The sequence below is a fragment of the Carex rostrata genome, chromosome 25, assembly GCF_964058835.1.
Source record: "Carex rostrata chromosome 25, lpCarRost1.2, whole genome shotgun sequence".
Taxonomy (NCBI): Eukaryota; Viridiplantae; Streptophyta; class Magnoliopsida; order Poales; family Cyperaceae; genus Carex; species Carex rostrata.
The window spans coordinates 5146427-5201032 of record NC_135942.1 but is presented as its reverse complement, the minus strand read 5'-3'; the positions used below and the strand labels follow the sequence as shown (position 1 = coordinate 5201032).

The 54606-nt window shown below is 33.2% G+C and overlaps 2 protein-coding genes across 12 annotated transcripts; one reads left to right on the top strand and one right to left on the bottom strand.

The window, feature by feature from the left end:
- Positions 1-6095: 6095 nt before the first annotated feature.
- Positions 6096-13842, bottom strand: LOC144543967 (serine/threonine-protein phosphatase PP1). The gene is made up of 5 exons (XM_078292412.1): positions 13278-13842; positions 10900-11162; positions 9870-10166; positions 7680-7898; positions 6096-6334 (listed from the first exon to the last, which is right to left on the bottom strand). The coding sequence occupies exons 1-4, from the start codon at positions 13453-13455 to the stop codon at positions 7725-7727; spliced, it is 912 nt and encodes a 303-aa protein (XP_078148538.1). The 5' UTR covers positions 13456-13842; the 3' UTR covers positions 6096-6334; positions 7680-7724.
- Positions 13843-39345: 25503 nt separating this feature from the next.
- Positions 39346-48565, top strand: LOC144543589 (uncharacterized). 11 transcript variants are annotated; one of them, XM_078291908.1, is made up of 4 exons: positions 39375-39663; positions 47472-48047; positions 48108-48173; positions 48300-48565. In XM_078291908.1, exons 1-4 carry the CDS (start codon positions 39384-39386, stop codon positions 48350-48352), a joined length of 975 nt encoding a protein of 324 aa, XP_078148034.1. In that variant the 5' UTR covers positions 39375-39383; the 3' UTR covers positions 48353-48565. The 11 variants fall into 11 exon arrangements, with proteins under 11 accessions (XP_078148031.1, XP_078148034.1, XP_078148035.1 ...); XM_078291905.1 differs by adding an exon at positions 39346-39366 and having other exon boundaries at positions 39451-39663; positions 47472-48565; XM_078291909.1 differs by having other exon boundaries at positions 47472-47927; positions 48126-48565.
- Positions 48566-54606: the final 6041 nt, after the last annotated feature.

The following is a 54606-nucleotide window of genomic DNA, read 5'->3' as shown; positions in this document are numbered from 1 at the left end:
GAGTTTCTTTATTTAGTCAAATGTCCAGCGAATCAGCGCAGTTTCATTCATGTTTGCTAAATTTGCAATGGGGTATAAATTTATTACCTTATAGCTTAAGTTGTTTTATTATCACCTTCCTTACTCCTAATAATGCATGCATAGCATAGGGTTTGCTGGTCATAGCATTTAGTTAAAAGCCAACCAATGCAAAGGTGGTCACAGTACCCTCCTATATATGGTTTTGAGTATATTCCGTTTCATTGAGCGCGTTATGACATTATATTATATAGAAACTGCTTAATTAAAATCAGACCATATAAACGGAACCTATTCAATTTCAAAACAAATGTGGGCCAGGCCCCCATTTTTCTTCAAAAAAAAAAAATCAGACCAAATAAGGTGCTCTTGCAGTGCTCTGATGGTCGTCCGACTAATTGTACTGAAGTGATATATTTACTAATTTTAAGAGTCTTATTATTGAAAACATTATATGGTAAATCAGTATCACACAGATAACCTTAACAAATCACTAGCTAATTTCTAACTTTTGTTCTTGAGGTTCATTATTTACACAGAATTAATTATATTTTGAACATTCATTAAGGAAATAAAAAAGTTTCATTCATCTTAGGTCAGTTTAGCATTGTAACAGCATTGATTTAGTCAGATGATATATATACTAAGTACTGTCCATGAGGTCACGCATTGACACGAATGAGATCACCTCAACAGTAACTATTTACAAAATATCCCAAATCAGTTCAAATGAAGACTAAATATAAAAATAATAACATTGTTTTTGTTGGACATACAAAAAAATTGCGGATCAAATTTTATGTAATTTGAATATTGTTTGATATTGCTCAAAAATTGAATTTGTTTTTAACGGGAAAATATATTCGAATCTGAATTATTATTTTAATTTATAGATGTAATAATAGATCATACGGATGAAACCTACATCGTTGAAATTCAGATTTAAATTCTATTAATGTTAAGTGTTAATAGCGTTAAGTTAATAGATCGGACAATCAAAAAAGGAATTTTCTTTTCCGTATTATATACGACTAAGGAGTTCTGTCACTATTGCTGTGAAATTACCATTGAGTCTTGGCCACATCTAGCGCGTTCAAACTTGGAGAGGCTGCTGTTGAGTCCCAACCATTGTACAAAACTTGAGCTTGTTCGGGAACGGGAAAGGAAATTTTTGAATGGCCAAAATACTATGTGTGGACTGATTTTCGCAAAGTCTGAGTGAATTTTTTTTTTTTCATATGCACAATAAATGGCCGAACAGACCCTAATTTTGTAAAGTGTAGGAAAATGAAGATAAAGGGAGTATTCCTACAATCTGATGCCTCAGTGCTGAAAACAGAGGAAGTGAAATGAGCAGGAGCGGAGTCACATGGAGACAGCAAATAACACTTGAATTTTTTTTTTTTTGAAAAAACTACGCTTATGTTGCTATATTTTTTAAAATTTATATATTGTACAAATATACATATATTATTCTAAAAAATTATTAAACTATGTTCCATCCTTAAATTTTCTGCTCCATCTGATTATTACTCTTTCAGTCTCCGCCAATGAAAAATAAGGTTATATATGGAAGTAAAACTGTCTCTATATTAAACAAGAGTGTTAAAAAAAAAGCTGGAAATTTTTCATAGTTTTATTTCAAGTGGCCGACAAACTTTCTCGGCCTCACAATGTGCATTCCATTTTACACATGATACTTCTACTAGACGCCCCCTCCTAACTTTTCTCTCCGAGGGTTAATTATTAAGTATGTTAATTAATTATTAATTATCCCACTTATTATATAATATACATGATCTTACATAGGTCGGTATTGTTAGTTTGAATACTGGAATCATATATAGAGGACTGAATGCGGGGATAATGATTTCATCCTGCACTAGCTTACAAAAGTAATATTAATTTCTTATGCCTTTTACCAGTTCAGTTGACATATGCGACTAAAATAAAGACAGGAATTAATGTAGCATTTGCCAGACGACGGTCTCCATTGGTGATTCTAAATTTCCAGTGGTTCCTAGTGATGACAATTATGTATGTAAAAGTAATTATAAGAATTAATAACAGACCACCATATCAATTGTTGGTCAAAACTTCCTTCTCACAATGTTGACTAAATTGTAAATACTATGCATGAAAGTACCAGGCAGGTGCTGTTTAATTAGGTCTTTTTCAAAAAAAAAAGAAAAAAGAAAAAGAAAAAGTAAATTCGAACAAGGAAATTGATTTTGTATAGCTTGGTTGTTGAGGTACTAACAACACGTGATGCAATGTCATCAAAGGCGGACTCAGAAATTAAGTTAGAGTAAGAAAATGAGTTAGGCTATAATGAATTTGATTCAGTAGTAGGCAAATTTGTTGATCGGAAATAAACAATAGTTCAAAAATATATGGGCTAATTAAAATTATATTTTACAATTTAGAAGTAAACAACCTTCTATCTCTGAATCTTACTGGTCCGCCTCCGAATATTATTGATAGAAAATTGAGAGTAAAGCTAATATACACTTAAGTGTACCGTACACTTAACTTTATGACCGTCAGATTTCTTTAAAAGTCGTGTAGATTGTTTAAAAGTCGTAGTAGCACGACTTTTAAAGAAATCTGATGGCCCTAAGGTTAAGTGTACAGTACACTTGGTACACTTAAGTGTATATTAGCTTTACTCGAAAATTGATATTAGCATAATTTCGTTGGCTTCATAAATTTTTGATAAATTATTTTTGTATTCAATATTCTACATTTCTTTTCTGCGTAAAAAATATTCTACATTTAATATGTAAGTTGTTCATAATTAAATTTAGTATTATTTATATTTAGTATGTAAATATTCATTTTTTCATAAGAAAGTTCCATTTAAACTCTTTACCGAATAAAAAAAATGTAGGGCATTCAAAGTATTTGGTACTACTAAAATATATATATAAACAATTTTACTTTTTTTGGAAAAATAATATAAACTCATTTGTAATGCGTACAAAGGATACATCTATCATTGCTTGGGAAAAAATATAACAATTTGTGCAGGTAAAAAATGAATTTACTAAGTAAATTGAATACATTCTGCCGATTAATCACCTAATACTTATAAGGGACAACTAGATTAATATATGCAACATTTCATGCAATATACATTTTAAAATAATGAGATCAATGATTGTATAAATTTCTGACATGTTTATCTTATGGTATATACTTTGTAGTTTCATTTGTGTGTTTAATTAGAAAAATTCAAAATTTTGCATGTACACACATCACTTGTGAAGTAGATTAGTTTCAACAGTTTAGATTTTTCATCATCTTTTGACCGCTTGACTTTGTACTAAATGAGTTTGAAAAAATCTATTTCGCATGTACACACATCATTTGTGAAGTATATCAGTTTCAACGGTTTAGATTCGTGTTTGAAGCGAATCTAATAAACTTTAGAATTATGCTCATCAAACCTCTTAGTGAGCACAACACACGCTAACTTTGCTCAAAAACATTATACAAAAACAGTGAATCAAGTGAAGATCAGTGCTTTGAATCAAGGAACCAGTTTTTGTGCTCTTGCTTGATTTCATCATCCAGCTGAGAAGTGCTTTTGCTTTGTTCTCTGGCAGCTTTTTTTTTTCAGATTAAAAAACCACAAACAACCTAAATAATTTTTTTCCAAATAATGTTTCAGAAACTTTTAATTTAATTGAGAACCATGCCATGCGATTGAACTAGTCATATACAATGCTGCCTGGTTAATGGCTATATAATATTCCGATAATTCTAATAATGCGGTTAACTTATTTAAGTTTACGTTCAGTTCAGTAATACAAAATTAAAAATATCAAATATGTGTATGTTAACACAAGCGTTGGTTACTGACGAACGCCTCAAAGACTCCCAACGATAAAGGATAAGAAAAAAAATAAGTAATAAAGATATCCATCTTATTGTTTGGCTTCTCATGTACACAAAATTCTGTCTATAATTGTTTCACTTGTTTGATGTTATTTGTCTCGTTCTAAATCCGCACAAGTAAAACCAAATAACATGGATAACTGGAAAAAGTCTGGAAAAAAAAGAACTTTAAATGTAGCCCTATCGGTGGTTCATATTGCTTTCCTCTTTACAATTACTTCCACTGACCAGTGATTGGCGAGTAGGTTGGTCGTGCCACCTTAACACGTGGCAATTTGCACGATCCTGGATCCTTCCGACAATTATAACATCTAACCAACAAAAGTAATTGTACTCTTTCGCAAAAATACAATCTTATATTTTGCAGAACTCTACTCTATATTTCCTACATTTGTGAGTTGCGCTTGCGACTAACATATTTTTATAATTTTATTAGAGTAAGGCTACGGTGCTATGGGTTGCATAGAAGGCCTCTATGCAACGGTTCAATATTCAAGTTTCAAAATCTTAACGGTTGATCCGAACCGTTCAATATGATCTCCATATGAATATGTACTTGCAAATCAAATTTTATATTTTTTAGAATTTAGGATTTTAAAAACTCGAATATTAAACCGTTGCATAGAAGTCCTGTATGCAACCCATAGCATCGTAGCCTTACTCTTTCTATAAATAAAAAGCACCCAACATCAGTAAATAACAATTTGGACCTTTCATAAGTGAGATTCTTCTTTCTGTTTGTTTTCATTTTTTTTTCTAAACTAAATTGAGGTACGATCAAGCTGAGTATGCCTTCTGAGTGCTTCATATATGATTTCAAATTGAAACGTATGCGAATAATTTGCTCGTCTGTTGACTTGACTTGCGAAGTAACCAATTTTGTAGCACGATAATTTCCTACCATCCCCCAAGTAAAACAAGATAATTCCTTGTTTTTGGGGCTCTAGAGAAATCTAAAGAGACAGGTCCACCATATTTTTCTTCTAGGAGGCTGTTTTCACGGCATAGGATTTGGATCTAGTGGTCTCTAAATCAATGTCACTTCCGCAATATTCGGTGCCTGAGATTTTCTTTTCCTCTCTATTCTTGCTACTGAGGAAAACATCAAAAGCAATACCAATACCATCCCTTGGTTCTGGGTCCTCTTACTGGTTTCTATATCATTTCATGCGCAAATGAGTCCTGCTCCCCGCCTCTCCCACGGATACCATCATAAATTGTCGGTGAACTATTTACTCTTTCCATGTGAAAAACTGATATTAACGCCATTACGCCAGCATTCATTCACCAATGACGCGGTGCTACAAGGTGTACGTGGCAAGTATTTTGGGCTTTCCTACCTAGCTACCTGCTAGTTTAATTGACGCAAACACTTCTATTTGAGATGTGGGTTCTACAAACACGAGTGTTGGTTATTTACTGCTTCTGCGATGCTACTTTTAATATCATGAACGACTCATAACAACAACAAAATAAATTACATCATTATTCAATTTCAGCAAATACTAATAATGCAAAATACCGTAATATCATCAGCTTGAATGATATAAAAAAAATGAGAAAAACACGGATGAAGTCGGCATTTATACTGCAATGCGAGATTTCTACGTTTGGATGCTACTTGGTAGTATTTTGAATTTTTAAATGCTACAAATAAAAATTTCAGCATAAACATAGGCAAGAATCAAGAACTATCTGACCAAAGGGTGATCATCGGATGGAAGTTGCAGACAGACAATACTGAGTTCAAAACCAACGTATTCTAAGAATTAACTGTAGCTGCACAAACTAGTTTCATAGCAAAATCTTAACCAGTACCTAACCTAATTTATATTCACTCGCAGGTCGTTAGGATGCCATGATACAGATTGGGTCAAGGCCACAGCCAAAATCAGAACTTCTCTAAATGCATCAAATAATTTGACTTGATAGTAGTAGATGCAGCATCTTATTTATATCAAGCACACGAAATTATATAAATTTCAGATCTAATATCAGTTTCTAAGACTTAACTACAAAAGAAGATGTCCATGGCTGCATTAAACAACAATCTACTTATATATAAAAAAAAATAGAAATGAAAACATAAACAATTATCCTACCTGAGGGTGGTAACAAATAGAGTTGCACAGTACTGCAAAGTTTTTAAATCTATTCTCCAAGGATGCACCATAAGAAAGAACAAAATCGCAATCATTTGAAAATAATTCAGTTACTACCGAAAATAGGTTACAACCATAAAACCCAACAACTTAATGTACATTGTTTCATAACAGCAGGAATTTTCTTTTTTCGGAAAATAAATATGGTGTAACTACATGTTATGAGAGCTTGTTACATGTAGTCTGCCTTCCAAATTCTTCCAAATATTGCCAAGCACTGGCTTGGGAGTAAATACCAGATAGCTTTTGTCTCTCTGCGAATACAATGCATTTTCAGTAAGAGAACTTATATTTCCATTATTACCAAACTCCACCAAATATTGTGTATGCACATAAAATCCATTTGTCAAAACCAAGGAACATCAACTCCAAAAAATAAAAAATGCTCAATCTTTCCCCATAAAAACTAAATTGTCAATCTATGAATTGCAACCAGGCCAAAGCCAGGATATAGTCTAGGGTAGGACAAATTCAAGGCTAATTAAAAAAAAATACTTTTACAAGCATATATTGACAAATATTACGGACCAGGGATGGCAAGTGCCCCATCCTGGGAAAACATGGCTTCACTCCTGATTGCTTCGTAAAAACTAGATTTTTCTCAGATTATTTTGGTTCAATAGTTACTAACAGCTTAGGGGGAAAAATAAAATCTAATTCTTTTTTACAAATGAGAACAAGGCAGATGAATGGCTATAAATGATAAATATGCACAATCATATATAACTGTGTGCTACATTTGAAACATGATATAAAACATGGACCAATTAAATTTCTCTCAACCTATCTGTTTCTTAGTATAAAATAAGGACCGGAACCTCCCTCCACTTTTTTGTACAAAATTTTATATTGATAGGTTCATACCAATAAGGTCTCAAACCAGCATGGCATACTTCTCAGTTATTACTAAAACCAGGAAGCACAATTGGAAAAAGACCAAACTAATCACCCACAAAATAAATGCATTGTCGACATTTCAAAAAAGAAATTATCAACCTTTTGCAAAGACAGATGCAGCTCTGAGAGGGATGTAATTTGAATAAAGCAACAGAAATGTTCCCTGAAGTTTAACGATTCTCATTTTTGTCCTTAAATTCACAAATGATGTCAATGTTCCATTGTGGTGTTTGAAGATTCTAATCAGTATTATTTTGGTCGCTACAGTTCTCTTTCAGGATGTCACATCAGAAACAAATTCCATGTCCAACATTTATCAAATTTGTAGCTCGTTTCTTGAAAAAACTGAAATGAAGTAATTGTTTTTGGGCTTCAAATTTTGAAATATTAATGCACAAGTGAAGTTGTGGTCTTATGGAAACTTGTAGCACCAAAACACAGAGCCTACTCTTTTTCTTGATTATGATCATCCATTTTTTTTTGATGTAGGACATTCTAGGACCAAAATCATATAAAACAGTCTAATTCCAATCCACAAAAAAAAAAAAAAAAAAAAAAAAGCCTTCCAAGGACAAGAATGAGAAACTTTCAACTTCAGGAGCCAAAGAAGGAAACAAATGGTGTATTAAATACCATTGGTGCAATTTTCTCAACAAAAAAAAACAAGGACCTACAACCCCACACTGCCCAGAAATAATTTACCTCGAAAGGGATGTCAACCCACAGGATGTCTAACTAAGAAAGATACTAGAAGAACTTGGATTTCTTGGCTGCGGGCTTGAGTATTTGAAAAGAGCACATGAGCGTTTCGTCTACACTCATCATGGCACCGGCATTGTCGAACTCACCGCAGTAATTTGGGGCCGAAAATATTGTGACAAGCTGTCTATTAGCAAAGAACTCATAACCATCCTCAACCACCTAATGCCCATCAAAATAAAAAAAATATATATATTATTTGATATTTTACCAAGATCTCGCTGAACTAGTGATGACAGTGTTGGATCTCGCTTGTATGAATCAGACTTGTATGTGTTGGGTATTGGATTAGTCTCAATGAAATTTCTTTCTTTAGGGGCTTTTTGTAGACATTTGTGCTGAATAATTGAGGTTTTACATTCAGACATAAATTAATTGAAGGATTGCATATTACCCATATGTAATACTGATACCAACTTGAACAGATTAGACGCAATACTAGCCATGTACTTGATCATAATTACTCGCAAAATGAAATCAACCAGCCAAAATATAAAATATAATAACATAAACCAGCCAAAAACAACTGAAATATTGCGTTGACAGCAATTATTTCTGCATCACTAAGTTTGATACGGTCAATCCCCGTACAGGAGATCAGTGGGTCTTGCTCACTCCTAAAACCACAAGGAAATAATCCATATAACTTTCTTAAAAAGGTAACTATCCTAGGAGGGCTAGTTTCAGACAATAATTGGTCATGTAGTTTCATGCCAGTCACAGGGTTTACCCCTCTCTGCCAATACATGGCTCCACCGCTGGCCAATGACCATACAACTTTAGAAATGTAATGGATACCAAATAAAGGAAACATCTCCCAATTATTCAACAGATATAAAAAATTCCCTTTATGCATGGAGAAATAGCAAGGAGGCTATAAGGATATCTAGAAAAATGAGGATTAAAGCTACGAACAATATTTGTTTCTCATTTTAGTAAAATAAATAAAAAATTTAATGGGATCTACATTCTTATCCACAACACTGTGACTTTGCAGACATGTAAGATACTTGAGATTTTGCTCAATAAATTGTTAATTTGAACCAAACCCTATTATTCTGGGTTGGAAATTTTTTAAGTCCACCCACCTAACCCATCTAATAATCTACATGCGGGTTTTGCAGGTCGTATGGGTTAAATGGGTTGTAATATTGATTGAACTCTCTGAATTTTAATTGTATATTTAACAAATAAGTAGCATAAAGATAGTTAAAGAGTATTAGTAAATGGATAAAATCATACTGGTTATTTTATTTAATTAGCAAAGATAGCAATCCTAATACAACTTAATAGTAGAGACTAAATCACAACATATAACATTCATAAAGCAAATAAAAAAATAATTTGATACAACGACTAAAATAAAGCAAATAAAAAAATAATTTGATAGCAATGACTAAAATTTGCAGTTCAACTTCTACTCTAATATCTCAATTCTCTTCCAAAACTTGAATTTCAATCAAAGTCTATGCCAAGATGAGCAATATTTTGTCATTAATTAATTTCATGTATGGGTAATTCAGTTTTTATAATAAAAGATACAAATAGTTCTGAGAAATATGGTATAATATTGAAAACAGATGGGTTGGCTTAAGATGGATTTTTTATGGTCAAATTTACAACACAACAAACTAATGGAGTAGTCAAAGTTAACCCGTACCCAACCCGATAACATCCCAACACGGTAAAAAACAAATTGGATTGGATGAGTTGAATATATTAAATAGGTTGCAACATTTTTTTGTACAGCCCTTCATAAAATTGCTAAGTATACAACATTTCAAGACATCTGCAATAATACTTGGCATGTCTAATATTTGCCATCATAACCACCCACTTTTTAAGATATCCTGGAGGAAAAACAAACCAGGTTAAAAAATTTACTGAAGTTGAACAATGTGTTTTCTCCTCACATCTAAAAAACCCATTCCAAAAAGTTAAAATCAAAAGAGAGAAATCACACAACAACTTTGCTGGTCCAGAAGATAAGAGTGTTCACGAGGACCAATTTTCTTAAGTTGATAAAAATTGAGCGAGTAATTTGATCATGTTTTTTGTCTGACATAAGAAAATTCAGGGAGTAATTATCTGCAAAAAGTATATAGAGGGGTAAATAAGTCTTCTAGATCTTACCTGATGAGCACGGCATATCAAATCCAAGTCATGCTTCTGGAGAAACTCAGTGACCTTATCAGGCCCAAATGTAAATGATACACCTCGATCATTCATCCCCCAACCCTGAACCTCACTGCTTGGATCTGACCACAGAAGATCACACAGCAAACCCTGGTCAGGAACGTCTGTTGGCCTCGATAGATTCCTTATCTGGTCCAAGTTTGTCAGGTCAGGTGATAACCCACCATGCATGCACAACACCTTGTCATCAATAAGTGCCGCAACTGGGAGGCAGTTAAAGCAATCGGTGAATACCTATTAAAAAGCATGCAGTAGAAATTAGTTGATGTGCTGACATAAGATTTCAGGGCAAACTGCTTGCATTGATGTAGCATACCATCAAAGTAGGATGCCCAAGTTCTACTCCTTTAACATAAAAGTACTAAACAAACTCAGTATCACATTGGGCATATTCAATCATCCAAACCACAAGGGGTTGTTAAGGAACTGAATTACTCAATGAATATCTCACAATAGATTTCTTCACATTATAAAAAAATATATATATACATATTGTAGTATTAATCATATTTTCTTGCAATTAATAATATTTTCTTGCATAGAATCAGTAAAGGCTGCAGTTTCAAAGTCTAAAAAAGTTCCACTATTCTAAAAGTTTAAGCTTCAGCAGCACACGAAATAATTCAATTTTCATATACTACAATGATGATGATCGCCTTTGTCACTTAAGGTAAAACATAAAATCCGGACATATTTTACCTGATGACGGAAAAATTAATTTTGCAAATGCATTGTCTGTTATCAGCAAGAATCAATTTCTGACTTACATAAGCACTACTGGCAGTGTATGTGTGTGTGGGGGTGGGGGTGTCGCATAATTTTCTCACATCAGGGTCAACAAAACTATTTTTCTCTTCCTCTTTTCCGACTAATTTTGTCTTATTTTATCTAAGACCCCAATTACTTATGAAATATTAGAGTTCTGAAAAGATGACTGATGGTGATTTGGGGTTGGGAAATACAAGACCTTCCAGAGCTTGACATTGAAGCGGCGCTTGCACTCATCATAGAAACCATAGATGCGGTTGATGGAGGCACACTCATGGTTGCCACGCAGGAGGAAGAAGTTTTCAGGGTACTTGATCTTGTACGCCAACAGCAGACACACTGTCTCTAGCGACTGTTTCCCCCTGTCAACATAGTCACCAAGGAACAGGTAATTTGCATCTGGTGGAAACCCCCCATATTCAAACAGCCGCAGCAGATCCGAGTACTGCCCGTGGATATCACCTGTTTGAGATAAATACAGTTAGGTGCATGGAAAATACAGTGCAACAAGCAGGACATTCATTGAGTTTCTAGTAATTGTCTAGTGACTTATCACAAGAATGATACCAAGCATTTCTCAGTGTTTACCGAAGTCAATCATGGTATGCACTTGCCGAGACTGCTTTCAGCTTAAAATTGGGTGTTATACAGTTAAAAAATGACAAGCTTTCAGCTTCCTTTTATTATGTCATATGACCACATATTGGGCCTAACAAAATGACTGTCCTAAATCAATATTTCTTCTATTTTTCCCTTTTGACCTCTAGTCTAATTTCTCTGAACCGGAAAAGCAAATAGACATTACTGAGAACTGGAAGAAGTAATTGTCCAATGGAAATGGTAATCAAGTGGAGAGTCAAAATAAACACATTTCAATAGCAAAAAACATTAGTCTACCAGGCAATTCTTGTCCAATGGAAAGGACCTTTCAAAACTGATTAATAATGACTTTCTTTTTCAAATTAGGATCACTTCTCAGTGGCTTTTCAAAAGGAGGGATAAACAAACTCTAATCAAACAAAATGTATTCAGAACCAGCATTAATAGGGAACAGTCAGGTACTGTCAAAGTACTTTTAAGAAGGGAGATTCAATTATGGTTGAATACTGGCTTACAACCATTTTTGTTTTTATATGGTCATTTATAGTATTTTTCTGGGAAAAACCAACTCCAATAAAAAAAAATGTATTCAGAACCAGCATTAAATAGGGAACTATGGTCAGGTCCTGTCAAAGTACTTTTAAGAAGGGAGATTCAATTATGGTTGAATACTGGCTTACAACCATTTTTGTTTTTTTATGGTCATTTATAGTGTTTTTCTGGGAAAATAGCAGTAGGCTGCATCAGATTTGATACAAAGTCAACTGGCTTACAACTCAAATCTGAGTTGACAACTTCTAAAAGATGGCCCTGGTTTTATCTTTGGAAAAAAAAATTTGTCTACAGGACTGAAAACCAGGGGCTATTGAAGATCATTTGTCTTACTTGCACACTAACCACTTTAGTAAGCTCCTTCAGATAATAATTGCATTCTGGAGGTTTACACGAGGATTCTTGAGCAAATAAGAAATTTTAAGAATATTGTATTTTTACTATTGTTGAGAAAAGGGAAATTTCTTTGATGCGTCAAAAAGGCGAGTTTTATAGTAATATGCAGGAAATTTCAATTGAAGACTGATCATTGCAAGCACATTTTTTTTGGCAGTTGAGCAATGGAAGGAATAAATGTGTGCATCTCATACAGCAACAAAAGATCAAGTTCAATTAATTGATTGCAGAAAGCTATGAGCATCTCCTTTTAGCATGAAAACTAAGATATGGCACCAAATCTTTTGGGCCTAGATAATTATTGTATATTTGAGGTTTTGAGCACAATCTCAGCCCAAAATCAATTGTACATTAATTCACAAATGATGATGGTGAGTTAAATGCTCACATGCTCAGCTAGCCTAATACTAATGAAAAAAACAATTATGAAAGAACTACAGGTGTGGAATCATACAAAATCACTTTCAACTAAGAAACTGAGCAGATCACCTTAATACTTAGCATAGTACATGAACTGTATGACCAAGGAAACATAAACATGCACACCATGAAAGGCTATACTACAGGTGATGCAAACTTAAACCAATGTACTCAAGTCAAACATTTGAATTTAGAATAATTGAAATTAAGAGGACCAAATTTTAGTCACGATGATTGGATCAAAATACACTCAAAATGCACCAACAAAGCTGCCTATACAAAAGTAACAGAATTGTATCCAAGGTTATGAATAGTGAACTGCTACAAAGACCTACCTCTAGTAAACATATAGAATCACCAAAATGATGATGTAATACTTCTATATACAACTCTGTAAATAAGCCCTTCTTTTTTTTCAATTCCCATTACTGAAGTCTAAAATGTATTAGCAAACAAGAAAACCTCTGAATCAAAAGAAGAGAGGGGAAGGAGGCCTTGCCCTTGAAACAAACTCTAAACAACATACCACCTGTAAAATCCAAAACTAGGGCAAATCGAGATCGAATCCCAAATTAAAGAGAAATTAGAGGAAAGGTTCCGTTGAATTACCGCAGATCTTGATTGGTGCCTCCAGCTCGAGCAAATTGGGTTGTTGCAAGAAGATCTCCTTAGACACAGCGCAAAGCTGCTTGATCTCAGACTCTGACAGCTGGGCTTGCTTTCCAGGCCTCCCATTTCTGACTTCTAAGAGTCTCCTTATTATATCATCTAACATCCCTGGATCCATCTCTCCGCCCTCCTTTCTCTTTGAAATTTTTGCCAGCCGAAAGATCAGAACTTTCTCAAAATATACCTTTCTCCGCCGCAAACTCTTCTCCGAAGATGTGATTAGAACTTCTAAATCAGTAAAACCCGATCAAAGGGTTTTAGATCCTTTTTTTTCTATTTTTTCTCCTGTTTCTCTATTCTCGATTGATTTAAGAGGTAGAGAGAAAGGGAAGGAGAGATTCGTCTCTTCTCCTTTCTTCCACAAACCCAAAACGGGAGTGCGACGAAAGGAAAGGCAGACCTTTTATGACTCCTTTTTATCGCAAGAAGTTTTCTCACCGTAGAATTTAACATTAGTTTACGAAATTGGACATGTCTGCATGTTAAAGGAAGTTTTAGTTAAATAGATACTTGTCGAAGTACGTAAACTTTGGATTAGTGAATGAAACTTTGTATTTTTAAATGTATCTTGTCCAGATTTGGGGAGAGGAACCCTTTTTAGTTTCTGAAATTAATATTTCTTTCTGCTAAGCAACAGGGAGTGCCGAGTGCGTATCCTCTGAGATATCTCAACTTTTGCGTGACCGACGTGTCCGGTGCCTATTCGGGGGTGATGTAGCCATGTATGGGTCAGTTTTATGTGTGCTTTGCGATTCGTGCAGAACGTATTTAAACGGTTGAAATTTTCCATTAAGTCACGCAAAGTTTGAGATATCTCAGAGGATACGAATTCAGCACCAGGTGACCGGATGAGCGGTTCGGCTCCTTTCCATATGTACAGAATTCACCGATGCACCCAAGTAATAGCCGTCTATTTAACATCGGTCGGGTCAGATTGATTTTGATACTTTTTATCTTCAATCGGACAAAACTGGCAGATTAGGGCAGACCTTGATGCGCGAGTGCGTATCCTTTTATATATCTCAACTTTTGCGTGACCGACGTGTCCGGTGCCTATTCGGTGATAGCGCGTGGGCCTGTATTATTTTTGCTTTGAGATTCGTGTAGAACTTATTTAACGGTTCAAATTTTCCATAAAGTCACGCAAAGTTTGAGATATCTCAGAGGATACGCGCCAGGGTGACGCGATCACTAGAGAGAGAAGGGACAAAAAAAAAAGATGGGGAATACTTACTGGCTACAACTGGAGCTTGAATTATTTCCTGTGTTGATTTAAAATATAGGAAACCCTATCTTATGATGATTTAAGAAAGAAAAAGGTCGTTAATTTGTTGGATTGCAAGATGTCATGATTTGACCCGACGGACCGGTATGCATTTGATTAGTCTGTACGGATTAAAAAAATTTGACTTATTTATAAACAAGTCGGAGCAGATGACGTTCTATTTAGACACCACCCAATCCGTTTACCAATAATTCTACCTAGCTAGGAGTGAAAACGCAGCGAATTCAGAGAATCAGAGCGGATAATGCTAATATCACATCTACATCCGTCTTTCAATGAGCAGATACAAATACATATACGAATACAGATACAGATAATAAACAGACATCAAAATTTAAAGTCGAATCTACTTTAAACGGATATAGAGCAAATAATCTACGAATACGGATTCGAATACAGATACCAAACAAATAATTGTCGGATAATTGAGTTATACACTTTAAGATACAAATAAAAGTATGATAAATAAAAACTTCTAATTAACTAATAAAAAATAATATAAAAGACAAAAGAGTGACTTGTTGTTGTCTTAAAACAAGAGATAAAAACAATTTAACAGAAGCTAAAAGCAGACTACAGTCACGAGCTAAAATCTTCAATGAAGAAGAATAAAGTGAAGAAATGAAGGTAAAAATGAAATAAAATAGCGTTATTGGAAATTGGATCACTAGCGAAAAAAAAAAATTGGAAATCATATTATATTATCATTTATCTCACAATCAAGACTGAAATGAATATGGAATAATTATATAACAACTTCTATCCGGAGCAGTAAAGTCGGAGCCGGTTGGGAGCAATTTCAGATCCGGATACATCCGGATATCTGCTCCATTTACACCTTCATAAAATTATCCGTATCTGCCATTATTCACCATATGCAAAAAATATATATGTATTTGTATCCGCAATTATTTGTATTTGTTTAATCTGGATTCGAATAATCTCCGGATACAAAATGAATATGAAGCAGATTAACTATATCTGTTTACATCCCTAATTCTACCTCATTTTTTAATCTAAATATTGATATTGTTGGATTGTGTCATAATCTACTTGTCTGTTTGACTAGATTTGCAAAACATGTATTTGTTGAATTTTACAGTTTCTTATCTTGAGATATTGTGCAGGTTCAAGACGAATATAAATTGCAAAACATACAACAAGAATTGATGATCAATTGCTATACTTATAAAGGATAAGTCATGAAGAACCTAGCAGAAGACATAGAAGCATCATCTCAATATTAGGTATAGATATCTATAAAATTGGTAAAGTATGCTTAGAATGTGTCAATTTAAGGCTAACCATTGTAACGGTTTATGAGGCATTATAATGATTTAACTCATATACAAGCAATCAAGTTAATATGTTGGGCAACGATTTAATTCAATCCTAACCGTTGTGCAACGATTTAAATCAAGTTGGCACCTCAAATTTCCAGAGCAAATCGTTATGGCCACCATTGTGACGGTTGACAAGTGCTAGGGTTTTTCAGTGTAGCGAAAGAAAAATGAAAGATATTTCAAGTTTGGTGTCTCTCTCTATATCTCAAAAGATGACGCTGAACCTTGGAGTATTTAACCCACTTGCAACTCCCACTTTAGAGCAAGCTTTTTGCGCCTTACAGCTACTAACACTCTCTGTAGATTACCGTCTAGAAATAACTGAGGAAAACCACCAAAAATGGTAAGTTCTGGAGGATGGAATAAGTGAGGAAATAAGATATCCAATTACTAATTATACAACCACTGAAAAATTATCAAACCTCTGAAAAGTTTTGTGAACCAAATATCTTCACTAACTGTACTAGAAAAATTGGAAGAAGCCTTAAAATACAAGAACTGGGTAAGAGCAATGAAATCAGAAATGAATGCATTAGAGAAGAATGGAACGTGAAAATTGGTAACATTATCAGAAGGGAAGAAAACAGTCGGGTGCAAATGGGTGTATACTATAAAATATAATACAGAGGGGAAAATTGAGAGATACAAAGCAATATTAGTTGCAAAATCAATTCGACGTTAAATTATTACATGGTGATTTGATGGAGGAAACTTTTTCACTTGTCACAAAATTAAATTATGTTTGAGTTCTTCTATCTCTTGCAGCGAACTTAGATTGGCTACTAAATCAATTCGACGTTAAAATGCATTCTTACATGGTGATTTGATGGAGGAAATTTACATGGACATCCCATTAGGATATTGGTACCCAGAGATGACTATGAAAGCATGTAAGTTGGAGAAGGAGTTATATAGGTTGAAGCAATCACCAAGAGGATGGTTCGGTCAATTATGTCAGGCAATGAAAGGTTTTGGGTACACCCAAAGTGAATCAGCCCATACGATGTTCTTCAAGAAATGTCGATGTAAAATAGTTGTTTTAATAATTTATGTTGACGATATGATTATTACATAAGATGGTCATGTGGAAATTAAAGAACTAGAAGCAAGGTAGTCAAGAGAATTTGAAATGAAGAATTTGTGTGGTTTGAAATATTTTCTTGGAATCAAAGAGTCCCGTAATAAGGATGGTATTTTTCTCTTTCAAAGAAAGTATACATTTGACTTTCTAGCTAAAGTTAGGATGTTAGATTGTAAACCAGCTGACACACCTATGGTCCAAAACTTAAAAATTGGATATAGACCCAAATGAAACAACTGAGAAGAGAGAAAGGTAATAGAAGTTGGTGGGTATGTTAATTTATTTATCTCATACTAGATTTGACATAGCTTATGCAGTGAGTGTTGTTAGTCGGTTTATGCATTCTCCAAACGAAGAGGACATGGAGGTAGTAATGAGAATTCTGAGGTACCTAAAGGGTGCGCCTAGAAGAGGTACATATTTTCGGAAAAACCAACACATGGAGATAATAGGTTACAGTGACGCGGACGGGCCGGATGTGCAGTCGATTGAAGATCCACTGCATGATATTTTACCTTTGTAGGATAAAACTTGATAACTTGGAAGAGTAAAAAAACACAATGTTGTAGCACTCTCTAGTACCGAGGCTGAGTTCGGAGGAATGGCAGACATTTGTGTACTATTGTGGTTAAGAAAACTGCTAATAGAACCGGGTTTCAAATCAAGTACCAAAATGAAACTTTTTTGTGATAATAAAGCTGCGATAGATATATCTCATAATGTAGTACATCATGACAAGACAAAACATATTGAGGTTGATAGGCATTTCATCAAGGAGAAATTGGACTCTAAGATCATTTCAACACCATTCGTAAGATCACACGAACAGTTGGCACATATACTCACAAAGGCAGTATTAAGCAAGGCATTCAATGAAGTTCTTTCTAAATTAGATATAGCAGATATCTACGTATGAGCTTGAAGGAGGGTGTTGAAGTTACAAACTAATACGCCACATCAGACCCATAAGGAAATGAAGAAAGAAATCAACATATTGTTTGGTTAATATACGACTGGACTACATCTTCTTTATTTCTTTTATTCATCGTATATGGTTGGTGTGTAATTTACTTCCAAGTTTAGATTGATTATGATTCGTTTCTTAGATAAGAGAGGTGAGATGTGCGCCTCTATAATGGAAATAAATATTCTCTATACAGAGAGATAACTATGTAAGAAAAATAATTTGAATGATATAAAAGAAAGGGAGGAAGATTTGAGAGAGTGTGGTATTATTTGTGTCTTTGATTATCTGAAATTTGATATATTTTTTCGCTAGATAGTTACTTTTTTGGATTTCTCTCTTCTTCTTTTTTTTCCCCTTTTTTTTCTATCTTCTTTAATATCTCAGTTTGGGATCGGAGCACAACACTTATTGGAGTTCAAATAATTTTATTTCATAAATATATTTTTTAATAAATTTTTGAAACGGAACTAAAATGAAAATAATTGATTTTTTTTCTCAAATTAACGATTTAAAGTACACATAATGAATGAAAAAATAATTTTATTTGAGTAAATATGACATTTATAATCTTAAAAATGCACTTATAATCAATGAATTTTCAGCGGAGTAAAACTATTTCAATCAAACTTGTTTCACTATCTTTCGGACGTAACAGATTTAAACGAGTTGGTACCGACCAATACCAATTGTATTGAGAGGCCACCATCCAATCATTAATTTTGGTGAAGTCAATGCCAAGTATTAAATTATAGGTCTCAAGGTCAGATTCTATGAGAGAGACCCAAGAAGAACGAAAATCAACCATATAAACTTTGCACACCTGACACCGCATTTACCAATATACAAGATTTTCCACTTTGATTGAAAAATCAGGCGGAACAAATTTTCCAGTCTACCAGATTGATACCATTTTGATTTTTCCCTTAGCTTTCAAGTTTGTAAGAAAAAACAGTACACGACAAGGACATGTTCGGTAGATGAGGTTTTCATGGATTTTTTTTTTTTGAAAAGTCTGGTAGCAGCTACCAGATAGGTTTTCATGGATTTTCAAAGGTCAAATTAATTTGTGGATATTTGAGTATTCGGTACATAGTTATATTTTCTAATTCAATTTTTAAAAGGTTACTTTTTTTTTTCTTTCAATGGTGAATACCTATGGAAAAAAAAAATTAGGTCAGAAGTACGGTTTTTTTTCTCTGTCAAGTTGCATTATTAATTTTATTAAATTTACCATTCAAATTGGACCACTCTCAAAGAAACAAATTTAATCAAAATTTTAAGTCCTAGCCGAGCACAATTATGTAAACAAAGCCTCAATTTAAATCAATTTTGTATCAGCTAATATCATCTGGGCATTTATGTCTAAATTGAGAGTCCAATCAGATCCTTAGACAAAAAAATAAAATAAAAGAGCCAAATAATAAAAAAAACAATGATTAAGCTTATTAAATTTATTAATTTGATAATTTTCACAATTTCTTAAATTGTGATTAAGCTAATAGTTTAAAATACATTAATAAAAGAATTGAAACACAGAACTAAAATTAACTTCAAATAGCACTACAGTAATACAATAATAATTAATAAAACACTGAACTAAAAATAATTAAACAAAATGGAATTTAAAAGTACAAGAAATTTCAATTAAACAAAACTTAATAACAAGTTTTTCATATATTTGCCGAATACCTATATTCCAAAATTTTGCCTGGATTAAATAACTTTGATTTTGACAAATTGAAATTCCTATTCACATATTAAAAATTTCTCATTCTCATATTAAAAATTTCATATTAAAGCCGGCAGAGCTACTATTTCTCTTAGGGAATTGAGTGAGTCTATGGTACTATGCATATCACGGGTTGTTACCGTGCTACAGCTCTATATTCGAGTTTTCAAATTCTAACGGTCAATCCGAACCGTTCATCTTGTTCTCCATATTAATATGTGTTTGGAGACCAAATTTTAGATTTTTTTTTAATTTTTTTACTATTTTTTTAGATATTTAGAAAATCACTTGATCTGAAAATTCTGGACCATCCAAAAACAGTGATTTTTTTAAAAATTTACCGAACCGGTTGTCAAATTTTAAATCTACCCAAACCGGTTAACCGTTAACCGGACCAAATTTCCGGTTAACGGTTAACCGGACCCTTTAAAAGAGTCCGGTTAACCGTTAATCGGAAATTTGGTTTGGGTCCGGTTAGTGGTTAACCGGATTCGTTGGTTCGCTTAACTGTTAACCGAACCCGATTTTTTTTTTTTTAAAACAAAAAATTTTAAATATTTTTTTTCTATTGAAAATATACATGAAAATTCGTATTTAGATTTATCAAATTTACACCAAAAAAATTTGTAAATCAAATATGAAATTTAAAATTATAGAAAAATACACATACACATACACATACACATACACATACACATACACATACACATACACATACACATACACATATACATATACATATACATATACAAAAAATTGGTAACCGTATATTATTTATGTATATGTATATGTATATGTGTATGTGTATGTGTATTTTTCTATAATTTATACATATACATATACAAAAAATTGGTAACCGTATATTATTTATGTATATGTATATGTATATGTGTATGTGTATGTGTATTTTTCTATAATTTTAAATTTCATATTTGATTTACAAAATTTTTTGGTGTAAATTTGATAAATCTAAATACGAATTTTCATGTATATTTTCAATAGAAAAATAAAAAAATTTAAAATTTTCTGTTTTAAAAAAAGGTAAAAAAAAAAAAAAATTGGTAACCGTATATTATTTATGTATATGTATATGTATATGTGTATGTGTATGTGTATGTGTAGGTGTATGTGTATGTGTATTTTTCTATAATTTTAAATTTCATATTTGATTTACAAATTTTTTTTGTGTAAATTTGATAAATCTAAATACGAATTTTCATGTATATTTTCAATAGAAAAAAAAAAAAATCGGGTTCGGTTAACGGTTAAGCGAACCAACGAATCCGGTTAACCACTAACCGGACCCAAACCAAATTTCCGGTTAACGGTTAACCGGACTCTTTTAAAGGGTCCGGCTAACCGTTAACCGGAAATTTGGTCCGGTTAACGGTTAACCGGTTTGGGTAGATTTAAAATTTGACAACCGGTTCGGTTAATTTTTAAAATTCAATTTATATTTTGGATAAAAATAAAAAAATCGGGCATTTACACCTGAGTTTTACTCTTTTCATAGATAAAAAATTATATCTGATCCTTACAAATGTCTCACGAAGTTCATGTATTAAGTTGTTGATCGGCATATATATAAATTTGTCACTCACTATATGTTCAATATGAGATCTGAACAAGATAAGAGATACATGCGCATATGAGACATGATGAATCACCGTAAAGCATATTTCCCTATTGAGAAGGGTCCGCTTGTTTTAGTAGCTCCGCCTTCTCCGTTTTATAATTAAGTCGGAAAGAGAGAGTAAGGGTAAAACAGGAATTTAAGAAGCTCAGCTCTCAAAAATTTAATTTGTGACCTCAGTGTAGTACTACCCTTCAAAAAAATCATCTACTATTTAAAAAAATCCCAGTACCTTTTCTATTTAAAAATACTCAACCACCATTTGAGAAAATAAATAAAACACTTTGGATCTGAAAAAAAAATCGGTTCCAAAGTTTGGATCCGAATTTTTTTCGGATTCATCTATCACATCGAAAAATAAAGGTACTCGTTCTGTTTTCATTTATTATTTAATATTTATATAAACAAAAAATTCCATCCAGATCTTATGGCATGCTCCTGCCATTTTCAGAATCGAGCCTACCACTTATTAAATTTAGTCCTTTATAGTATATTGAATCAAATTTTCTATTTGCAAATTAATCAGTTCAAATCATCTGTGAATGATTTTCTGAAATATAGCATAACAATTAATCAGTTCAAATCATCTGCAAATTAACAAAAACGTGAATGCCCTCCTGGTAGGGTGTATTTGTACATATCACCTTTATATTTCAAGAATTTTTTTGGCAGCCTCTGCCAATTACTCAAAAAAAAAAAAAAAAAAACTTGAATGATTTCTGTCAAATACTCAATTGATACCATACCTGACTTGCTGCAAATTAACCTCACTTGTTGATTTTCTGTCAAATTAGTCAGTTCTAATAAAAATATTCAACTATATATGCGACATATATGTTGTACAAGGCCCCTATAAAAATAGCCCAATAAACTTTAAAATCATTCATCCTTCTTTTAAAAAAAAAATCACAACAAATCATACATAATGTGACACTAACTTATAAGTGTTTCCTAAATAGACTGACATAGATTCTTGTTCAAATATTAAATCGTACAATTAAGTAATTAACAGATACAATATGGTGGATTATGCAATTATACAAGGGACAACAACCGAAAAAGGTACAGCATAGTAGTTTTTATGAAATAAAAAACCAAATTTGTTTTTGGCATGCATCTAATTTAATAACAAATTAACATAACCTAGCTAATTCTGAATGAAATCAATAACAAATTCGTTTACCAAGAAGGGACTGAGCAAATAAATTTCACAAATGAAAATACAACTACATATTGAGACATAATCGATCAAACAAATGAAAAAAAATAAATGAAAAGCGTTTACAATCGAAAATGTAACAACAAACTGATTAAAAAAATAAATGAAAATCTAAGTAGTGTTATGAATATATATTAAATGTGTGGATGTCATTCATTTTGTAACTCCCATATTAATCCTCAATTTATTTCCCCACTACTTCATGCATATTGATGCCCACTATTATTGAAATTCATTTCTCCATTTATTATTTGTATGACTTTCATTTACAATTTGTAGCCTATAAATAGAAGCTTTGTAATCTTGTATTGTACACATATGAGAAATATATGAATAAAGATATTATCATTATTTTTCTCTCTATCTTGTTTATTCTTCTTTATGCTTGTTCATCTTTATTTTATAACAAGTAGATGCATCTGGGAGACAAATTCTAGAGTGGCCAAGCAAATTTTGGGTACAGTTTTTGGTACTGTTATGCTGGTCCAGTAACAATTCTTCTCTTGCTCCTCTATTTGCCTTTGCTTTCCCGTGGATGAGTTCTTCAAATCTCTTCTTGTCTCAAATGAAGCATCTAGGTCGTTGTCTCAAAGGTAGAATCTGCATCGGCTCGGTCAATTAGGCCATTGAAAGACCATTCAATCCCACTTCTCAAAATCATACGTACCTTGGTCTCTTGTATTCCACAAAGGGTCACCAATTGCTGGTACAAAGAAATTCGGATGGCACTTGTTTGTCCGAGTGGGAGTCCGGGTGCGTATCCTCTGAGATATCTCAACTTTTGCGTGACCGACGTGTCCGGTGCCTATTCGGGGGTGATGTAGGGGTCAGTATTATGTGTGCTTTGAGATTCGTGCATAGAGTATTTAAACGGTTGGGATTTTTCAAAAAGTCACGCAAAGTTTGAGATATCTCAGAGGATACGAATTCATGGGAGTCCTCCATCTTCAAAGAAGTCTTTCAGGGCAGATGCAAAATTTTTGTCGGGGAGGAGCAAAAATCAAATTCAAATAAATTTATCGGGCTCAAATTCATTAACCAATTGAATACTAGATAAAAACAATAATGTAATAAAAATAATAAAAATAGTATACTCTTACATAATAATAAACAACAAAATACTATTATTTTATATATTAAAAAATAACAAAGTTGATCCGAACCCGCAAAAGCCTTTAAGTTCATTACAAATGCATAATATGTACATAAATGTAAAAGTTACTAAGATAATAGATGAAAAAAAACAAATCCAACTTTTTGAATTGGTAAACCAATTTGCTTTACACAATGATCGGAAAGTAACTATTTTGCAAGATTAATTTTAATGGATATAATTTTTGCTTAATTGACCAACTGTGCCAATTCAATTCTTTCAAATCTCTTCATTTATTTTATTTCCCTATCAGTCTGGCACTTATGGTCACGGACATTGCTTCAACACCAATTTCTTTTCATCTGACCTATACATTCTGATCCGGTCCCAACTAGTTTTATTTCAGCCCAAATTCAAGCAGCCCAAAACTAAACAAAATACAGCCCATGTTACTATTAATTTCAACTCATTAACCATACGTCTTCTGTCCCACTGGTTAGATTCTTCTTCTTATTCACCTCCTCTTCGATAAACACTAAGGTTCTGTTTGGCCGAGTTACTGTTTTCGTGAGAAGAAAAAAATTCAGTTGAACTAATTTTTTTTTCACACAGAAACAGTACTTTTCAGTTCAATTTCTGTGCCCATGTCCATTCCCAATTGGAGGCCGAACAGGGCCTAAATATCCTCTTCACATCTCAACAAGTTTCTCAGTGCCTTTGAACTAGTTTGACAGACTTTTTAATTTCAAAGAGGGGCAAAACAATTTCCAGGGAGGAGCAAAGTAATACCGAACAGTATTTTTCCATTGAAATTCAAAATTCAAGGGGGACAGTTGCCCCGCCCTGTTTCTACGTGGCTCAGCCCCTGAAGTCTTCGATCTCTTTCCAGCAATGGGCTCCTCCATTTCTGACCCCAGTCTGAACCTCTATCTGTTCTCTCTCTTCCTTTCCATGCTCTTTGTCTCTTTCTTGGTCTGATTTTCTATCATGTATTAAATCTCTCTGTTCGATTTCTTAAGCTAGAGCCGTTGGAAGAGGGAGTCTTTTAGAAGCAGTGTCCTAATTCTAATCTTTTTGTTATCAACTTCTTCGAGAATTTATACTTAAATTTTAGGGTATAATGATTTATACTTAAATTTTAGGGTTTCAAATATTATTATTATTATTTTTTTAAAGATATTTGATATATTATAGAGTTGTACTGGATAAATATGTGAGTTGATACTATTTTAAAAGATAAATATGTAATTAGTAATTTTGGAGAGGGAAATATATGATATTGAATTTTTGAGGGGATACATGAAATTCGCCAAAAATAAGCAAGAAGTAAAAATTAAATAAGAAGAGATGAGCAAATTAAATTATTTTTATGAAGCATAATATTAACGCAGAATAAGAGGGTAAACCTTTAGCGGCATGAATAATAGAGTCGAAATGAAACAGCGCCACCAATGAGAGCTAAATTCAAAGAAAGTCGTACAAAGGGAACAAAAATAAGGGAATCGAATCGTCTGCCCCCTGGAGAAATTTCTGCTCCAGAGTCACTGCAAAGTGGATCTTATATAATCCTAAACCCAAAACCATTTTAATCCTAAATCCTTTAACAGTAATCGGGTCCACCCCGCAGTGACTTTGGGGGCAGAAATTTCCTGCACCTCAGGGGACAGGAGATCTGATTCCAAAAATAAGAAGCCGAAGCTGCAGGCTGCTTCCGGTCGTGGGCTTTTTCTCTTGTGTTGGGCCGTAGATATTAAATAAGAAATCTGAAATTAAATTATTTTAAGTTCGGTCTGGTAGTGATTGGCTGATTGCTGACAGAACCGTGGTTTTGGACCGAGATTGAGTAAATTAAAATAATTAACGGATAAGTCAATTATTTAAAATTGGAAAATCCTTTTAAAAAGGTTTAACCAAATAGAAATATAAAACATGCATTTTATGTATGTTCAGTGTCCTTTGCTGAACCATTAGGAAAATTAAGAATGATGTATGCTTTAATGAACATGTAGTGCCGATGAAACACCATTATTAAACATATTACTTTTATTTGCATTTTTTGTTTTTTAATTAAATAATTGAATTTGTCGAAAGATATATTCTTGTTTTTAAATTCTCTTGATTTATAAAAAAAAAATACAATTTAGTTGAAATTGATTGAACATTTATTATTATTTTTTTATTAGTATGTCATTGCATATGTGCGAAATAAATGAATTTTGATGTTATATTTGTAAAATATAATAAAATTAATTATTATACTAGTATTATTCGTTATTCATTTACTACCATTTCGTTCTCGGTAGTTTTAACGGGTAAGGATAGAATAGGATAAAATCAATTCTTAATGAGTAAGGATAGGATATGTGTAAGATCATTCTTAGTGGATATGAGTATGAAAATGCTTCCACCATACCTGTATCGTACCCATTGACACCCCTATTTGCTATCCACCAACTGCCTAGGTGGAAACCAGTGGATATGAACATGATTTCCATCCAAATTAAGTATCTCCTAGTAGAGCTTTGGAGGGTCAAGAAGTGAAGGAGGAGATGGGTTCCACCAGGAACTCCATGACCATGACAATGATAAGTTTAGCATGACAAAATTTTATAGGAAGCCATTTGCCGCGAGTATGAATTGGCTGTTATTTTTTTTTTTGAAAAAGTAGGTTCCTGTTTTTTCTCATCCAACTGCTCGATTTTTTTCCATGCAAGAATCTCGATGAATATTAACAGTTGGATGACAAAAGGCATGAACAAATCAACGGTTGGATGAGAAAAAAATAACAACAGATTTCCTCGCATTTGTAGTACATGTACTTGGCTTGTGTGTTTTTGCTAAAATTGATGTGTAATAAATGGTGATGCGTGTTAATCTTTAAAACACAGTGCTGTTATGTCAAAAATAAAAAATAAAAAATAAAAAATAAAACACAGTGTTATGGGATGGGATGGTTATATTATGAGAAGTATTACTTTTTGCTTTTAGGATTTTGAGATTTGGGTACACGCAGGGGCAGAGTCAGATATTCAAACTATGAGGATCAAATGTAAATAAGGGTTAAGTATATAAACTTTTTATGTTGCGAATGGGGACCAATTTGACAATTTCATAATATTTTCTATTAAATTATATAGAAATTTACTAATAAATATAAAATTTTGAAAATAAATGAAAGTCAATTGATCCCAATTTAGATAGAGTGCCTCTGCCTCTGGGTACAAGCCAATGATGGATTTGTGTCAAAACTAAAACTAGCTACTACCTAACTAATAGAAAACCTAGCTACTACCCAACTAATGGATCAGTTAGCTGGATTTAGTAGCTAGCTTGTGATGATGGGTGTGTGTTGCTGAGACAAAAATGGGTACCAGGGGGTTTCTTTAGATTGGGGCTTTGCTTTTTTTTGTTATCTTCATGTAATTTTTTTCTTTTTTCGGTTTCCACGAGTGTCTGTAATAGTATACATAATACATTAGGAGTCATATATAGCCCAAACAATATATGGGCTGTTGACAGCCTTTTTATTTTTAAAAAAAAAGAAAGAAAATGATTATATAGACTGGTAGCAGAACTAGGGTGTTTTTAAGCGAGGTTTGATGAATTTCAAAATTTATTTGATTGACTTGAAACAACAAATACAAATTGACATGCAAATTGTTTTAAGGAAATGAATGGTTAATAAATTAAAATATATTTGACAATAATTAATAGCTATTTATAACGATTAAAAATGCTTGATGACATGAATACTTCAAAAGTCTTGATGACATGAAATACTTTAAAAGTCTTAATATCCAATTATCTATATGGCATATCAATTTGATTGCTGGTAAATAAATTTGATCTTAGATAAACTGTCTGCGATAGAGTCAGAAGAGGCACAACAAAACCAATTAACCAGATAAATTTTGTAGAGGAAAAACATACATCATATGTATTTTGGACAATTGTGAACATTGTAATAATTTTATAAAATAGAGTGTAAAGTTTTCATAAGATAGGAACAACTGCCGCCAATGTGAACTGGAATGAGACTTAACGGTAGAAATTTAGTACTATCTTCACTGAATCACTGGAATAAACTGCTTTATATATTGAGATCATGATAACTGTAAACTTTTTTTTGGTTTTTTTGTGCTTCTCCTTGCACATCCTCCACCTTCTTTAGAAGCTTTTGTTTCAATGCTATATTTTGACCCTTCTAACCTTACTGTCATATTTTTAAGTATATCTTACTTGCGTAGATATTATCGGATATATTTTTGGAGTTGTGCTTACCAAATCATTTTGGTAAGCACATCACACTCTAGCAGCAAAGCTAGCGTTGTGCCCCTTTTGGTGAGCACATCACAAAAAAATTTCGTGAGCACAACTCCAAAAATATATCAGATCGGCTTCAAACGAAAAATCCAAAATGAAATCCATGTACTTCATGAGTGATGCATGTACATGCAAAATTTTGAAAGTTTCGAATTCATTTGCTACAAGGTCAAGCGGTCAAAGAAATAATTTATTTGACTGCTTGACTTTGTAGCAAATAAATTCAAAATTTCAAAATTTTGCATGTACATGCATTACTCATGAAATACATGAATTTTAACAGTTTTGATTCGTCGTTTGAAGCTGATCCGATATATTTTTAGAGTTATACTTATCAAATCCTTTTGATGAGCACATCACGCTCTAGCTTTGCTCTTTCATAAAATAGAGTGTAAAGTTTTCATAAGATCGGAACAACTGCCGCCAATGTGAACTGGAATGAGACTTACCGTAGAAATCTAATACTATCTTCACTGAATCACTGGAATCAACTGCTTTATATAACATCAGATCATGAACTGTAAACTTTTTCTGGTTTTTCTGCGCTTCTCCTTACACATCCTCCACCTTTTTTTTGTTAATTATAATATAATTAATTATAACTACAGTAGAACTATTTTTCTGCAACCGGTACAGCTGACGCCGGTCGCAGACAGTAGATTTTTCCAAAAAACAAAAGAAAAAAAAAATTCAGCGGCGACCATCACTTTCAGCAATAGTATCTGCGACCGGCGCCTTCCCCGGTCACTGAAAGTTTTGATAAAAAAAAAAAAAATATGCGCGCCCGCGCCATAATGAAACTCTAGCATCCTTTTCGATCTCGCGCCTTTTCTCCCGTCCAGCCTCAACTCTGCCTTCTCTGAGCAAACCTTGAGCTAAACATAATCCCTCTTCTCTCTTCTCTATTCTCTGACCCGCCCTCTTCCCTCTTCTCTCTATCTCTCGCTCTCGAAAGAAACGCGAAAATGCCCAACCGCCACCTGTGTCCGACCGCTACCTGTGCCAGACTGTCGCCTCCGAGAAGTCGACAAGACAAAGCAAACTTGGCTCTCAAAAGCAAAATCCATGAAATTGATGAAAAAGTTCAAAAACAGGAGCAAAAAGATGTTCAACAAAATCAAACATAGAGAAAATCGATACAAACAAGAGCAACGGGGAGGCCGCCCTTCCGATCCTCCACCCGAGCAATAAGGCGTTTTCGCCTCTCCCTCCACTCTTTGTCTTCTAAGTTTCCATGTTTTATTCTATTTATTTTTTCTTGTGTGAATTTAAGCATTGAGAACAATGCTTCATTCAAGTTTGGGAGGGTGGAATAAAAGAAAATTGTATCTGCAATTAGAGCATGTTTAAATTTTCGCACAATTGCATTTTTAGGTGAAAAATTCGCGTGATTGCTAGAATTAAGGACTTATTTGAAATTTTTTGATGATAATTTGGATAACTTTGAAAAATTGGAAATAACCCCATATTTGATTAATGAATTGCATAAGATAAGATGTTTTAACATTTAAAAAAAGATGAAATTTTGAATTTTATTGAAAAAGCATTTCTGAAACCGGCTTATGCCTTTTTAATTGAGAAATTTGAGATTTTAAATGAAAGAAAGATTGGAATATCTATTGGTATGAATGAATATCATTGGATGTGTGTATTCATGGTGTATGCAAATAAAAATAATAATAATACTAAAAAAAAAAAAAAAAAATATAAAAAATGAAAAGACGGAGAATATAAGAGTACTGACAATAAGTCCAGTTGGGCGCCTTTGAGCTAGTTTTCCAAATATATATAAAAAAAAAAGAGTACTGGACTTTGCATATATCAACACATGAAGTCCCCGACTTTCTAACCTAAGCTTGTTCCAAGCTTTGGGGGGGGGGGGGACAAAAAATCACCACAAAATAAGGGCATAATTTTGGCAAAGAAATAAAATATTGATAAGTTCAAAAGATTAGTTTTTGCAAATATTGAAGCATCTCTGATTATGAGATTTGATTTTCAAATTGTGGGGTAAATTAAAATTGATTAAGGAAAGTTCAAATTATTTTTCAAAAGGATTCTCGAGTTTTTAATGAAAGCAAGATCATGAGAATTTTTCGCACTTAGGGATATACTTGGAATTTGGCTAGTTTAGAAACCGAACTTATACCTAAGATTAGATTTTTTGCTTGAGGACAAGCAATGTTTAAGCTTGGGGGATTTTGACAAGCCTCAATTATATATACTTTCGGTTAGAGTTTTACCTCTAAAACTGCACCAAATCCATTGTATTTTAGGTTAGTTTAATATAGAATATACCAAAGAACCAAGTTACTGCCTTTGCCTTGTTTAAATTGCAGAAATCGAGCAAAATGAGCAATTCTGTGGGTGTTTGTGTGGCCTGTAGGAATTATGTACGGGCCACACAAAATAAATTCAAGCTGAAAATAAAATTCGGAATTTATCAAGTTTTCTCCTTTCAAAACAGAGAGTTGTGCGGGCCTTTGTGCGAAATACAAATTTATTTCAAAATTTATTTGATTGACTTGAAACAACAAATACAAATTGACATGCAAATTGTTTTAAGGAAATGAATGGCTAATAAATTAAAATATATTTGACAATAATTAATAGCTATTTATAACGATTAAAAATGCTTGATGACATGAATAATTCAAAAGTCTTGATGACATGAAATACTTTAAAAGTCTTAATATCCAATTATCTATATGACATATCAATTTGATTGCTGGTAAATAAATTTGATCTTAGAAACTGTCAGCAATGGAGTCAGAAGAGGCACAACAAAACCAATTAACCAGATAAATTTTGTAGAGAAAAAACATACATCATAGTATTTTGGACAACTGTGAACATTGTAATAATTTTATAAAATAGTGTGTAAAGTTTTGATAAGATCGGAACAACAGCCGCCAATGTGAACTGGAATGAGACTTGCGGTAGAAATTTAATACTATCTTCACTGAATCACTGGAATCAACTGCTTTATATATTGAGATCATGAACTGTAAACTTCTTTTGGTTTTTTTATGCTTCTCCTTGTCGACACATCCTCCACCTTCTTTAGAAGATTTTGTTTCAGTGCTATATTTTGACCCTTCTTACCTTACTGCCATATTTTTAAGTATATCTTACTTGCGTAGATATTATCAGATTTTGCGCAGCTGTTAAGCAACATCTAATTACCAAACCTGGACTAGTAAGCTACTGACACGAGAAAAGAGCAAATAAAAGATTCTAAGAGAGAACGAATAATGGGGAAGTTCATGCTTTTCCATCAAAGGAAGCAGTGACAAATGCAAACTTGCATTCAATCATTGATTATTTATTTCAAGACGCCCATTAATGATAAATGTCTACATACAAGAGCAGAAGGATCCACTTACAATATTTTATAGTCACAACATCTTACAGCATGATTTTTTAAAGTTCAAACAGTCGATCCAAACCGTTTAACATGATCTCTATATTATAATGTGCTTGGAGATCAAATTTTACAATTTTTTGAATTTTTTTTACTATTTATTAAGTATTTTACAAAACTGTTGTTTTCGTACCATTGAATTTTGTACTCATCTTAATAAATAGTAAAAAAAAATATGAAATTTAATATCCAAGCACACTATAAAATTTTATGTCCAAGTACAATTTAATATAGATAATAAGGTGGAGAGATCCACTTACAACATTCTATAGTTACAACATCTATAGAATGTTGTAAGTGGATCTCTCCTCCGTATTCTCTATATTAAAATATACTTAGAGATAAAATTTTACAGTTTTAAGATATTTTTTTACTATTTATTAAGTATATTACAAAACTGATGTTTTCAAACCATTAAAATTTGTACCTATCTTAATAAATAAATAAAATATTTTAAAAAATGTAAAATTCGCACAACACTGAAACCAGGGGCGGAGCTTTTAAGGGGTGTGGTTTATTATTAAGGTATATTTGATAACTTAAATTATTGTTTTTGTATCTAAAATGCTACAAAATAATGTGATATAACTTATTTTGATGATATATTGAATTTAAACGCCAATAAAATAAGAATCACTGACAACAACTTAGTTTAACAATCTAGATAATCGTAAAAATAACTTACAACATTGAAAATTGACAAGTAAAATGTAATATATATTTTATATACAACATATACTTTATATATATATATATGAGTTGGGCTAAAATGAGCCATGAAGTAAAACAAGTTTTTACTTCATGGCACTATATTTCTATTTTGAAAATCCAAACAACCGATCCGAACCGCTCAACACGATCTCCATATTGAAATGTGCTTGGAGACCAAATTTTATATTTTTTGGAATTTTTTTTACTATTTATTAAGCCATTTTGAAAATTGCTGATCCGATGGTCTAGAAATTTTTACTATTTTTTTACTGTTCACAGTAAAACAACGATTTTCAAAATGGCTTAATAAATAGTAAAAAAATTCCAAAAAAAATGTAAAATTTAGTCTCCAAGCACATTTCAATATGGAGATTGTGTTGAGCGGTTCGGATCGGTTGTTTTGATTTTCAAAATGAAAATACGGCGTGGAGTACAAACGTGTTTTACTCCTTGGCTCACCCAAGTCAACCCTTCTCTCTCTCTCTCTCTCTATATATATATATATATATATATATATATATATATATATATATATATATATAGAGTACGGCTAACGCGCTTCCTCTAGCATATGGGCCGAAATGCTTCTGGTGGAAATTTGAAATTTCAAAATCCAAAAAGTCGATCTGAACCGTTCATCTTCTTCTCCATATTAATATCTGCTTGGAGACCAAATTTTATATTTTTTTAAAATTTTTTACTATTTATTAAGCCACTTTGAAAATTGCTGATCCAACGGTGGCTTACCAAACAGTAAAAATCAGAAGCTACCGTTGGATCAGCGATTTTCAAAGTGGCTTAATAAATAGTAAAAAATTTCAGAAAAATGTAAAATTTGGTCTCCAAGCAGATATTAATATGGAGAAGAAGATGAACGGTTCAGATCGACTTTTTAGATTTTGAAATTTCAAATTTCCACCGGAAGCATTTCGGCCCATATGCTAGAGGAAGCACGTTAGCCGTACTCTATATATATATATATATATATATATATATATATATATATATATATATAGGGTAGGGTCCGGCTAATTTGCTGCCGGCAGCATTTCTGCCCAAGGTGCTGCCGCCCCTTTTTTATTTTGTGATGTCCAAACAACAAATCCAAACTTTTAGATGTTTAATCTATATTATAATCTACTTGGAGACCAAATTTTACATTTTTTGGAATTTTTTTACTATTTATTAAGCTAGTTTGAAAACTGCTGTTTTCAGTAAATTTCTGCAACATTGAAATCAGCGGTTTTCAAACCAGCTTAATAAATAGTAAAAAAATTTCAAAAAATGTAAAATTTGGTCTCCAAGTAGATTATAATATAGATTAATCATCTAACGGTTTGGATTTGTTGTTTGGACATCACAAAATAAAAAAAGGGGCGGCAGCACCTTGGACAGAAATGCTACCGGCAGCAAATTAGCCGGACCCTATATATATATATATATATATAGAGAGAGAGAGAGAGAGAGAGAGATAGGCTAATATGCTTTTGGTAGCATATGGGCCGAAATACACACGGTCCAAATTTAAAATTTCAAAATTCAAAAAGTCGATCTGAATCGTTAATCTTGTTCTCCATATTAATATGTGCTTGGAGACCAAATTTTACATTTTTCTGAATTTTTTTACTATTTATTAAGTCACTTTGAAAATTGTTGATCCAACAGTGGCTTAGCAAAACAGTAAAGCCGTTGGATCAACGATTTTCAAAGTAGCTTAATAAATAGTAAAAAATTATTTTCAGATTTAACCAAAGATATAAATTCTACAAAAATTATTGTTTTCTAATGCTCATCTTGTAATGGTTCAAATTATTCTTAGTGTTAAACAATTTTACTAAACATAATTGTGATAATTTTGTAATTAAGTGTTACAGTCCCCCCCTTAAGCTTACACAGTCCACATTTTGAATGCTTACACAGTTCCATCTTAATTTTTTTTACTGGAGTGTTTCGCTTAAATATTAATATTTAAAAATTATTTAAAAGTAAATAAAAGCAAACAATCAATTGATGCTCCTTTTGCATTAGTAGCATATGAATGAAAATATAATATGAAGGACAAACTAGGCCAATTGAAAAAGACCCTAGAAATAAAAGTTGTCTTCAAGACAGTGATTGGAGTTATAAAATTGATAGTTTAGGTAATCATACTAACATGTACAATTGGGTTTTGATGTCCAACAAGGCTGAATAATTTGTTGAAGAGCATGTTGTATCTTGCTTCATCTCTTTTCCTCTCTTGCTTTTCCTCGGCCAATCGCATATCACGTTTGTTTAACATTCCGACTATGATATTATCCGTGAAGACCCTTTTGTTTCCAAGATTTGTGACCCCAGAAAGGTCGGATGCTGTAATGGTGGCCCGACCTCGTCTAGTTGTTCTTGGCAACTTCGGATCTAGGACACATCCAAAGTCTCTTATTCGGCTATGGGAGGGACCGCCAACTGCTGACATAAACAGGTCGCCCTCATCCACGTCAGCAGCCTCCTCGTTAGTCGACATAGCTCCACTAACATATGTCTATTATATGCAACAGACGAGAAATATATATTGTTAAAGTTTCAAGAAGAAAATCATTTCAGCACACCATCTAAAATGTTCACCTAATCATGTAAATGATGTACTACTTTGTAACTGACATTAATATGAAGTGAGCACATAGATCCCAATTTTGATCGATCAACTAAGTCATACTTTAAACAATTTTCTCCATTTTAATACATTCATACCTTATAAATTTTAAATGAAATCATTCGAACTTGTAGAGAAAAAAATAAAATCTGTGCCTATAATAGACTAAAGTAACTTACCAAAAGAATATTGCTAAACATGACATTTGTTGAAGCCCATGATTAAGAATTAAATGAAAATCACTGTTTTGGTTTATTTATTTTCTTAAAATGGTATATTTAAAAATTTCGGAACTAGGCCAATTGAAAAAGACCCTAGAAATAAAAGTTGTCTTCAAGACAGTGATTGGAGTTATAAAATTGATAGTTTAGGTAATCATACTAACCTGTACAGTTGGGTTTTGATGTCCAACGAGGTTGAATAATTTGTTGAAGAGCATGTTGTATCTTGCTTCATCTCTTTTCCTCTCTTGCTTTTCCTCGGCCAATCGCATATCACGTTTGTTTAACATTCCGACTATGATATTATCCGTGAAGACCCTTTTGTTTCCAAGATTTGTGACCCCAGAAAGGTCAGATGCTGTAATGGTGGCCCGGCCTCGTCTAGTTGTTCTTGGCAACTTCGGATCTAGGACACATCCAAAGTCTCTTATTCGGCTATGGGAGGGACCGCCAACTGCTGACATAAACAGGTCGCCCTCATCCACGTCAGCAGCCTCCTCGTTAGTCGACATAGCTCCACTAACATATGTCTATTATATGCAACAGACGAGAAATATATATTGTTAAAGTTTCAAGAAGAAAATCATTTCAGCACACCATCTAAAATGTTCACCTAATCATGTAAATGATGTACTACTTTGTAACTGACATTAATATGAAGTGAGCACATAGACCCCAATTTTGATCGATCAACTAAGTCATACTTTAAACAATTTTCTCCATTTTAATACATTCATACCTTATAAATTTTAAATGAAATCATTCGAACTTGTAGAGAAAAAAATAAAATCTGTGCCTATAATAGACTAAAGTAACTTACCAAAAGAATATTGCTAAACATGACATTTGTTGAAGCCCATGATTAAGAATTAAATGAAAATCACTGTTTTGGTTTATTTATTTTCTTAAAATGGTATATTTAAAAATTTCGGAACTAGGCCAATTGAAAAAGACCCTAGAAATAAAAGTTGTCTTCAAGACAGTGATTGGAGTTATAAAATTGATAGTTTAGGTAATCATACTAACCTGTACAGTTGGGTTTTGATGTCCAACGAGGCTGAATAATTTGTTGAAGAGCATGTTGTATCTTGCTTCATCTCTTTTCCTCTCTTGCTTTTCCTCGGCCAATCGCATATCACGTTTGTTTAACATTCCGACTATGATATTATCCGTGAAGACCCTTTTGTTTCCAAGATTTGTGACCCCAGAAAGGTCAGATGCTGTAATGGTGGCCCGGCCTCGTCTAGTTGTTCTTGGCAACTTCGGATCTAGGACACATCCAAAGTCTCTTATTCGGCTATGGGAGGGACCGCCAACTGCTGACATAAACAGGTCGCCCTCATCCACGTCAGCAGCCTCCTCGTTAGTCGACATAGCTCCACTAACATATGTCTATTATATGTAACAGACGAGAAATATATATTGTTAAAGTTTCAAGAAGAAAATCATTTCAGCACACCATCTAAAATGTTCACCTAATCATGTAAATGATGTACTACTTTGTAACTGACATTAATATGAAGTGAGCACATAGACCCCAATTTTGATCGATCAACTAAGTCATACTTTAAACAATTTTCTCCATTTTAATACATTCATACCTTATAAATTTTAAATGAAATCATTCGAACTTGTAGAGAAAAAAATAAAATCTGTGCCTATAATAGACTAAAGTAACTTACCAAAAGAATATTGCTAAACATGACATTTGTTGAAGCCCATGATTAATAATTAAATGAAAATCACTGTTTTGGTTTATTTATTTTCTTAAAATGGTATATTTAAAAATTTCGGAACTAGGCCAATTGAAAAAGACCCTAGAAATAAAAGTTGTCTTCAAGACAGTGATTGGAGTTATAAAATTGATAGTTTAGGTAATCATACTAACCTGTACAGTTGGGTTTTGATGTCCAACGAGGCTGAATAATTTGTTGAAGAGCATGTTGTATCTTGCTTCATCTCTTTTCCTCTCTTGCTTTTCCTCGGCCAATCGCATATCACGTTTGTTTAACATTCCGACTATGATATTATCCGTGAAGACCCTTTTGTTTCCAAGATTTGTGACCCCAGAAAGGTCGGATGCTGTAATGGTGGCCCGGCCTCGTCTAGTTGTTCTTGGCAACTTCGGATCTAGGACACATCCAAAGTCTCTTATTCGGCTATGGGAGGGACCGCCAACTGCTGACATAAACAGGTCGCCCTCATCCACGTCAGCAGCCTCCTCGTTAGTCGACATAGCTCCACTAACATATGTCTATTATATGTAACAGACGAGAAATATATATTGTTAAAGTTTCAAGAAGAAAATCATTTCAGCACACCATCTAAAATGTTCACCTAATCATGTAAATGATGTACTACTTTGTAACTGACATTAATATGAAGTGAGCATATAGACCCCAATTTTGATCGATCAACTAAGTCATACTTTAAACAATTTTCTCCATTTTAATACATTCATACCTTATAAATTTTAAATGAAATCATTCGAACTTGTAGAGAAAAAAATAAAATCTGTGCCTATAATAGACTAAAGTAACTTACCAAAAGAATATTGCTAAACATGACCTTTGTTGAAGCCCATGATTAAGAATTAAATGAAAATCATATAGTATGGGTTAGTAAGAAAACGACCACCCCTTTGCTAATATTGGGCTTATACCAATTTAACCCCACTTAAATGCAATCTAATTGGCATTGCTATAGTGAATCCTCAAAAAGATGCCTACGGATTTTAACCAAAGAAAAAAAAAAAATCTTCAAAAGAAGGTCATCAGATGAGAGTTAGAAATATATAATTTTGATAGATTAACCCTTGAATTTTATGCTATCAACATTTGATAGATTAACAACCTTATTTGTTAGTATATATCATTTAAAAAAAAACACCCAGCTGTTAGTATATATACTTTTATCATTTCGTTCTACCACACTAGAAAACTACCCGTAGCGAATTCATGTAAAATCTTGCCAGAAAACTAAATTGAGCCCCACTGTCATGTGTAATAGTATGGGTTAGTAATTTCAGCTAAAGCATATATTATTGAGGAGTGCTATTTTCAGGTCAACAATTGCAAAATTGAGAGCTGAGAGAAATTTTTTCTCTAAATAGTAAAAACAATATTTATAATTTGGTCCGGACCGTCCTGATTTATTTCTTAATCAATTGTTTTTCAAAGTGACTTAATAAATAGTAAAAAAAATTCAAAAAAATGTAAAATTTGGTCTCCAAGAACATTTCAATATAGAAATCACATCTAACGGTTCAGATTTACTTTTTGGATTTTGAAAACGAAAAAATGACTTATAAGCATATACCCTCATATGCTTATGGAAGTAGAGTAACCAACCTCATAACAATTGGATTTAACGATTTTCAAAGTTAAAATAGTCGATCTAAATCGTTCAATATGATATCTATATTAAAATGTGTTTGGAGAACAAATTTTATATATTTTTTGAATTTTTTTACTAGTTATTAAGTATTTTTCAAAACTATTTCTTTTTGTTGGTCCAAAAATGTCTAAAAGCAACAGTTTTCTAAAATACTTAATAAATGGTAAAAAAAAATAAAAAAAAATGTAATATTTGATCTCCAAACACATTTTAATATAGATATCATGTTGAATGGTTTGGATCGACTGTTTGAACTTTAAAAATCATGAAACCGAATTGTTGTAAAAATGTTATAACTTACAAATGTTGTAAGTGGATCCCTCGTCATAATAATAATAATAATAATAATAATAATAATAATGATGATGATGATGATGATGATGATGATATAGTAATAATAATAATGATGATGATTATGTATAAATGTGCAAACCATTGTATTTACTTGTTAAATATGTACAATCTAGTTTACAAGAATAAAGAAGTAAACAACAAAAAGTTATATATATATATTTGATAATTCAACATTGGTGATTCGGACACCTCTTCCTTTAGCCTGATAAAACTTCTATAAATACCACCTCACTTCTCACTCTCATCTCCATCAAATTCTGGTAGAGAATTATCCTCACACAATGGCATCTTCCTCTTATTACTTCTTCCTATTTCTAGTTTACGGTGTAGCGCTTTTGACTGTCCCGGTTTCGGCATATCATAAGCCAGAAGGCCGCAAACTTGCCCACCACGGCCATGGCAGTATCACTACTGAAGAACACGGTCACATGCCCGGACCAAAACCCAAGCCACCCCACCATGGCCATGGCCGTATCACTGCTGAAGAACACGGTCACATGCCCGGACCAAAACCCAAGCCACCCCACCATGGCCATGGCCATATCACTGCTGAAGAACACGGTCACATGCCCGGACCAAAACCCAAGCCACCCCACCATGGCCATGGCCGTATCACTGCTGAAGAACACGGTCACATGCCCGGACCAAAACCCAAGCCACCCCACCATGGCCATGGCCATGACCATGATATTCCCATTGTGCCTGAGGTAAATGGGCATATGGTGGAAGAGAAAAATGAATACATCCCAGAGCCTAAAACAAAGCCGGGCCCGGTTATTGAACCGAAACCAAAGTCCGATCCTAAGCCCGAGCCTAAACCAGAGCCTAAGCCCGAGCATAAACGGGAGCCTAAACCCGAGCCTAAACCCGAGCCTAAACCGGAGCCTAAGCTTGAGCCTAAACCGGAGCCTAAGCCTGAGCCTAAACCGAAGCCTACTGTTCCTGGGCCTAAACCAAAGCCGCCACATTATCCGCCAACAGCTAATTAATTAGAGGCAGTCATGCTCAATGTATTAGTATTTGGAGTAATTATCTCAAAATAAATGGCACCTTTGGTGCTTGAGTTTAGTGTATACTTGCTTATGATTCTACGGTGGCATTTATCCCTTTTTTTTGTCATTTTAAGTATGATTCTACTTGTAACACTGCTGTTATTTTTTCCTGAAGAAAATGCTGGTACAGCTTGATTACTCCATAGCTACTAACACTGTCGTTTACTAAAAAAATGTCGCTGAGCAAAACTGATAGTTTAGATAATTTAAAGAATATCTATCTGATAGTGAAATTTACAGAATCAAATAAAGCCTATCATACTCTATCGCCTGTTAACTTTTATCCATATATAAGCATCTATATCAATAGCAACAAAAGTTGGTAATGTGTTCGTTTTCATTGACACAGCATATATGAGAAATACATAATAATAAATATGATAAAAGTTACTCAAGAAATGAAGTATGAATTTATCTTTATCTCTCTCTGGTCCAATAGCTTAATCAGAGCAATAATGCCAGGTTTCTTTTGAAGTTTAATTAAGGAGCAAATCCTTGTATTACTTCTCTTGCGCTCTTATTGTGATATTTCTATTATTCAAAGGAAAAAAGTATAAAGGAACTGAAAATATACATGCTAATCAACTAACATTTTGGAGCAAGAATCACTCTTTAGTTTAATGATAAATGGCAAAACTTTCCGTGTACAAGGCTATGAATTCGGAATTCGGGTGAGAAGTCCTTGATGAATGATAAAAATAATGAAATTTAGAAGTTAGACCTTCATCTGTTACTCAAATGGTTATTTTTCTCTTCTTCTTTCATATTTTTTTCGTCAGTTTTTACAAGAGAATGAAAGAGAAGAGGAGGAACTTGGCCAAAATTGGCGCCGGGAACTAGATCCCAACTCATAAGAGATATCCGATATTATCAATTCCGCCATGGATTATTTAGTATAAATTCTTAGTATTCTTCTTGAGATACAGCAGAGTGAATTTATTTCAATGTCCAAGCTTGTCAGTAAATTTTGCATCGACAGAATCATAACTTTTCAATTACCATCCATGTAAATTTTAGTGGAGTTAGACTATGTTAAAATGCATATTACGGATCGATCCTTACTATTAATTCATATATATATTTTCAAAGTTCAAATAGTTGATCTGAACCGTTAAACATAATCACCATACGAAAAAAAATTTTGGAGATCAAATTTTACAGTTTTCAATATTTTTATGTTGTTTTTGTAAATAAGTAGAAAATTACTTGATTTAAAATTTTAAACTAACTGAAAATACTGGTTTTCAACTTATCTAAAAACAATAATAAAATCATTCCAAAAAAAAAAAATGAAAAATTTGGTCTCTGAGACAAGGTCCTATCCCATGTAAAAGGACCCTTACCCTCTTGTAATGCATAACCATTTGCAAATTAGAAATAGGTTTTTGCTTGAGTGTTGAGATGCTCTCCTCTTTTACTATTATATCTTATTCTTTTTTTGGGCTTAAATATTCGGTTCCCTGATATGAAACTCGTCATCTGACACTACAGCAGATCGGACTATCAGCTAGATTTAGTAGCTAGCTTGTGAGGATGGGTGTGTGTTGCTGAGACAAAAATGGGTACCAGGGGGTTTCTTTAGATTGGGGCTTTGCTTTTGTTATCTTGATGTGTATTTTTTTTTCTTTTTGGGTTTCCACAAGTGTCTGTAATAGTATACATTTGGAGTCATATGTAGCCCAAGCAATATATGGGCTGTTGACAGCCTTTTTATTTTTCAAAAAAAAGAAATAAAATGATTATATAGAGACTGGTACCAGAACTAGGGTGTTTTTAAGCTCACCGAGTTTTGTTGAATTTCAAAATTTATTTGATTGACTTGAAATGATAAATACAAATTGATCAAAACATATTTTATCAGTTAGAATACATGCAAATTGTTTTAAGGAAATGAATGGTTAATAAATTAAAATATATTTGACAATAATTAATAGTTATTTATAACGATTAAAAATGCTTGATGACATGAATACTTCAAAAGTCTTGATGACATCAAATACTTTAAAAGTATTTATCCAATTATCTATATGGCATATCAATTTGATTGCTGGTAAATAAATTTGATCTTAGATAAACTGTCAGCGATGGAGTCAGAAGAGGCACAACAAAACCAATTAACCAGATAAATTTTGTAGAGGAAAAACATACATCATATGTATTTTGGACAACTGTGAACAATGTAATAATTTTATAAAATAGAGTGTAAAGTTTTCATAAGATCGGAACAACTGCCACAAATGTGAACTGAAATGAGACTTACGGTAGAAATTTAGTACTATCTTCACTGAATCACTGGAATCAACTGCTTTATATAACACCAGATCATGAACTGTAAACTTTTTTTTGCTCTTTTTGCGCTTCTCCTTACACATCCTCCATCTTTTTTTGTTTCAGTGCTATATTTTGACCCTTCTTACCTTACTGTCATATTTTTAAGTAGATCTTACTTGCGTAGATATTATCAGATTTTGCGCATCTTTTAATCAACATCTAATTACCAAACCTGGACTAGTAAGCTGACACGAGGAAAGAACATATAAAAAATTCTAAGAGAGAACGAATAATTGGGAAGTTCATGCTTTTCCATCAAAGGAAGTACTGACAAATGCAATCTTGGGCTACGGGCCATGTAAGAACAAACAAAAAAAAAAAAGGACCAATGCAATCTTACATTCAATCATTGATTATTTATTTCAAGACACCCACTAATGATACAATCTACATACAAGAGGAGAAAAATCCACTTACAATATTTTATAGTCACAACATCTTACAACCAATGGTGGAGCCAGGCAGGGGCGGAACTAGGATCTGAGTAGAGAGGGGGCTAAACAAATATTTTTGTTTAATAAAAATATATTTATATAACACAAGATAATAAAATCATTCACTATTTAATTTCATAAAAAGACACAATAGATGACTAATACTAACAAAGTATGAATAAGAATCTCTTTGATATTATTTTATGTGTGCAAATTACAGACAAAAAAGAATCATCTAATTAGAGGTGTAAGAAATAAATTGTATTTGGTGGACTGATATAGTATTTTAAGAGACTGGTCAGTGGTCATTGAGAGGTCAAATTCTTAAAAAAATTACAAATAATTATGCTTTTAGGTTAATTCTATATAAATTTAAAAAAGATAAGAGTGTATTTGTGTAACATGGTAAAAATTATAAATTACAATTTGATTGGACACTTTCTTTTTCTATATTTTCTTCTATATTTGATCTTTCCAAGAGAACAATGACTTTTCCTTTTTTGTTATCGCTGATGATTCAGAAACTGAAGCGCTTATATGGAAATGAAAAGGCAATATAAGCGGGTTTGATTTCTGAACTTTACATTCAGGCTCTTTCAAATTAATTATATTATATAAGGGGGGCTAATATATATGAAAATAATTTTTCAATGAAGGTTTAATCTACTTGGTAAGCAATTTTTGAAATTATAGGGTAGCTTAGCACCCTCCAGCATGAACTAAGCTCCGCCTCTGGAGCCAGGATCTGAGTCAGAGGTGGGCAGAACAATTCAACAGAGGCAAATCAGCGAGCAAGCATAATCGCTGTGATTTTTTTCAAATACGCTATTGCTGCTCCCATAGCAAAATAATAAGAATTGGGCTGTTTTTTGTAATGGGATGCTTTGTGGGTTAAAAGAAAGGTAGGTAGAAGGTAAATCAGAGGTAGGCAGAAGGTTGAATCACTATAGTGAGTAAAAAAAAAAAAAAAAATTCCAAGGGCAGGCAACTGTCCACCCTTGGAATGAATTGGCTCTGCCTCTGCTTACAACATATTTTTTTTAAAGTTCAAATAATCGATCCAAACAGTTTAACATGATCTCTATATTATAATGTGCTTGGTGATCAAATTTAACATTTTTTGAATTTTTTTTTACTATTTGTTAAGTATTTTACAAAACTATTGTTTTCATACTATTGAATTTTGTACTCATTTTAATAAATAGTAATTTTTTTTTTTTAAAATGTGAATTTTGATATCCAGGCACAATATAAAATTTTATCTCAAAGTACATTTTAATATAGAGAATACGGAGGAGAGATCCACTTACAACATTCTACAGTTACAACATCTTATAACATGACTGTTTGGATTGTGAAAAATAATGTTATAAGATGTTGTAATTGTAAAATGTTGTAAGTGGATCTCTCTTCCGTATTCTCTATGTTAAAATGTACTAGGAGATAAAACTTTACATTTTCAGAATTTTTTTACTATTTATCAAGTATATTACAAAACTGATGTTTTCAAAACATTGAAATTTGTACCCATTTTAATTAATAAATAGAAAAAGTATTTAAAAAAAATGTAAAAGTCGCACAACACTAAAACCAGGGGCGGAGCTTTGAAGGGGCGTGGTTTATTATTCAGGTATATTTGATAACTTAAATTATTGATTTTTTTATCTAAAATGCTACAAAATAATTTGATATAACTTATTTTGATGATATATTGAATTTAAGCGCCAATAAAATAAGAATCACTGACAACAAATTAGTTTAACAATCTTGATAATCGTAAAAATAACTTATATATGTTTTAGTAGCGTTCATCAAATGACATAAAATGTGATAGTTTATATTCAACGGGATTTAATGTAACAATAAATGAATTTTGATTGTATGAGAATTGATACATAACCAATCTATAAGGTAAACAAAAACATTTTTATTTTTTGTGTTTATTTAAATTATTTTGGCGAAATATGTAAGAAATCATTAAAATTTTCAAAAAGAAAATGTTGTAAAAAAAATGTAACCCTTAAAACAAATAATTATTGCCGTAAAACAAATAATTATTGTAGTAATGGATCAGTGATAAAGTGAAATTTGAAGATATATGCATGGCATGCCCCACTTTATGCGTTGCACAAACGACATATCTGATTAAAATGTAGGGAACTTCAGGGACGAACCCGGAACCCACGTAGAGTCACGGGATAACTGCCCTTATGAATTTTGTTTTTTGTTTTTTTTATGGAGATCTAATGATTCGGACCAGGAGTGCTCATCGCTTCAGTTCAGATGAAATCGAACTGAATTAATTAGACAAACTAAAGTTATAATTTAGTTTCAAAAATAGAAATGAATCGAACTGAACTTTTATTTCGGTTTGTTCAGATTGTTCGGTTCAAACTGAAATGCATTAATTTTTTTTATTTAAAACAATTGATTTATAATAAACCAAAGTATATTAAGAAATAAATTGGGATATTAAGAAATAAACCGAAATATTAAAACAATTGATTAAGAAATAAACTGGGACGGTCCGGACCAAATTTATAATATATAAAGGGGGAATTTCACGTATACCCCTCAAAAACTTCAAAATTACATATTTCCCCCTCTAAAGTTTGAAATTACGTATTTCCCCCTCTAAACTTCAAAAACTCACAAATTTACCCATTTTATTGTATTTTATATTAAAATTCATTCTAAAATCTTAAAATACCCATTTTACCCTTTATTAAAAGCATATAAAGCCCATCAAACTAAAAATTGAATCTGAAAAATTTTTCTATCGTCCAAACTGCTTTTAAATATGCGTGCGCACGATCAGCACGAATCTTGATGCGAATACGCACGTATATTGATATGACGTGCACAGATCTTAATGTGATGCGCACCAATCAATATTGCTTTAAGATCCGTGCATGCTAGATCAACACGAAATTCAAACACTATGCACAGATCTTAATGTGATGCACACGGATCAAACGGTAGAGGAACTCTTTAGATTTAAATTTGAGTTTGATGGGCTTTATATGCTTTTAATAAAGGGTAAAATGGGTATTTTAAGATTTTAGAATGAGTTTTAATATAAAATACAATAAAATGGGTAAATTTGTGAGTTTTTGAAGTTTAGAGGGGGAAATACGTAATTTCAAATTTTAGAGGGGGAAATACGTAATTTTGAAGTTTTTGAGGGGTATACGTGAAATTCTCCCATATATAAAAGTTCGGTTGTTTCAGTTATTTCGGTTTTGAAAACTTCCAAACCGAACCGAACCAAAGTTCTAATTTGATTTTAAAAACAAACTGAACCGAACCATTTAATACAAACTAATTCGGTTCGGTTCAAAACCGACTAAACTAAACCCAATGAACACTCCTAGTTCAGACAACTTCCCCCCCCCCCCCCCCCCCCCCCCACAGACACACACACACTCAAAATTTTATTTATTCTTTGTGAAATTCATATTTATAATTTGAGTTAAAATTATAATAAATTTTTATGAATTCTAATTGATAATTAGAATTAGAAGTTAAAACATTGAAAAATAGAAACACTATTTTTTTTTTGTCTTCTCTCCCGTTCCGACGAAAGTCCTAAATCTGCCCGTGATAAACTAACGTCTGATCTCATCCAACGACCAACTCTCTATTGTCTCGTTTAATTAATGTGACAATGATATATAGCCTCCTTACCATTGTTGTGGCGTAAGTGATAAAACTTTGTTTTCTGGTTACCTAATTAATATTGCCAAATTTATGATTGATGTCTTCAGAAAAAAGAAAAAATCTTCTTCGAGAAGATGGTTTGCATGGTTATTAATTTGGTAACTTTAGTTGCTGAGTTTCTTCGGTAGTTGGATTTCGACAGCTTCTCAATTACATCTCCTTTCAGACGGGGGCAGATTCAGGACAGGGAAGTACCAATATCTCTTGTGAAAGAATCTCAGCTGTTGGTTTATGTTTAAGATTTACGCCATATCAGTAAGATAGTAAGGCACGCTTAACGGGGTAGATAGTAGCATTAAGCAGGCTGGAATACATTCGGTGACGCATTAGATCACGGGAAAAAGTTAAGGTGCACATGTTAAGAGCTCGGACGGGTAAAATTTTATACCGTTTCATATTTTGTACTGTTTGCCTGTTTGGCAAAATATAAGTTCCTATCGAAAGTATGTACTTTATTACACGTATTTGAGCACATGTTAAAACTTTCAACAGACGAAATACTGTTACGTAATAAATTAATATTTTTTGTAGAAAACATCAATTCAAATATTGCTTTTTGTCTCACAAGTTGTTTTCGAAAAAGACGTGAGTTTTCTCTGTACATCTGTACCCTTATGTTTTCTATAATGCATTTTAACTCTCTAACTATAAATTAATTTGTGTACATAAATAAAATAAAAAATGAACCGAAGCAGACTTAGAATATATTGTAGTAGTAGTAATAATGTTGTGATGATGATGATGATTATGTATAAATGTGCAAAACAATTTTATTTACTTGTTAAATATGTACAATCTAGTTTACAAGAATAAAGAAGTAAATAACAAAAAGTTATATATATATTTGATAATTCAACATTGGTGATTAGGACCCCTCCTCTTCCTTTAGCCTGATAAAACTTCTATAAATACCACCTCACTTCTCACTCTCATCTCTATCAAATTCCGGTAGAGAATTATCCTCACACAATGGCATCTTCCTCTTATTACTTCTTCCTATTTCTAGTTTTCGGTGTAGCCCTTTCCACTGTCCCGGTTTCGGCATATCATAAGCTAGAAGGCCGCAAACTTGCCCACCACAGCCATGGCCGTATCACTGCTGAGGTAAATGGGCATATGGTGGAAGAGAAAAATGAATACATTCCAGAGCCTAAACCAAAGCCTAGTACTGAACCAAAACCAAAACCTGAGCCTAAGCCCGAGCCTAAGCCCGAGCCTAAACCGGAGCCTAAGCCCGAGCCTAAACCAGAGCCTAAGCCGGAGCCTAAGCCCGAGCCTAAACCAGAGCCTAAGCCGGAACCTAAACCGGAGCCTAAGCCCGAGCCTAAACCGGAGCCTAAACCAGAGCCTAAGCCCGAGCCTAAACCGGAGCCTAAACCAGAGCCTAAGCCCAAGCCTAAACCGGAGCCTAAGCCGGAGCCTAAACCGGAGCCTAAACCAGAGCCTAAGCCGGAGCCTAAACCGGAGCCTAAGCCGGAACCTAAACCGGAGCCTAAGCCCGAGCCTAAGCCGGAACCTAAACCGGAGCCTAAGCCCGAGCCTAAACCGAAGCCTAAACCAGAGCCTAAGCCGGAGCCTAAACCGGAGCCTAAACCGGAGCCTAAACCGGAGCCTAAGCCCGAGCCTAAACCGGAGCCTAAGCCTAAGCCCGAGCCTAAGCCCGAGCCTAAGCCGGAGCCTAAGCCAGAGCCTAAACCGGAGCCTAAGCCGGAGCCTAAACCCGAGCCTAAACCCGAGCCTAAGCCCGAGCCTAAGCCCGAGCCTAAACCCGAGCCTAAACCCGAGCCTAAGCCAGAGCCTAAGCCAGAGCCTAAGCCAGAACCTAAGCCCGAGCCTAAACCAAAGCCTAAGCCAGAGGCTAAACCGAAGCCAAGACCAAAACCCGAGCCTAAGCCTGAGCCTAAACCAGAGCCTAAGCCCGAGCCTAAACCAGAGCCTAAGCCCGAGCCTAAACCTGAGCCTAAGCCCGAGCCTAAACCTGAGCCTAAGCCCGAGCCTAAACCAGAGCCAGAACCAAAACCTGAGCCTAAACCAAAGCCGCCACATTATCCGCCAACAGCTAATTGATTAGAGGCAGTCATCCTCAATGTGTATTAGTATCTGGAGTAATTATCTCAAAATAAATGGCACCTTTGGTGCTTGAGTTTAGTGTGTACTTACGTATGATTCTACGGTGGCATTTGTCACCTTTTTTTGTCATTTTAATTTTTAAGTATGATTCTTCTTGTAACACTGCTATTATTTTTTCCTGAAGAAAATGCTGGTACAGCTTGATAACTCTATGGCTACTAATTATACATTGTTGTTTACTAAAAAATTATCGCTGAGCAAAACTGACAGTTTAGGTAATTTAAAGAATATCTATCTGATAGTGAAATTTACAAAATCAAATCTACCCTATCATACTCTATCGCCTGTTAACTTTTATCTCTATATAGGCGTCTATATCACTAGCAACAAAAGTTGGTAATATGTGCGTTTTCATTGACACAGCATATATGAAAAATACATAGTAATAAATATGATGAAAGTTACTGATCAAGAAATGAAGTATGAATTTATCTCTCTCTCTGGTCAAAGATCTTAATCAGAGCTATAATGCCAGGTTTCTTTTGAAGTTTAATTAAGGATCAAATCCTTGTATTACTTCTCTTGCGCTCTTATACTGATATTTCTATTATTCTAAAGGCAAAACGTAGAAAGGAACTGAAAATATACATGCTAATCACCTAACATTTTCGAGCAAGAATCAATCCTTAGTTTAATGACAAAAGGCAAGATTTTCCGTGTTAAAGGTTGTGCATTAGAAATTCGGGTGAGAAGTCCTTAATGAATGATAAAAATAATGAAATTTAGAAGTTAGACCTTCATCTGTTACTCAAATGGTTATTTTTCTTTTCTCTTTCATATTTTTTTCGCCTGTTTTTACAAGAGAATGAAAGAGAAGAGGAGGAACTTGGCCAAAATTGGCACCGGAAAATAGATCCCAACTCGTGCAAGATATCCGATATTATCAATTCCGCCATGGAATATTTAGTATAAAATATTAGTATTCTTCAAGAGATACAGCGGAGTAAGTTTATTCCAATGTCCTTGACAGTAAATTCTGCACCAACAGAATCATAACTTTCCAATTACCATCCATGTAAATTTTAGTTGAGTTAGAGTGTTTAGACTATGTTTAAATGCATATTACGGATCAATGCATACTATGAATTCATATATATATTTTCAAAGTTCAAATAGTTGATCTGAACTGTTAAATATGATCACCATACGAAAATGATTTTGGAGACCAAATTGTACAGTTTTCAATAATTTTTTTGTTGTTTTTCTAAATAAGTAGAAAATTATTTGATTTAAAATTTAAAACTAACTGAAAATACAGGTTTTCCACTTATCTAAAAACAATATAAAATCATTCCCAAAAAAGAAAAATTGAAAATTTAGTCTCTGAGAAAAGGTCCTAGCCCATGTAAAAGGACCCTTACCCTCTTGTAATGCATAACCATTAGCAAATTAGAAATAGGTTTTTGCTTGAGTGTTGAGATGCTCTCATCTTTTACTATTATATCTTATTCTTTTTTTTCGTCTTAAATATTCGGTTCCCTGATATGAAACTCGTCATCTGACCGTACAATAGGTATTGCTCTGAATTTGGAATAAAAAAATGTTGGCATTGTATTAATGGGTGATGGTTTGATGATAAAAGAGAAAAGTTTTGTAAAAGCAACAGGAAGAATTGCTCAGTTAAAATAGCGAATTAGTTTAGTTTAGATCTATTCGAATCACTTTGATTCGTATTTAGTAATAATTTTCAACTGAAATAGCTATGCAATTCTGCATTTGAATGCTTTACACATGCAAAGCATTCAAATGGTATATAAAAATTCCGTCACCTTTTACAATATGTAATTAGGGGTGTTCATTGGTTCGGTTTGGTTCAAACCGAAATAAAATAGGCAAACCAAACTTTTATTCAGTTTTCAAAAATAGAACCGAACCGACCAAATTAAATCTATCAACCGATTAAAACTGAACCAAAGTAAATTTTGGTTTGTTCGGTTAAACCAAACAAACTGAAGTATATCTGATCTTTAACAGCCACACCCACTATCTATTATCTAACCCATTCTTGTCTATTATCTGTATCGTTTCCTCAACCAACATTACATTTCTCATTAGAGGAACTTAATTGCACCCTTTCAATTATAAAATGAATTTACACATCTTAAATCCTACAAAACAACATTACATTTTCATACATACAAGAAAGCGTATTGATCTTCATTCTATTTAAAGATATAATTTGTTAAATTAACAGAGAATAAGATGATGTATGGAACTGTTGTAATACAAAAAACAGTGTGTCACCATTGACAAGCTCGATTGATTCAGCTCTTGAAGGATCTAATTAGCAGCATCTTTTATACACTGTTGTTCTTGCTCCATTACTTGCGTCAAAGAAAGCTCAACTTGGCCTCCCCAAGCCCTAATTCTCTTCAGCTAATATTGCCTGCATGGTCGACATCTCAATTTTTAATCAATATTTGAGCGGGGAGAGAGAGAGAGAGAGTCAAAACTCAAAAGGGATCGAAAAGGGTAAAGAAATTGAATCGTATCGTACCTGTGATGTAAAGCGCAACATCGTGTGAGAAGGCTGGGGTTCGTCGATTTGAGGGGTAGGCGAAGACGTGAAGAGACAAGAGTAGGTGAGCTGTGGTGGTTTGGCAATTTGGCCTCCGTGCGAAAAGAGGGGGGCTGGAAAGTGGGGAATGACAAGTGAAAACGCTAAGGCTGTCCTCCACAACTCTAGTACGGAGAAGAAGGGGAGAAGAGAAAGGGAAGGAGTACTGTGCCGCTACCTCCGCTATAGTGTTTGGTAAACGGGCCGGGCCGGGCGGTCCGGGCAAAACCCGGGCACGGACACGGGTAGCCACGGTCACGGGCGTCACGGGCACACGGGCAAAACGGGCCGGGCATCACGGGTTTTTTTTTCAAAAATTCTGTCCTGCCCGTTTAATATCCGTGCCCGTCACGGGTTCGGGGGCAGGACGGTCCGGGTACGGGGGGCCGGGAGGTCCAGTCCGGTCCGGGTTCGGATCCGGTTTTTTTTTTTTCTGTTTTTTTTTCTTTTCTTTTTTTCTATTTTTTTTTTCTGTTTTTCTTATTTCTGTTTTTTTTTAATTTCTGTTTTTCTTATTTTTGTATTTTTTTATTTCTGCTTTTTATTTCTGTTTATCTTATTTCTGTTTCTTATTTATGTTTTTCTTATTTCTTATTTAAAAAACAGAATTTAAAAAAACAGAAATAAAAAAACAGCAAAAAAAAACAGAAATAAAATAAACAAAAATAAAAAAACAAAAATAAGAAAAACAGAAATAAAAAACAGAAATAAAAAAACAGAAATAAAATTCAGAAATAAGAAAAACAGAAATATGAAAAACAGATAAAAAACAGAAATAAAAAAATAGAAATAAGAAAAACAGAAATAAAACAACAGAATTTAAAAAACAGAAATAAAAAAACAGAAATAAATAACAGAAATAAGAAAAATAAAATTTAAAAAACAGAAATTAAAAAATAGTATTTAAAAAACAGAAATGGAGGGAATTTGGGTTTAAATTTTGAATTTTAGACCAAAAGTAAAAAAAAAAAATCAGCCACGGGCACGGGCGCACGGGCTCACGGGCACGGGCGCACGGGTTCATGGGCACGGACGTCACGGGTATGGGTTACAGGTACGAGGGTCCGGGTTCTCACGGGTATTTTTCCAAAAAATCGGGTCCGGCCCGTTTAATATCCGTGCCCGTGTACCCGTGCATACCCGTGGCACGGGCACGGGCGGACCGGTCCGGGTTGGGCCCCCGGGGGCATTTACCAAACACTACTCCGCTATAGTGAAACCTACACCTCGATTTGGAGGGTACAAATTTCGTAACTTTACAAAGCGTATTCCCCTGTGTTTCCCTATAGAAGCCCAATTCTTATTAATTTTCCTATAGAAGCAGCAACGTACCTATTTAGAAAAAAAATTCCAAACCCGATTTTGTTTGTGCGTTGATTTGGAAAAAAAATTACAACAATTATACAATGATTACAGTGGAGAAAGGAACGATTCAAAAAGAAAAAAAATAGAGGCGGCTCAGGGCTTCAACGGAGGCGAGAAAACTGCTCAGACAAAGGCAACAAACTACTCAGACAGAGGCGTGAAGAGAGATATGAAGGCGATTTTAATCCTAACTCTATTTGATTTATGTTTATAAATTGATTAAATTGAGTCATGAATTTTTTTTTTATATTTCGTACTTAATTTATGTTTTATCCAGTGTTCTAAATAGCACGCTATAGCATTTTTGGACCATAAACGCTAAGTTATGTTATCAAAACGGGCTATTTGAGCTATGGACGCTATAGTAGTAATAGCGGTCCGCTATAGCGCATAGCGTGTAGCGCAAATAGCGCGTGCTATGCAACATGAATTTTTTTTTTTTTTTCAATTTATATGGGCTTTAAATAAAGGCTCATATGAGATTTTAATTGTGATTTTTTTTTGCAATTGACGTACTAAGTTTTATATTAAACTATTAATTATTAAATGAGAGATCCATCAAACGTAATCAAATAAGGAAGCTACAGTGCGCTATGCAATATGAGCTGTTTTTTTTCTTTTTCTTTTTAATTTATATGGGCTTTAAATAAAGGCTCAGATTAAATATATTAAGATATTTCTTGAAGTAACAAAATGATATTTACTATATGGTAGTTTGAATATTTTGAATAGATTAAGATAGTTAATTATGTCATGATGTCTAAGTTATTTTGAAATTTAAATATAAAAAAGATATATTATGTCATGATGTTGAATATATTTTGAATAGAAAAAAATCGATAGTTTATGATGTTAGTATTACTATGGATATTTTGAATTGCAATTTGGACTTTATATTGGTTCAATATGAATATTATAATTTTTTAATCAATTTGATGTTATTTATTATTTTATGAAACTTAGATAATGTTGATATTTAGTACAAAAATATGATATAATTTTTATAAAAAAAAAAAAAACATTATGTAGCATAGCTTTCGTTATAGCGACGCTATTCACTATAGCTTTTTTTTGCAGACTTTCCGCTATAACACGATAAACGCTATTTATAAGCTCGGTTTTATCTGACTCAAGCATATAGATTGTTTATACTTGATTTCTCTATTTATACTCGGTTGTATGCTTATACATCGATTCAATTATGTTATATTACATAAATTGATTTCTCTGTTGATACCCGATTTATACTTGATTCAAGTATGAGTATATAAATTGATTTCTATGTACCCGATATAATTAGATATGTTTATACTTGATTTCTCAAGTATATAAATTTATTCATCTATGTATACCTGATTTTTCGATTCATACCCGATTTAGGTTGATTTTATAATATTTTTGTTTAGAGCTGAAGCCTAAATTATTTATTTATTAGTTATTAGCTAATTTCTTTTATTATAGATAAGTCCATATTTTATAGATTAAATTGATTTATGCTTACCTGATTTATGTATATATCTAATTACTCTATGATTCATCATTTTTTTTCTTTAAATATGTCTATTAGAGTATTAAAGATGGACAAGTGCTATAAGAAGACATTTAAACCTCCAATTGATTCACCTTCACAAGAATCGCATGATGTTGATATTGTCGAACAAGAACCTCTCTTTGATCCTGCTCTAAAATCACCTATATCTCAATATAATCCAAATGAGTGTGATAGAATTCATCAATCTTATCTAGCAAAAGACCCATGTCAACCTAATAACCCTCTGATCCTGCCCTAAGGCCACCTATATCTCAATATTTATTGTTGGACTGTTAGAGTTATTAGATCAATAGATGAATTGTTGAATTTTTTTGAAATTTTCATATTTCTTGGTGAATTGTTGGACTTATCATATAATTGGATGAATTGTTGAATTTGTTGAAAATTTTGTATTTATTGTTGAATTGTTCTGTCCACCCCTGACTCAAATCCTGGCTACACCACTACCTATTCACACAAGGGTAGCATCATGTAGAGTGGAAAAAACATATTGTGTTATGCCATGTTGTGACTAATACGTCTTGACTTTGGTCTCGTGCCGTGACCAAGTTAATTTTTCACGTGCTGTGACTAAACTGTCAAGGGATGGTCACGACACGCGAATGGTTACTCCACGTGAGTCATGTCGTGCCTAAACGTGCAATGACTAAATGTGACTCGCGTGATTCAGTGGCCATTTAATCATAATTTTTAGATTAGTTGATTCAAGATTCACCA

What these genes read in the sequence shown, in the direction of transcription:
- LOC144543967 (XM_078292412.1), bottom strand. Translation starts at nt 13,455, where the DNA reads ATGGATCCAGGGATGTTAGATGATATAATAAGGAGACTCTTAGAAGTC. An exon ending in TCAATGTCAAGCTCTGGAAG is followed by an intron (nt 10,167 to 10,899) that starts GTCTTGTATTTC and finishes GCTTTTTAATAG; the next exon opens with GTATTCACCGATTGCTTTAA. An exon ending in TGATATGCCGTGCTCATCAG is followed by an intron (nt 7,899 to 9,869) that starts GTAAGATCTAGA and finishes GATGGGCATTAG; the next exon opens with GTGGTTGAGGATGGTTATGA.
- LOC144543589 (XM_078291898.1), top strand. Translation starts at nt 39,384, where the DNA reads ATGCCCGGACCAAAACCCAAGCCACCCCACCATGGCCATGGCCATGAC. An exon ending in GCCTAAACCGGAGCCTAAGC is followed by an intron (nt 39,664 to 47,471) that starts CTGAGCCTAAAC and finishes CAAAACCAAAAC; the next exon opens with CTGAGCCTAAGCCCGAGCCT.